General features: G+C 43.6%; 1 long non-coding RNA gene across 1 annotated transcript; it reads left to right on the top strand.

The window, feature by feature from the left end:
- The first annotated feature begins 40900 nt into the window (after positions 1-40900).
- Positions 40901-67168, top strand: LOC115648350. Its single transcript, XR_003999529.1, has 4 exons — positions 40901-40975; positions 44904-45160; positions 63595-63799; positions 65127-67168. It is a non-coding gene; the product is annotated as an uncharacterized LOC115648350 (long non-coding RNA).
- The last annotated feature ends 4921 nt before the right edge of the window (positions 67169-72089 follow it).

Below are 72089 nucleotides of genomic sequence, written 5' to 3'. Positions count from 1 at the left end.
ATAATTTTAAATATGTATAACTTGCCCAGACAAAGACTAAGGGGGATATCAAAAGGTCTATAAACACTTGGAAGAGGGTAAACACTAAGGAGGAAGAGAAATGGTCTAGCATGATTTGAGAGGGATAAGTAGGAGTAATAGGAGAAAATTAAGCAAATTAAAATTCAGACTGGATACCAAGAAATGAGCTTGCTTAGACTGTGGAACTGCCTAATGGGCACACCTGAGCAGTGGAATTTTAAACAAACTTCTTTACCCAATTCAGGAAAGTACTTCAGAATTCATGTTCCATTCTCTGTAATAAGAGTTGATTAACTAAACCTGGGAGAAGGCAAATATAATTTATCACAATGTTTCTAGCATGCAATTTGTTTAGAGAGAGAGAGATTCGCAAAGGCACAAATGGCATTCTGATATGGTGTATAGACCTCACACTGTGACAGCCAGAAAAGAATTAATAGATGGACCAATTATTGCTCCAGCTGAGATGAAGGATAGGTCTACAGGGGGATAAAAAACCTGCTGCTGGCCCAAGTTAACTGGCTTAGACTTGTGGGACGGAAAAACTGCAGTGTAGATATTTGAGCTTGGGAACCCTGCAAGGGTGGATGGTCCCAGAGCTTGAGCTCCAGACTAAACCCAAATGTCTACACAACATTTTTTTAGCCCACAGCCTGAGCCCCTGCAAGCCCAGGCCAGCAGCAGCCATGCTGCAGGTCTTTTATTGCTGTGTAGACATACCCTAAGCAGCCAATTAGCAGCAACTGGCATAAAAGCTGCAGCTCAGTTAGCAAAAGACTGTTGATAGGGAAGCTGAGAGTGGTGTTGAGGAAATACCTCAGTAGCTTGTTGGCAAGAAGCTGTGGAGGGAGAACTCCAGGGTAGGAGAGTGGAGTCCATGGCCCTGTGAGAGATGTGGACAAAGAGGGAAAAAGTGGGAGCAGCCCAGGAAGTGCCCAAGGGATTGTAAGGAGCAGTCATTAGCTGCCTAACACAGGGTTCCTGGGCTGGAACCTAGAGGGAGAAGCTGGGCTTGGGTTCCCTTAGGCCTCACACAGCAAGATGGGGAATACGAATCTCTGGATTAAAAGAGGTAGAAACTGATGAGTCCCTGATGGGGGCTAAAGGCCTGGCATAAGGACAATTAAACTTTAGATTTTTCTGTTATCCTGGAAGAAGACTGAACCAGAAGGTGATTTGGCCAGAGGGCTACACCACAGAAGCTGCAGACTGCTGTGGCATCAGATGACAGACAACAGGCAGTGCTAAAGCAGGAGAACCCCTGCAATGCTGTGTCTGCAAAGTGTCAGTCTGGCAGTGAGTTCACCCAGTGACAGGTGCTTTGCTTCTTTCATACCTGCCATCTGTACCTTTGAGACTCCTCCTGAACTGGCAGGTGTAATTGCCTTTTATGATGTAAGGAATTTTAAATAAAATTCCAGCATTGCACCTTTCCCAGGATATTTCAATCCTGGATGATTCAACATATTTTCTAGGAGTACTAGAATGTGCAAACTACAATACAGGAGAGTCTTAAAAATCTAGGACTAACCAAAGACAGCATAGAAGGCATAAATGTATGAAGGAACTGCTCAGGAAATACAGTTTCTGAGCACTTGTCCTTTAAATGGTTTCTCTTTTCCTAATCTATCCATGTCAAGAATCACTAAGTCAATTGTGTGTAAAGGAAGAAGCTATTCTATTTCTGTTTGCCTAATAAAAATCGTATCTAAATGTTCAATTTTCATTCTTTCTGCCCTGGTTTGATCTTTAAAAAATGTGATTACTACAGAGGAATAAAACAATAATGATCCTTGGGGTATCTAATTATTAGCCAGCCACTGACACAAAAATCCTGGTTTTAATTAACTATATAGGTCTTTTTATAGTATTGCATGCATTTTTCATAAGAGTTAATGTCTTAGATTCCATTCCATACACTACCAGAGTTCTGATTTACTAACTATTCTGAATGAATATGAATTAGAAAAGGCTAGTGCCAGAGCATTTGTTAATGGTATTTCAAGGTTATGAATAGAGCTGGCTGAATAGTTTCACCAGAAACCCCCCTCCCCCCAAAAAAAGAAGTTTAAATCAAAATTTGTTGTGGAAAAATATTACTTTTGATTTTAAAAAAATGATTTTTAATGGGAAACTATAAACTAAGAGTTACACAGCTTCATTTTTTCTTTTGTCACTCTTAACTTTTTCCAAATTGGAGAGATTTTTGAAAAATTAGAGTAGAATAAAAGAGAGAGGAAAAAGTGGGGGAGGGAAAGTCCCTAGATATCATTCAGTCTATTGTGCTCTGTGGATGTGGGCAGGTAGGTAGAAGGCAAAGGAAGAGAAAGGAGAAATAAAGACAAATCTAGAATTTTTCAGTTTTCAAAAACAACTCAAAATAAAAATGTCAGTTAAAATAAAAACATCTAAAGTGAATTGTTTTGAAATTTTCCCACAAACATTTTGAAATAAATTTTTTTTATTTGAAAATTTTCTCCAAAAAATTTGTTCAATCAGCTGTAGTTATGAAACGCTCTCTGAATAATAACTGTTCTACCCAACTCCACAGTGATGTTTAACAGGTTAAAAGTTTATTAAATTTCTTAAACTTTAATAAGTAGTCAAATGAAAGATTTTTTTATAGTGTCTTAGCACGCTTGTCATGAAGAATGCTCTTTCATTGCAATACTGCATGTTGGGTATTGTTGAATAAACCTGCTACAAATGTTAGCTTAAGAAGATCCTGGGTGTCCCCACCCTCCAGGGTGCCATTTGGAAGTGGGGTACCACTGAGCGCACCTGACCTACTAGCCTGGGCTCCCTCTCACTGCAGTGCTATGCAGCCTGCCAAGCCTTCCCCAGGCTTCAAATTGCACTACCCCAGCACATATACAGGTAGGGACATACCCAGCTGCAGCTACACATACAGATGCTGAGATGAGCTCTGCATGGGAAGGCACAGCACATCCCAGTTCCTAAGACACGCATTCCCTTCTGGAAGGTAAACCCCAAATTATACCACCTTGTGCTGCACAGGGAACCACAAACAATATAACACAAATCTATACTTCTTTTAAGACTTTCCTGCTGAATCGATACATTTAGAACCCAGAGTAGAGTGTGGTTAGTCTGACTAGAATTTAGACCCATAATGAGCAAAAGTGTCCAACAGCGATCTGACACATATACTGGTAGAAAGGCCCTTGCAATAATAGGTGGAAGATGACCATGGTGGAGGTCAAAGACTTGATACTTGTACTGGATGTCAGCCGACTTTAGAGAGGCCATGTTGCATGACAGCCAGGTGTATAATCATGAGTTTTAGAAGAAGGCTAAAGGCTATAAAAGTAATTGACCCCAAATACGGAAGTGGCAAGAAAGAACAGTGGGCAAAAGTTGCTTCTTCTATAACTAGATTAAAATATTCTGAGGTTAAGCACTTTGATACCAAATAAATACACATGACATTTAAAAATTAATATGGAGTCAGAGAACAGGGCCAGAAAGGAGTTGTTACTACTGTCTAAATTACCTTTAGGTCACGATGTTTTAAAAAAATCCTACTGAAAGCTTTTAGTATGGGGAATATTTTATTGTTTATCATATAAATTCACTAATGGTAGTTATTAACATAAATGAGCTCTAATGGGGGTTGTATGTTAATCTAAATTGGGGTTAGAGCCAAGTGTTTCCTTGAAGGGTAAACAATTTAAATGAAAATAATAAGAGCTTTTTAAAAGACTACTGTTACCTCTTGAAAATAAGGAGTGCAATGTGCAGAGAACTTACATTTATTTGTATTGAGTTCATTTGTAAACAGGAATTCTGTAATATTACAGCATTTCTGAAGATAGAAGATAGAAACATTCTGATGTTAACACATAGCTGCCCATAGTCCCAAAGCCATAGAATAACTGAACTGCAGCATTTTGCACTTCTGGCTTGTCATAATTGCCTGCCCCTACAATTCATTTAGCCTTTTGAGCACAATGAATGCTACAGCAAATCCATATGTCTCTGAACAGATGCTGCAAGCCATGAAACAGGGCCGGGGGGAAGAGACTGAAGATGCTGCATTTACTTGCTCTTTATTGTATTTTCTACTGAAGTGTAAAAGAGGTTAAAAGATAAACAGCTACTACTTACATTTAAACTGGAGGTAGCATTTATATAACCCAGGGCAGAGGAGTCTACTTGCAGTGTGCATTTCATCTAGCATCTAATATCAGCATTAAAAATGCCCTCAGCTTGCCAATTGTGTTGCCAAGTCAAAGTTCAGACTTGCAGGAAAACAAGGTCAAGATCAATAGCTGCGAAAATAGGAGAGAGAGAAGAATAGGTACAGAAAGGGTTTAATTAATGTTAAAAACTCATAGTATTATGTCGAAACCTCTTCAAAGTACCACGCTCTTTTGCCATTGTTTCAGTGTCAGGATCTGTTCTATATTGGTTATTTGTGCCTATGTATAGGCAAATGCCTTGTTAACTATTCTTTTTATTTGCCTTCTTGGTTTTTGAGCCTTTACGGTTCATGTTTTTAAACTCTTCTCTGCAACTGTGAGGGCTTTTTTAACATAAAAGCTCAGGTTCTTATATACTGACATGATTCCTGGGAGCAGAAACTTAAAGTAAAACAGCAAATATTATGAGACTCACAGTAAAATCTCTGAAGCCAGCAACACTGTCAGGCTCCCTGCCTTGGGCACATAGGCCAAAGGGTATTACATGGGGGAGGGATGGCCCCGTAACATCTTTTTGGCATGCCCAACGCTAAGGCAGAGATCCAGGTACAGAGGGTGCCGGAGATGGCCCCTGAGACTCAGGCATAGAGCCAGCCTGGCAGCGCCGCTGAGGAACTTCTACCAGTTAGCATTATGTGCTGTATTCCAATAAACCATCTGGGTACTGACTGTATAGGGAGGTTTAAATAACTTTGCTCCAGGTTCTGGCTGGGCACTGCCACCTTGCTCAGGTATCACTACATGAACTCACAGACGTTCGTTTCTGGGCAGTAACCTTCATTTTCTTATTTGTTCAGCTTTTGTCACCCTCTCCTTCCTAGCGTGCTCAAAATGCTGACCAGGCTGGAACGGGTGGGCAAAAAGTTATTTGCCTAAAATCTAGCCTTCCTGTGCTGCTTGAGGATCCCTCTCCCTCTTGGATGACTGTCTCTGGCCCCTCTTGCTCAAGATGGGAGCACAGGAAGAGCTAAAAATATCAAACATTGCATGGCAGGCATTTTTATTGTAGCAGCAGACACAGATAGCAAAATAACAATAGAAATCTTTGAGTCACCGTTTGATTAATGCCCAGATCTTTTAGTTACCTTCACGTTTTCAGACATGCACTGAAAGGTGAGGTAAATGGCCCAGAGTGGCTCCCGAAACACTTCACAGTGCATAGAGATTATAAGGGATTTGTGGCTACGCATGGTTAATTTCCATCGAACCCTCTTTTGTTGAAGTGCACAACATTGCCAATCCCTTCACAGCAAAATGGGTGTGAATTACTGCAAAAATCAATTAATTTTGTACTGTGCTTTGTGCTGATCATTAGATATTAATAATTAGAACATATGGCACTCACATTGTAAGACAACGTGGCCTTCTCAGTGTCATCCATACAGGTGGTGGTTACCTTCAACTCCTGCAATGACTCAGAGGGCACCATCCTGGTAAATAGCAGTGCTGCATATCTTCCCAGTTTGTCCATTGCCTTTTTGAACACAACCCTTCTCTCTGTCTTGGAGACATGTCCTGGGGGCAACATTTGTCAATGTAAGCATGGCTTTCAAAGGTGCAATTACTAACCTAATCCTGACCCCACCCACCCACCATTGTTATAGTCTGGGGTCCTGTATAAAGTGGAAATGACGTGGAAAATGTCTTACCATCTCACAATGGAAGTAGCTTAAGCTGGCATAATAAAGCAGTGTGGATATGCACTTTCAGTATAGTTATAGCAGAAAAAGTTATACTAAAAAACCTTTCCCATGTAGACAAGGCTTGACATTTTACCTGAGATGCAGGCAAGTGTGATAGATCTGCCAAATGCATGAGTGCTACAAACAACGTGTGAAATTTGGCAGGTGTGTTCATTAGGAATAAAATTGGGCCTTGAATTAGACAAGGGTTCTGTAGGAATAATATCATGATCACATGATATATTTATAATGATATTGCAGGCTCATTATAAAATAGACTGAAATTAATTATTAATATGAGCTCTTCCATTTATGCAGGCCGAGGTGGTGCCTAGGTCCTGTAGTTGTCCTTTGAACCAAGATAGTAATGAGAAAATGTGGAAGATTGACAATTGTTCCATTACTCCAAATCTTTTTAGATTTCTTTATGATTCTTTTAGCTTTCCTCATTATTATCTCTTGTCTTATGCTTTGTGCTTTTCTTTTCTTTTCTTTTTTTTTTTTTTTTAGGTCAGATGACATAATAATGAGTAAGTTCTATATTAGACCTCATCTTGACAGATAAAGAGGAATTGATCATGGAAATAAAATTTAGTGGAAGCTTAGGTACAAATGAGATGACTTGATCACACTTGTTATGTGCAAACAGAATAAAGTACAAACTGGTATATGTTGTTTTCAAAAGCCATTTTCACGTACCTGAAAACAATTATGAACCAAATCAGATGGCAGGAGAAATGTAAACAAAAATATGAATGATAATTGGGACCTGTTTAAGAACACCTTATTAGATACCCCAAATGCCACAACTGAGAAAGGAAGCTACCCTGGCTAAAAAAACAACAACAACCACCTGACTTATAGGTGAAGTAAAGGCATCTATACAAAATATAGAACAAATGGAAGAAAAGGTAAGTTGATAGTAATGAATATAAATCAGAAGCTAAGAATTGAAGAAAATTTATAAGGGGAAAAAAGGCCACATGAAGAAATCTATGGCCAGCAGAATTAAGGACAAAGAGCTTTAAAAAATACATTAGTAATACAAATAATACTAAAAAACAGGAGCGGCACCAGGGTTTTTGGCGCCCTAGGTGGGGGTCCTTCCACGCTTCTGGTCGTTGGTGCAATTCTGTGGCTGGGGGGGGGGGTGTCCTTCCACGCTCTCAGTCTTTGGGGCACTTCAGCGGCAGGTCCCGGAGCAAGTGAAGGACCCACCGCAGAATTGTCTCTGACGACCCAGAGTGCAGAAGGACCCCCCCACCGCCGAATTGCCACCGAGGTCGGCAAAATGCCGCCCTTCCAAATCCTGGTGCCCTAGGTGACCGCCTAGGTTGCCTAAATGGAAGCGCTGGCCATGCTAACAAATGTACTGGTCCATTACTAGACAGGAAGTGTAGAATTGTCAATAGCTGCAGAAAAGGCAGAAGTGTTCAATAAATATTTCTGTCTGGTACTTGTGGAAAAGGCTAGATGGATGATGTGATCATTGTGACGGTGTACCCCACAAGGCTTTATGGAAATATGCTTATAATGTATATGTGACATAACTGGAATATGTTTTATGCTACTGTGACATTATTGGCATAATCTGTAACGGCATAGATCACTGTTGCAACTACTGTTATGTATTTGCTGCAAATATTGTATAAAGGTTGTTGTGTAAGGGGTCTATGGAGAGGTTATGGTTTGCTGGTTATGATTATGCTGTCTATATGTGCGTATCATTTTTGTAGCTGAAGTTATGAATATTGGCTCTATACTGTCTGTATTTCAAACTTATGCTATGCTTCTAGATGACACCCCAGACAAGTTGGTGTCATCTCTGCCTAGCCTGCTTGATGGCACATTAAGGACCATTATCTATACAATTGACCCATTGAGAGAAGACAGATATGCCTTGTGACTCAGCAAAGTATGCAGGAAAATGAGTACCAGTGAAACAGTTAACAAACTAGAAATGGCTAGGCTGGACACAGAAGAGAAAGCCAAAGAGGCTGACCACAGGAGAACTATGAAGATGAAACAAAAAGAGATAGAGATGAAAGAAAAGAGATGGAGATGAAAGAAAGAGAGAGAGAAAGAGAAGAAAAAGCTAAAGAGGCTGACCACCGGAGGGCTTTGGAGCTCAAGAGGGAGGCCCACCAGCAGGCCCTGGAATTAGAAAAGGCTAAGTAGGATGGAACAGCCAACCCTAACAACCCTTCTCCAGGTACTGTTCCCCATCCCAGAAAATTCCCCACCTACAAGGCAGGTGATGATACTGAGGCCTTCTCAGAAAATTTTGAAAGGGCCTGCCTTGGGTACAACATCTCTACAGACCAGTACATGATAGAGCTGAGGCCACAGCTCAGTGGACCCCTAGCAGAGGTGGCGGCTGATCTTTCTCAAACCAAGGCCAGAATCAGAATGGGACTAACATCTGAGCATGCCTGCCGGCCGTTCAGAGCCCTAAGGTGGAAACCAGATGTGTCATTTACCTGACACGCCTACCACATTGGAAAGAATTGGGATGCCTGGATATCAGGAGCAAATGCTAAATCTCTGGAAGAGCTGTCCTTCCTAATGCAAATGGAGCAGTTCTTAGAGGGTGTTCCTGAGGAAATAGAAAAGTACATCCTAGATGGGAAGCCCAAAACTGTAACCGAGGCGGGGGAGATTGGAGCCAGATGGGTGGAAGTGGCAGAAAAGAAAAAAGCTACTAGCAAGAGGAGCGAATATCAGAGGAGGCAAACCGAAAATAAACCCTATCACTGGAGACAACCCAAGATCCCAGCTACAACCCAAGCAAACCCCAGACACCCTATTGTCCCACCTCACCAGTCTCCAGCAACCCACCTTGACCCAGTGACCAGTCAGCTGGGCGCTGCTTTAAATGTAATGAACTGGGACGTATAAAGGCCAACTGCCCCAAGAACCCCAACCGAGTACAGTTCATTACACCACCATCACACCACCGATCCCCAGGCCCAGATGCCTCTCAAATACCCTCGGAGCGAAGGGAAACCTTGAGAGTGGGCAGAAAGAAGGTTATCGCATGGAGAGACACCGGGGCACAAGTGTCAGCTATCCACCAATCCTTAGTGAACCTCAAATTCATCAACCCAGAGGCCCAAGTGACAATTCACCCATTCATGTCAAATTCTTTAAACTTGCCTACAGCTAAATTGCCTGTCCAGTACAAGGGCTGGTCAGGAATGTGGACTTTTGCAGTCTATGACAATTATCCCATCCCCATGCTACTGGGGGAAGACTTGGCCAACCAGGTGAAGCTGGCCAAGAGGGTGGGGATGGTCACACGCAGCCAAGCCAAGCAAGCTTCCAGACCCATCCCTGTTCCGGAGCCATCCACAAGGGCCCCGTCTGTGTTACCAGAGACCCAGACAGAGGTGGTGGAACTGGATCCCTTGCCAACGACTGCAACAGCCATAGTGCACCCAGTTCCAGAACCGGAACTGGAAAAGCAACCAGCACCAGGACCGTTGCCAGCACTGACGCCAGCACTGCAAACCCATCTACCACTCCAACGCCAGAGGGCACCAGCGTGCCTGAACTGGCAGAAGTAGCAGACTACCTTACCCAAGAGGCTCAGCCAGAGCCTAAAATATCACCTAGTGTACCAGCGGACAGTGGTTCTGAATCAACAAAAACAACCCCATCACCTACATCGCTTCCAGAGGGACCAAGCCCAAGTCCACAGTCTAAGGAGGAACTGATGTCTCCAGCCTCAAGGAACAGTTCCAGGCTGAGCAGGAAGCAGATGACAGCCTTCAGAAAGCTTGGGCAGCACGGAGCACCCCACCACCTCTCAGCTCTTCTAACCGATCCCGGTTTGTTGTAGAATAAGGACTTTTATACAAGGAGACTTTTTCTGGTGGACACCAGGAAGACTGGCATCCTCAAAAACAGTTGGTAGTTCCAAATAAGTACCGGGTAAAGCTCTTAAGCTTAACCCATGATCATCCCAGTGGCCATTCTGGAGTGAACAGATCCAGAGACAGGTTGGGGAAGTCCTTCCACTGGGAGGGGATGGGCAAGGACGTTGCTAACTATGTCCGGTCTTGTGAGGTGTGTCAAAGAGTGGGAAAGCCCTAAGACCAGGTCAAAGCCCCTCTCCAGCCACTCCTCATATTTGAAGTCCCATTTCAGCGAGTAGCTGTGGATATTCTGGGTCCTTTCCCAAAAAAGACCCCCAGGGGAAAGCAGTACATACTGACTTTCATGGATTTTGCTACCTGATGGCCGGAAGCAGTAGCTCTTAGCAACACCAGGGCTAAAACTGTGTGCCAGGCCTTAGCAGACATTTTTGCCAGGGTAGGTTGGCCCTCCAACATCCTTATAGATTCAGGAACTAATTTCCTGGCAGGGACCATGAAAAATCTGTGGGAAACTCATAGAGTGAATCACTTGGTTGCCACTCCTTACCACCATCAAACCAAGGTTTAATGGAACTTTGGGGGCCGTGATACATAAATTCGTAAATGAACACTCCAAGGATTGGGATCTAGTATTGTAGCAGTTGCTTTTTGCCTGCAGGGCTGTACCACATCCCAATTTGGGGTTTTCACCATTCGAACTTGTGTATGGCCACGAGGTTAAGGGGCCATTACAATTGGTGAAGCAGCAATGGGAGGGGAGAACTAACATTCTAGACTTTGTAAGCAACCTACAAAGCACCCTCCAACACTCTTTAGCCCTTGCTAAGGAAAACCTAAAGGATGCTCAGAAAGAGCAAAAGGCCTGGTATGATAAACATACCAGAGAGCGTTCCTTCAAAGTAGGGGACCAGGTTATGGTCTTGAAGGCGCAACAGGCCCATAAGATGGAAGCATCATGGGAAGGGCCATTCATGGTCCAAGAGTGCCTGGGAGCTGTCAACTATCTCGTAGCATTCCCCACCTCAACCCTAAAGCCTAAAGTGTACCATGTTAATTCTCTCAAGCCCTTTTATTCCAGAGACTTAAAGATTTGTCAGTTTACAGCCCAGGGAGAAGATGACGCTGAGTGCCTGAAGGTGTCTACTACGAAGGAAAAAATGATGGTGGTATGGAAGAGGTGAACCTCTCCGCAATCCTTGAACATCTGCAGTGGCAACAGATCAAGGAGCTGTGCACTAGCTTCGCCCCATTGTTCTCAGCCACCCCAGGACGGACCGAACAGGCATACCACTCCATTGACACAGGTAATGCTCACCCAATTAGAACCCCACTCTACCGGGTGTCTCCTCATGCCCAAGCTGCTATAGAACGGGAGATCCAAAACATGCTACAGATGGGTATAATCCGCCCCTCTAACAGTGCATGGGCATCTCCAGTGGTTCTAGTTCCCAAACCAGATGGGGAAATATGCTTTTGCGTGGACTACCGTAAGTAAATGCTGTAACTCGTCCCGACAATTATCCAATGCCACGCACCGATGAGCTATTGAAGAAATTGGGACGTGCCCAGTTCATCTCTACTGGCAAATACTGCTAGATGAACCCGCCAAAGAAAGGTCAGCTTTCATCACCCATGCAGGGGTGTATGAACTTAATGTGCTCCCTTTCGGGCAGCGAAATGCACCCGACACCTTCCAAGGACTTGTAGATGATCTCCTAGCAGGATTGGGAGAATATGCAGTTGCCTACCTCGATGATGTGCCAATTTTTCTGATTCCTGGGCAGAACACCTGGAACACTTGGAAAAAAGTCTTCGAGCACATCAGGCAGGCAGGACTAACAGTTAAGGCTAAAAAGTGTCAAATAGGCCAAAACAGAGTGACTTATCTTGGACACCAGGTGGGTCAAGGAACGATAACTCCTCTACAGGCCAAGGTGGATGCTATCCAAAAGTGGCCTGTCCCAAGGTCAAAGAAACAGGTCCAATCCTTCCTAGGCTTGGCCAGATATTACAGGTGATTTGTACCACACTACAGCCAAATCGCTGCCCCGCTAACAGACCTGACCAAAAAGACCCAGCCAAATGCAGTTAAGTAGACTGATGAGTGTCAAAAGGCCTTTACCCAGCTTAAGGCAACACTCATGTCTGACCCTGTGCTAAGGGCCCCAGACTTTGACAAACCATTCCTAGTAACCACAGATACATCTGAGCATGGTGTAGGAGCAGTTTTAATGCAGGAAGGACTGGATCAAAACTTCCATCCTGTCGTGTTTCTCAGCAAGAAACTATCTGAGAGAGAAAGTCACTGGTCAATCAGTGAAAAAGAATGCTACGCCATTGTGTATGCCCTGGAAAAGCCGCGCCCATATGTTTGGGGAGGCGCTTCCAACTACAAATCGACCATGCTGCGCTGAAGTGGCTTCATACTGCCAAGGGAAACAACAAAAAACTGCTTCAATGGAGTTTAGCTCTCCAAGATTTTGATTTTGAAATTCAACGCATTTCAGGAGCTTCTAACAAAGTAGCTGATGCACTCTCCCGTGAAAGTTTCCCAGAATCAACTGGTTAAAAATTGTCCTTAAAATGTAAAAAGTCTTGTAGTTTTACGTAATTAGTAGTATATGTAAAGGTGCATGTGTTTTATTAATCTGTTTATTCTAAAACTCTAGGAAGAAATCACCGCCAGTGTGGTTCAACACTGTCTGAGATTTGGGGGGCGTGTCATAAACAGATAGTTAAGGGTTAATGTCTCTTTTACCTGTAAAGAGTTAAGAAGCTCAGTAAACCTGACTGACACCTGACCAGAGGACCAATAGGGGAACAAGATACTTTCAAATCTGGGTGGAGGGAAGTCTTTGTTTGTGCTTTTTGTTTTGGGGGTTGTTTGCTCTTGGGACTAAGAGAGACCAGACGTACATCCAGGCTCTCCAAATCTTTCTGAATCAATCTTTCATGTTTAAAAATTGTAAATAATAGCCAGGCAAGGCAGATTAGTCTTATGTTTGTTTTCTCAACTTGTGAATGTTTCTTTTTGCTGGAAGGATTTTTACCTCTGTTTGCTGTAACTTTGAATCTAAGGCTAGAGGGGGTTTCCTCTTGGCTATATGAATCTGAGTACCCTAAAGTATTTTCCATCCTGATTTTACAGAGATGATTTTTACCTTTTCTTTCTTTAATTAAAAGCTTTCTTTTTTAAGAACCTGATTGATTTTTCCTTGTTTAAGATCCAAGGGGATTGAGTCTGGACTCCCCAGGAATTGGTGGGGGGAAACAAAGGGGAATGGTTAATTTCTTCTTGTTTTAAGATCCAAGGGGTTTGGATCTGAGTTCCCCAGGGAATTGGTGAAGTCCCTCAAGGCAGCCCAGGGAGGGGAAATTCTGGGGGGGGGAGGGGGAGGACAGGGAGTGCGCCAGACACTGAATTTCTGGCTGGTGGCAGCGTTACCAGATCTAAGCTAGTAATTAAGCTTAGATGTGTTCATGCAGGTCCCCACTTTTGTACTCTAAAGTTCAAAGTGGGGGAAAAAACCTTGACAATTCCATTTACCCAATTCTAGCTCTCATCTGTATCTTTTTCCTTTTATGAATAAATCTTTAGATTTTAGATTCTAAAGGATTGGCAACAGTATGATTTGTGGGTAAGATCTGATTTGTATATTGACCTTGTCCGGGGCTTGGTTCTTTGGGATTGAGAGAACCTTTTTTCTTTTTCTAGGGTATTGGTTTTCATAACCATTGATCCCCCATAACGAGTGGCACTGGTGCTGATACTGGGAAACTGGAGTGTCTAAGGGAATTGCTTCTGTGACTTGTGATTAGCCAGTGGGGTAAAACCGAAGTCTTCTCTGGCTGATTTGGTTTGCCTTGGTTTGCATAGAAACCCCAGCCTTGGGCTGTAACTGCCCTGCTTTAAGCAATTTGTCCTGAATTAGCACTCTCAGTTGGGTCCCACCAGAACCAGTATCATTACAGCTGCATAGGCCATGTAAAATATCTCTGTAAAGGTTATGATCTACTGAATCTATTCATCCTGTTTGTATTCATGTGTCATTGTTGTATTCGAAGTTATGAATACTGGCTGTGTACTTGCATGATTTCTAAGCAGCCTTAGTAAGGCATTTGGTCAACTTTTTGAGAAAGGAATGTGCAAATTAAGTGGCCAATCAAGAAACACTTAAAGGACAATGAATCTTGGAAGACTCCAATCTGCATAAGAAGTCTACCTGAGGATGTTCAGGGTAGCATGTAAACAATGGCTGCCGAGTCATGCATGAACATGTGACTTGCCCATGTGACGCCAAAACTCCATCTTGGAGCTGGACTTTGCATAGGAGAGAGGAGAGGGTCTCCACTCACAAGAGAAAGTCTATTTAAACCCCTGGGAGACCCCTCCATTTTGTCTTCAGCTGGCTAAAGAGAGAGCCTCTCCACCCCCAAAGATACCTGAAAGAAACTGGAACAAAGGACAGTAACTACAGGGAGCATGAATTATTGCTGGACCCAGACTAGAAGGAGACTAGTCTGCAAAAGGAAGCTTACTGGAATTCCTCTGCGGGTGAGGTTTTTATCTGTATTCAGTTTTCTTATTGTATTAGACATAGATATGCATGTTCTATTTTTTTTTTTGGCTTGGTAATTCACTTTGTTCTGTCTGTTACTACTTGAAACCACTTAAATCCTACTTCCTGTATTTAATAAAATCACTTTTTACTTATTAATTAATCCATAGTATGTATTAATACCTGGGGGGGGGCAAACAGCTGTGCATATCTCTCTATCAGTGTTATAGAGTGCGAACAATTTCTGAGTTTACTCTGTATAAGCTTTATACAGGGTAAAATGAATTGATTTGGGGTTTGGACTCCTATGGGAGTTGAGCATCTGAATGTTAAAGACAGGAACACTTCAATTAAGCCTACAGCTGTTAAGGGATGTGGTTCAGACCTGGGTCTGGGTTTGCAGCAGGCTAGCGGGTCTGGCTCAAACCAGGCAGGGCACTGAAGTCCCAAGCTGGGAAGGTGGGGAAAGCAGGGTAGAAGTAGTCTTGGCACATCAGTTGGCAGCCCCAAAGGGGTTTCTGTGATCCAACATCTCACAGTCATGTAGATGATTAAACACTTTCCACTCCAATAGTAACTCAAAAGGATGTTAAACAAAAGCTACTAAAATTAGACATTTTTTAAAGCAGCAGGTCTGCATAACTTGCATCCAAGAGTTTTAGAAGAGCTGTCCAAGGAGCTTGCTCCATCATTAATATTAATTTTCATTGACTCAGTGCTGAGGGAGGTTCCAGGAGACTGGAAGAAAGCTAATGTGTGCCAATATTTAAAAAGGATAAACAGGTTGACCTGGGTAATTATAGGCCTGAAAGTCTGTCATTGATTTCAGGCAAGATAATGAAGAGGCTGATACAGGACTTGGCCACAAAGAATTAAAGGGTGATATAATTAATGCCAATCAGCATGGGTTTGTGGAGAAGCGATCCTAACACTATCTGTTTTATGAGATTACAAGTTTGGTTGATAAAGGTAACAGTGTTAATGTAATATTCATGGACTTCTGTAAGGCATTTGAGAAAGCAAATCAATGCAAAATTAACATGGCACACATTAAATGTATTATAACAGGATAAATGAGAGGTCTCAAAATGTAATTGTAAACAGGAAATCATCACTGAACTGGTATGTTTCTAGTGGGGTCCTGCGGGAATTGATTCTTTTTATTTTTCTTTTAAAATCAATGACCTGAAAGAAACCGTGACATTATTATTGATAAGATGACGCAGAAATTGGAGGAGCGGTAAATGATTAAGAGGACAGGTCATTGATACCAAGCAATCTGGATTGCTCTGTAATTTGTGCAGAAGCAAACGTGCGTTGCAGTATGTCCAAATATAAAGTAATACAATGTAGGCTACACTTCAACGATGTGGGGAATCTATCCTGGGAAGCAGTGACTGAAAAAGAATTGAGGCTCAGAGTGGATAATCAACTGAGCATGAGCTCCCAGTACTGATGTGGCTAAAAGGGCAAGCCTTAGGCTATGGCTACACTACGCAGCTTTTAGTGACACAGCTGTGCCGCTACAAGCGTGCCACTAAAAGGTGCATAGTGTAGCCACTGTTTGTCAGCATTAGCATTGTCAGCAGGAGACAGCTCCTGCTGACAAAACGTTGTTCACTCCAGTGCTTGTCATCAACAAACTTTTGTCTTTTGGGAGGGTATTTTTTTAACATCTCTGAATAACGAAAGTTTTTCTTTCACTTGCCTGTGTAGAGAAAGCCTGACATACATAAACAGAGGAACCTTAAGTAGGAATAGAGAGATTATGTTGCCTCTATTTAACACTGCTATGACTGCTACTGGAATACTGTGTCTAGTTCTGGTATCCACAATTCAAGAAGGATGTTGAGAAATTGGAGAGGGTTCAGAGAAGACCCATAAGAATTTTTAAAGGATTAGAAAACGTTCCTTATAGTGAAAGTCTCCAGGAGCCCAATCTATTTAGCATAACAAAAAGAAGGATAAAGGGTGACTTGATCACAGTTTATATGTTCCCCACCTACATGGGGAACAAATATTTGATAATGGGCTCTGAAACCTAGCAGACAAAGGTATTGTTTACCCCTTTTTTACCCAAGTGGATAGTCAAATTTTGGGGCCCTAGAGATGTTTCAGTTGGAAGTAGAAATTGCTCAAGTCTGATATTTTCTTTGTTGCAATCTCATTTGTTTACAATGAATATACAAAGTCCTGTTTCTCTGAACACAGAAGAGACCAAGAACAAAAAGGAGCAGTTTCTTAGTTTACAATCTGAAGAAGCTTCAGCCAATAGACCCATGGATTGATGTGGTATATCTTGACTTTAGTAAAGCTTTTGATACTGTCTCTCATGTCCTTCTCATAAACAAACGAGGGAAATGCAACCTAGATGGAGCTACTATTAGGTGGGTGCAAAACTAGTTGGAAAACCTTTCCCAGAGAGTAGTTATCAATGGTTCACAGTCATGCTGGAAGGACATAACAAATAGGGTCCTGCAGGGATCAGTTCTGGGTCTGATTCTGTTCAATATCTTTATCAGTGATTTAGATAATGGCATAGAAAGTAAACTTATAACATTTACAGACGATTCCAAGCTGAGAGGAGTTGCAAGTGCTTTGGAGTATAGGATTAAGATTCAAAATGATCTAGACAAATGGGAGAAATGGTCTGAACTAAACAGGATGAAATTCAATAAGGACAAATGCAAAACACTTCATTTAGGAAAGAACAATCAGTTGCACACATACAAAATGGGAAATGACTGCCTAGGAAGGAGTATTGGGAATAGGATCTGGCGATCATAGTGGACCACAAGCTAAATGAGAGTCAACAGTGTAACACTGTTGCAAAATAAGTGAACATCATTCTGGGATGTATTAGGAGGAATGTTGTAAGCAAGATACAAGAAGTAATTCTTCCACTCTACTCTGCACTGTTTAGGCCTCAACTGGAGTTCTGTGTCCAGTTCTGGGCACTACATTTCAGGAAAGACGTGAATAAATTGGAGAACATCCAGAGAAGAGCAACAAAAATGATTAAACATCTAGAAAACATGATCTATGAGGGAAGATTGAAAAAATTGGTTTGTTTATTCTTGAGAAGAGAAGAATAAGAGGAGACATTACAGTTTTTAAGCACATAAAATGTTGTTACAAGGAGGAGGGAGAAGAATTGTTCTTCTTAACCTCTGAGGATAGGACAAGAAGCCATGGGCTTAAACTGCAGCAAAGGAGGTTTAGGCTGGACATTAGCAGGGCCGGTTCCAGGCACCAGCGTTCCAAGTAGGTGCTTGGGGAGGCAATCTGCAAAGAGCAGCAGTCCATGTGTCGTTAGGGCGGCATGTGCCGCCTGCGGCAGCTGCAGTTCCGCATCTGCTCTTATCTTCAGCTGTCCACGGTGGCAATTTGGCGTGCTGATTGGGGTGGCAGAAACGGTAGAGCCGGCCCTAGACGTTAGATTTAGGTTGGAAAAACTTCCTAACTGTCAGGGTGGTTAAGCACTTCAATAAATTGCCTACGAAGGTTGTGGAATCTCCATCATTAGAGATTTTTAAGAGCCAGTTAGGAATGGGCTAGATAATACTTAATCCTGCCGTGAGTGCAGGGAACTGGACTAGATGCCCTCTCGAGGTCCCTTCCAGTCCTATGAGTCTATGATTCTATCACTGTGATGAATTCTTCATCACTGGCAATTTTTAAATCAAGACTGAATGATTTTCTAAAAGATATGCTTTAATTCACACAGGAATTGTTTGGGGGCAGTCCTATGACCAGTGCTATACAGGAGGTCAGACTAGATAATCACAGGGGTCCCATGGTGGGGGAGGGATAGATCAGTGATTTGAGCATTGGCCTGCTAAACCCAGGGTTGTGAGTTCAATCCTTGAGGGAGCCATTTAGGGATTTGGGGATTGATCCTGCTTTGTGCAGGGGGCAGGACTAGATCAGGCCTGCACAACATACGGCCCGTGGGCCACATGCAGCCCAAGAGGGTATTCTAAATCCCCTGCACACAGCACTCTGCGGGCAGCCCAGAGCCCTTTGAATCCCGGCTGCAGCAGGGAATCAAAGGGCTCTGGGCTGCTGGCAGAGATTCCTAGTTGCAGGTGGGATTTAAAGGGCTCAGAGCTCCCGACACTGCGGGCACCCCAGAGCCCTTTGAATCCCCGCCCATGGCCGCTGATTGCCCCCTCCCCCGGACCCCTGCCCCTAACTTCCCCCCAGGACCCCAACCCCTACCTGTCCCCTGATAAACCCCTGGGATTCCCATGCCTATCCAACTGCTGCCTGTCCCCTGACTGCCCCCCCTGAAGCTCCGCCCCATCCAACGCTCCCTGTCCCTTGACTGCCCCCCGGAACCCCCTACCCCTTCTCCAACCCCCAGCCCCCTTACCGTGCCACTCAGACCAGCGTGTCTGGTTCCGTGCAGCTCCAGACACGTTGCTGCCATGCTCCCCCGCGGAGCCCACAGCCCCCCTCCCTTCAGCACCTGCCTTCCAGATTTGAACACCTCAAAATTCATGAGTGCTCAAGCTCAGTTTGGGCAGCTCTTACTTCATTTCTCCCAGGTCAAATATACTGATCCACTGTAACTTGCTGTAGAAAAAGTAGGATAAAATTGAGCAAGAAATGCTTATTAGGACTAGAATTGCTATTTTCAACAGCCATTGCCTTTTTGTTTGTTTAAAAGGAAGACAGTGATATTGCATTGGCAAATTCCCCATAGAAAGAAAGAGTTGAACAAAAGAATAATAAAGGCACCTCAACTTTTCCTCATTTATGGAGGACAGTCTTATAATATGCATCCAGATATCCTCCAATCACACAAGCTGAAAATTGTTCCACTTTACTGCAGCTCTGTAACCATATGGGAACCAATCCTGTCTGTGTTTTGTGCATATCCAAAATTCCTGCTGAATGACCCGCCCTGGGAGCGAGTTACCAGTGACCCAGGGCTGGGGCGGCACGAGGTGTGTGTGTGTGTGTGTGTGTGTGTGTGTGTGTGTGTGTGGAGTACACTGGTGGGGGGGAGCCCAGGGCTGGGGCAGCAGCCAGGTGGGGGAAGGGCACTGGTGGGGAGAAAAGGGGGAAGCCCAGCGGTGGGCCGGCAGGGTGTGGGTGGGTGGGGGGAGAGCCCAGGACTGGGGCAGCAGGGAGGTACAGGGGGGAGCCCAGGGGTGGGACGGGGGGCAGCCAAATTTTTTTTTGCTTGGGGCAGCAAAAAACCTAGAGCTGGCCCTGCCAGGTTCCCCCAGCCGCCAGAGCCCCGAGCCCTTTAATTTGACCCTGAGGGCTCCCAGCCACCTCTTCAGCTGGGAGCCCCTGGTTGATTTAAAATAAAGTGTCACCTCCCCACCCCCAACCTTCCTTTTTGGCCCACAGCTGTTTTGGTGGGGCGGCGCTGGGGAAGGAGGGTTTGTTTCCGCAGGACTGAGCGACCCTGGGGCGGAGTGTTTCTGCGGGGCCAGGAGGTTTCGGCCCTCAGCTGTTTTCTTTGGAGTAATGTGGCCCTTGCCGCTTTACGAGTTGTACAGGCCTGATGTAGACCCTGAAGATAGAGATGTCACTTTCTCACCCCTCTCTTTATCCTAACCCTTGTGTATTATGATGAATCTGGTATTTTGGTATATTTGTTGTATTTGGAAAATATAATAAGTTATAAATAATAATTTTTAAAAAACAGTCAATGTTACTGCTCACTGAGTAATTTAAACAAAACATGTGACTTACTTTTTTGGATGTAACATAAGAGTGAAATCCTCATGTGACCACCGCTGAACCAGATTGTCTCCTCTTGTGGGGAGGGACTATCTGCAAGGATTTCCTTGTAGAGATTATCCCATACCGTAAACTGTTCAGGACAAGCAATATCTCTAGCTAGGTATATGTATAGTCTCTAGTGACATAGGACTCTAATCTCAGTTGAGGTTTTTAAGCTGGTGGCAGTCCAAAGAAAGTCCAGTGTTCAATTGCAGTTTCATATCCTTTTCCTCAGGATAGGTTTATTGATAAATAGAAGATGCAGAAGGACTCAAAATAATAAACACTTGCCTGTTTTGCACATGTCACTAAAGTTGCTCTTTGTAAGAGGAGGATGTTAACCTCAGTATCCTGAAGAAATTTCCTCTCTGGGCACTACATATTGTCTATTTGAAATTCCTCCTGCAGTTTAAACTGGATGTCTATTTTTCACTTTTGAGGTATACTGAAGTGAAAAGTTGCTGCACACTGTTAAATGGCTGCAAAATTTTATCCCTGAACTCTCTGCATTTCAGTAGTGGAAGGCATACTGTCAACTTGAATTTTTCAAAATATGCTTATAACTAAACAATTCCATTTTCTGGTAGCACACCCTTTAAACTGTACATTCTACATCCTTATTTTTAAAAAAATCCTTTAAATTCTGGATCTATTACTTACATTGACACTTGTTTTTTTTTCTATACTGTTTGGTTTTTTTTCACCTGTCACAGCTCTGTTCATTTCTGTAGCATGCCAGATTGATTTGAGGGTATTAAGATGCTCCCAGCTCACTGTTTTTGTGGGAATGGGGTGTTTTTATGTAAGTACAGCAAGTTAAATAACATAATCCAAGATAAATATTCAACAGGAAATTTGAGAATGCCTCAGGTGCATTATGTAGAGTACCAGTCAGAACACAGCCTTTTTCATTCAGCTGAGTGAAAATTAGTTCACATCTAGTGTTACACTTCATAATGTGTTCATTATTTTTTAAACAAAATTGTATTTGTTTAAACAAAACAATGAGAACACAGTGAGCAGACCCCTACAGCTATGGTTTTAACATCTTGTTTACTTATTGCCCACTGAAAGGTGAACATCTTCAATGATGTTGCTAAAATTTATTTTTTCCACCTAATTCAGTGGATTTTAACTTTCCATTTTCTTTTCCACACAGGTAGAACTCCTACAGTTTTAGATCTAGCTTTTCAAGCAGCTCAGATTCAAATGTGATAGAACTGATCGTACAAAAGAAGTGCCACTGATAGGCAGGAGTGGATTTAAAATCAGAGTGATAGTTTAAATATCAGTGCTAAATTAGAACTGATATTGCAAACAATTCCCTGTGGGTGCATTTCTGCCGCTGAGTTGAGCATGAGGCTGCATGCAGGTCCAAGGGTTTTACATGTACAAAGTTGCTGGGAGGATCAGGATATAAATTAGCACTGAGATCAACATAAACTATTTATAAATGCAGAGTAATGTGCTACTCCTGTTGAGAAATGGTAGCAGAACCTGGTTCTATACTTGTTAGTTTTTGGCAGGTCAGAGCTCTAAATATGGACATTGCAGTGCTTGACCAAGAAGAAAAGGGATTAATGAAGAATGTCAAGTACTCCACACTGGCCTGCCTTTGCTACTATTGAAGCCATAGATTTTAACAGGAGCAGAGTTAGGCTAATGCTGAGTGCTTTCCAAAACCCCACCCTATGTCTGTATTCCATTAGGCACCTAACTGAAGTAAGTGAAAACTCCTGTTTCAGTGTGTTGACTTTAAGAAAATTGCTTTAATGGCGTAACCGTGATAAGTGAAATTACAATTGGAATTAGGTTGAGTGCCAGATAGTTCTACTCAAGGTCTACCTTTTTAATTACTATAGTTGCTTTACAGAGGGACTTGCTGAATACGTGATTTTCCATTGTTAACGTGTAGATCTTTTGTGGCCAAATAATAAAAACAAGTTAATCCAATTAACTCTTCAAAATATAGATCTTGACATGGTTAAAGGAGAAAATATGGGAAAACAAAACTATTCAAAGGCACGTGGCCTGTTATAGTCTCACTGTTCTCCAGCATTAGAGACTGACTGCACTTTGAGGAAGCTCTGTTTGCTTAGCTGTGTTATGAGTCTGATTAGATTTACTAATACACTCTAAATATGCGGTGTTGCATGTCTCCAGCAGATATGGTTGTAAAAGACCATTTGAGCTTGTTTTGGCTAATGTTATGTAGTGATGCAAAGTTAACCCAAGCTTTTTTCTGGAAAAAATCCTCAAAGGAGGCTGCTGATGGTCCATCTTCCTCTCTTTTCTTATGCAGGCAACCCAGTCTTCATGGATGGTGGCTGAGGGCCCCACTTCTCCAACCAGAGGCACTAAATTATTCTCGGGAGACCCTTTCCCCAGCATGACAGAGGCACTGGAAGCATGATGGTATTGCACTGAAAATAGAACTTTTCTATAGGTTTTTCAGGGATACTTAGCATTTGTTACACTGAAATAGGTATTACTTAGTTTAAGTTTATTGATTAGTATAAATACTCCACAAAGTGAATTGCTGTGGTTTACTACAAGGACATACCATTCTGTAGAGATAGCAGAATGACACTGGTACAGATCCTTTCAGTGACACACCTGAAGGAGGAGTGTGCACTTTCTCTTCTAGATTTCCCTCAGTAGGTACCTACCATGCAAGACAATCTTAATTAACTGAGTGGGTTAATTAATTCATCCTAGAAGGATGAAAGAATGATGGCTTTGTTTATCATTTATCATAGTAAGAATACTTCTAGTCTGGCTTTCCTTTCTATCTGGCTAGTAATTCCCATTTTCCTTAGGTTGTCTTTTCCTTTTGCAGGACAAAATGTTTGGGATCAAGAACCTGAGTTTTTTTTTACAGAATTGCATCTTGTTGAGCAACTTACAGTTGTGTGTAAACTGCTGGCAAATCACAGTGGTAGTGTTTCACACTCACTTTTACACAGGTATAACTTATTAGAGAAGTGGCAGGATAGTGACTAGTCAAATCCCTGAGAGAGTGACCAGGTTTAACTCCTACACCAGTTGGACAAAGCTCCATGCAGGTGCTGAACCCTTTCAAAATGTTTGTAGGAGTTAAGAACTTATTCCAGAATCTTACCAATCTTTTATGCAAGAAGCAATTAAGTACCTGACTGGAGCTTAACTGACTGTTAAAGTGGATGTTTGTGTACAGACAAAATGTTTGTGTACAGATTAAATTTCCCATTTAAAAGCAAAGAAAACATTTGATAGAAGTAGAGCTGTCAAGCAATTAAAAGAAATTAATCACGATTAATTGCACAATTAAAATTAATCACGATTAATCACACTGTTAAACAATAATGAATACCATTTATTTAAATATTTTTGAATATTTCTACATTTCCAAATATATTGATTTCAATTACAACACAATTCAAAGTGTACAGTGCTCACCTTAAATTATTATTTTTTATTACAAATATTTGTACTGTACCCACCAGCAAAAGCAAAATTCAGCACCTGTGGACACCAACTATATTGGTGGTACAGATCTCCTCATAAGGAAGAATTTGGAAAAAATCCTGATTGCAGCTTCATATAAATTGCTAAAGAGGAAAAGTCTGATCCTGATACTTCACCTCATGCTAAAGCTGGATGCTGAAAGAAAAGAACCCAGAGGAGAGCTTACAATGAGATGTTTTTCAAAGCTGTCAGGGAATCATCAAATTGTACCCTGCCTTTGATATTGCTAAGCTACACCTGTTTATGCTGGTCTATTATGAAAGCTTCATTTATCCTATCTTTTGCATGACTGTAGGTCATAGCATATATATATGTCTACACTGCAGTACCCCAGTGCAGGAGACTGGGCTAGCTACCCAAGGTCAGACCAAGGTGGTGGGTGGTCTCGAGAATCTAAGCTACCACTTGAGCTGCAATAGCCGCATACTATTTTTAGTATGTTAGCTCAGGCCCCACTAGCATGAATCTATCTGCCTGTGTTAGGAGGCTAGCTTCCCAGCTGCAGTGTAAACAAACCTGTAAGAGGAGCTGGAACCAGCACCACCTATGCCAGAACTCATTAGCTGCTTCCCATCTTCAGAGGAATTAAAGGGGTCAGATGGTAGTTTAATGGACACCTGGGCCTTATAAGAGGGCTAAGAGAGAGCAGTCTGATACATAGAGCTACAGGGTGTGGGTAGGCACCTGTAGAAGACCCTGTTCCAGGATTGGCATAGGTTTGAGTTCTCCAGGAGAACCAGGATGAGGCCTAGTGTTCTAGTAGCCTAGAAAGGGGTTAAGAGGGTGGCTGAAGAGAAGCCCACAAAGGGCAGAACTTTGTTTGTTTGGGTCTTTTTAGTTGGACTTTCATTACTGGAAGGGCCAAGCCACATCTCCAAGACAGACCTGTTTGTGGAAAGCGAAGGAGCCTCATCTTGGGGGGAGGAAACTGAGGCAGGGAGTTCAGGCAGTCCCATAGTCAGCCGATAAGAGGTGCTGCAGGGCAGCCCCGCTCTATGAGAGTGTAATACTGAGATCCTGAAAATTCCTTACTATGATTGATTTCAAGTGCATACCATCTCACATAAGTTATCCATAGCACTGACCCTCAGTTTTCTATGCTTTAGTGGAAGGTCAACATAATGATATATTAGTATAAAATGTAGCTGCACTAGTGGGAACATCATAAAGGCTCCTTTGTGCTGCTGTGTAGCTGAGCCCAGAAGCAAGATAACACTGAGAGGAGAATTCTGTGGTAAGGGAAATCAAAAGAATGTAAAAATAGTTTCTCACAGGTCAGCTCATTAAGGATGCTACTAAAACAACATGGAACAACTGTCTCCCATTATTTTATTCACTTTAATTTTTTCAGAAGCTGCATCAAATTTGCTTAATTAGCATTGGCAAGAAAAATTCTTTGCTAATACGCCCTACAAAAATAGAGCCGTGAGAGCAAAGAAACAACACCTGGCAAACATACCATTTTATCTCCTTCAGACTTCTGCTCCCACTGACTTCACCTGGAACTGCTGGTGTTCAGCACCTCTGAAAATTGAGTCCGAGTTAAAATCTCAGTGAGGTCTCCATATTTGGCTCTGATTTCAGATACAGACAGGTTTTAAATTCTCATACACTATCTCCCAGACACTATCATTTCTTGGGAGAAAATAAGCGAGGGGCTCTAGGAAATAGTGCATGAGAATTTTCAGCCCCACAGATTTGAAAATATTTACTGGACCTCTGCACTGGACAGCTCCAGCAGAATTTAAGCCCTGGATATGGAACATTTTTTGTTGGCCTTGGGAGTGCTGTGATTGTGATTCTGTCATTGCATCTGATACTATAACAACTTTGCCTTTGCCCCACATGGCCTGCAGCCCATGTGATATGCTTGCTCACATGGAGTAACACTGAACTACAGTGTGCATCCAGTAACCTTCTTTTAACCCCAGGTGGGTGTCTGCACATGTCTTTTTAACCAAATCTATTGTGAAATCTGACACACGGCATTTACAATATATCTGGTCTTTTGTCATCACTTTAATCTGTGAATTTTTTTTAACCTAACCTTCCTCTCTGCTCTTTTTGATGACAGGGAGAATAGAATCTTAATTCCCACCATCCCCCCCACGTTCACATTTTGATGATCAAAGCAGCTGGAGTTCAGTTAATATGGTGATCTGAGATGGAATTTTCTGGTTGTACTAGTGATTTTTAAATTCTTTACTCATTATATCTTTCTCAGGAAAACATTCCATGGCTCAGTTTAATATCCATTTGTGGTTAGAGCAGGATGATAATGGCTTTCCAGAGCTACTGCTAATAAGACTGGAGTCAAATTGTTGTTGGAGGTCATATAATAGACTAAGAAGATGAATGAAGTGGGCAGATATTTGCTGACTTATTGAAAATCTGAACCTACCCTGGTTTTTGGTAGGAGATATTACCAATCTGCTTGAAACAGCCCACTAGATAACTGTAGTAGAACAATGAAGAGTCCTGTGGCACCTTATAGACTAACAGATGTATTGGAGCATGTGCTTTTGTGGGTGAATACCCACTTTGTCAGACACATGTAATGGAAATTTCCAGAGGCAGGTATAAATATGCAGGCAACAATCAGTCTAGAGATAACGAGGTTAGTTCAATCAGGGAGGATGAAGCCCTATTCTAGCAATTGAGGTGTGAACACCAAGGGAGAAGAAACTGCTTTTGTAGTTGGCAAGCCATTCACAGTCTTTGTTTAATCCTGATCTGATGGTGTCAAATTTACAAATGAACTGAAGCTCAGCAGTTTGTCTATGAAGTCTGGTCCTGAAGTTTTTTTGCTGTAGGATGTAGTAGAACAGGTTTCAGAGTGGTAGCGTGTTAGTCTGTATCAGCAAAAACAAGGAGTCCTTGTGATACCTTAGAGACTAACAAATTTATTTGGGCAGTAGGATACCAAAGGAGGAAAAATCACTTTTGTAGTGCTAATGAGAGTGGCGCATTTCAAACAGTTAACAAGAAGGTGTGAGTAACAGTAGGGGAAAATTAGTGGGCCACTCCCATTACCACACAAAAGTGATTTTTCCTCCCTTGGTGTCCTACTGTTAATTGAATTGTCTCATTAGACTGACCTCCCACTTGATATGGCAACTCTCATCTTTTCATGTGCTGTGTATTTATACCTGCTACTGTATTTTCCACTCCATGCATCTGATGAAGTGGGTTCTAGCCCATGAAAGCTTATGCCCAAATACATTTGTTAGTCTCTAAGATGCTACAAGGACTCTTCATAATTTTTGTAGTAGAACAGTCACCTTCTCCAGAGAATCTACTGTACTTAGTTCAACCCATCAAGACCCCTCCTCAGCAAATGTCCATGAAAAATATGGATTTTGTAATGTCTGGAAAGTCATAAATTGCAGCTCTAGTGGACCAAATTATCATTATTGTGAATTCCAAAGAGACATAATTTCCTTGGAAATAGAGCACAAAATGGAGCAAGTTCCGCAAGAAAAGACCTTTCGTGGAGAACACTCTTATAGCTCCCTCATAAACCTCCACTGAGGGTCTCCTCCATCTCAAAGATGACTGCTTCTTAGTGGTGGCTCAGTGATCTATATGTAAAATGAGTACTTTGTAAAGCATTTGGGGCTCATTCTGAACTTAAGAGGCCTCAATAAATGGAATTTATTATTACCACTATAGTGTACTGTGTGTTCACTTAAAAAAAAAAAGTGCAGAGATGTAACCACATGTTCTACCATAAAGCACCGAAGCAGTAAAAGTTATTGATGATGCACATTTGGTAGGCGATTTTTAAGATTTTAAGGCCATCATATTTCAAGAATAACGCTTCCAAAGTGACACCACAAGAGTTTTGCTGGTGACATGTAATCTACCGAGTAGCCTTGGAGAAACTTTGGGACAGGAAAACAAGTGTCTCAACACTGTCATCTAGTGGCAAAAAAGATGACAAGCTATACAAATGTATACCACAGCCAGCAAGAGCCTTTCTAATATTTTGCAGGATCGCATTGTTAGCTGCCCAATGAATCCCTTTAACTGCTGATTATTGACTACTCCATGAATTCATTCTTTCTGGAAAGCTTCCCTGTTGATGCTATTTTCTGACTTATAGAAAGTTTCCACTGAGAACAGATTGGAAAGTGCTTAATTCTATTAATACTCTCACAGAAAGCGGTGAGATCAGAGGCTATGCTCACGGCTCCGGAAGAAAGTCCCATGCCTTGGGCCAGCTGCTAAGAAAGCTCTGCTCTTTGCACTCACAAAACAAGTTTTTTATTAACTCTTGAGGATGATAGTTCCTGTGAAGTTCAGCTGTTGAGGGACATTGTGGTCTCCAAAAGGGAATTGTGCACTTAGGTAGCCTGGGCCAATGCCATGCAGGGTCTTAAAAATGAGCAAGAATATGAAGTTCACTTTATGTTCTAGGGGAACGAGTATAGCGAAAGGAACACAAGGTAATGTACTTTCATTAAGCACCAGGAATAGGAAAATGTTTATCAAAGTAAAATTTCAATAAAGACAGGGAAAAACGGTTAAAGCTTTTTATTTCTCTTCCTTCCTCTTTTCCCCCACCCTGTGGTTTTCCAACAAGTTCTAGCTTTGCTGAGAGATGGGCTACTGTGTTCTGGATTAATGTTACCTCTTTTTAAGATCAAAGTACTCATTACTGAATATAGTGGTTACAATAATCCATGTCCAACTCGTCATCTGACAGTATGGGTTGCAGGACAGCTGCAAATGGAAGAATGCATTTTAGAGAGCATATCTATTCCAGTGCCCACTGCCCAGCTTGCAGTGAGAAGTCCAGAAGGAATAGGAGCCTCTTTGAGGGCAGGTGTTTGAGAGGGTGATGCAGTGGTGGTGGCTATAGTTCCATAATATTTTCTTATTTCCATACACATTTTACTTGGGCTCATCTTAAGTATGCTGCCTTCCATGCTTCTAGGTGCTGCTCTCAGCCAAGAACTAGGACAACTTGATGATACTATTAGCATGGAATAGAGAGCTGGGTGATTGCCTTATTGCTAGCATTTGAGTCCATGATGCCCTATAGAAATATACCATATACTAGTCTGCAGGTCCATTATAACTCCCTTCTTTATTTGTTTACAACTCTGCAAAATTCACCATTTGGAGCTGAAACATTCCTTGCTTGATGTCAGCTCAGAAGTGAATTGTTCTGAAAATGTGACAATAGTCCATCCAGCTGCTTCTAAATTATGGGAAAACCAATAGCTCAAAAATGGCAAAATAAAAACCTGCAAAGTTGACACAGGACTAGCTCTTCATTGTGAAGAGACTCTGCTACATTTGGAGAAAACATTTTAAAATAATATAAACCAGAAGTCTTTCAAAACTGCTAAGTAGGGATCTGCTAGGATTTTGGTGAAGTTTATCAAATCCCTGGTTCTGTTTGTTATTACATCATATAAAGGATACAGACTATCTATTTTAGGGTATATTCCCTGCCTAGGTCTCGCTGGCAGGCAAAAGGGGCTAACTGTTCATAGGTGGCTGAGACAGTTTCCTTAAAGGAGATTGCAGATGTAATCCTTTTCCCCGCAAAGCACCTTTCAAATCAGCAAGAGCTGAAGAATGCAGGCAAACATTTTATTTATTATTAATCTCATTAAACAATATAATGTTTTGGTATTTCAAATGTTAATGGTTTTCTCGATATGTAGTTAATACTTATGAATGTCTGAAGACACTATTAATTCATTTTGCTGTAGTTAGCAGTTTAGATAAATGTTAAAGGAAAATATTGCATTTTAATAGGTACTGATCCTACAAATGCTGATTTATGTGAATTGAATAGGACTGCTCAAATGCATGTTTGTCAAGAGTATGTAGGATGAAGGGGCAGAGTTTGCATGTTTGAGTTTATTCCTATTCTGTTTGAAAATAAAATAGTTAAAAACAAAATTATATTGAGTAAACTACTCCAGTCACACCTTGATCTTTTTCTGTTTCTCCAGTGTTACCCAGGATACTTCAGTCTTGCAAATTAATGTCACAAACTGTAACTCATGGATATTAACTGTGCGCTGTAGTTCCTCTGTACCAAGGTTTTAATAGGAACAAATCCTGCATAAGAATTTAACAGATCACACCAAGCAGTGTTCTGTCTTCATTATTTTATGAGTCTGGTGGTAAGGTCATTACTGCATTATATAACAGAGATCAGATTTGAAGGGAAATTATTTCAGATCCTTTCAAGCAGAGGTTTTCACCAGAAGTCAGTGAGAAGAATCTTGTTTTGGGTGCAACCCTGGCTGATTATCAATATTGCTGATATATATCATCCTAATGCAATTTTTTAGTGATAAAGTCTATCTAGAAGATTCTCATTTAGGGACTTAACTACAAAGTGATTAGTGTTTCAACAGAGTTCCCAAAAATCTGTGTTGTTAGCCAGCACGTATACCTATAGAGAAGTGAAAAGCTCTAACCTACCAAAACTTTCCTTAAAAACCGGGACTATTGTATCAAAAATTGAAAGTCAGCTCAATCAATAAAAAGTATGCATACTCTTAGGGAATCCAGAATAAACCAAACAATGATAATTCATCTGTGACTGGTAGTTAGTCAATCTAATTCAATTTCAACATGCTTTCAATGTCAAAATAAAATGCAGTAGATATTTTAGTAGAGAAATTTGGAGAGCTCCTGACTATCTTTAAGAGCGGTGACTTTTTAAGGTGACCTTCCTTCTGTGGTGATGAGTCATGGAAAAATGCACTCTGTATTTACAAAGTAAAATGGCAATCCACAGCTACGCCTTCTCGATTTTAGTCTTCATTCCCCCTGAAAAATCAGACAAGTGATGAGAAAATTAGTATATGTGGATGGTTGTGCAGTCAAAATTAGAACAGATATGGAGGAAAAACAGCTGGTTTTGGAAACAGCTCTTGAAAACGGGACTACATCTATCTATAGCATTGCACCAAAGTTGCTACAGTTTAATTTGAGACGGGACTTCTATCAAATCTCCTGTTTTATTAACCAGACATATCTTTTTCAGCAGAAATATTTCAGCTGGAACATGCTATCTGTGGTATTAGTCTGAGGTGTGTGGGGTTTGTTTTTTCTGGGCATTGGTAGGTTTTTTGTGTTTGGTTCCCCCTGGCCTTTCTCAGGTTGGCTGGTTTTGAGTTTCAGGAAAGGATAAAGTTACGGTTTTCAGTTTAATGATGAGAGTTTTCAATAATTTGGCAGAACTTTGTTTTTAAAACTTTAGGAAAAGCACTGCTAATACCATTTATTTTATGAGGATGTGAAGTTAGAGCTGGAATTTTACCTAACAATATTTATTTATGATTAGAGTCTTTCATCCACAGGTCGCAAAGCACTTTAGAAAACAATCATCCTCCTCATTTAGGAAATAGGGAAACTGAGGCACAGAGTGATTCAGCAACTTGCCAATGTCAGACAATGCATAAGTGGCAGGACTGAGAATAGCACACAGCTCTCCAGAGTCATAGTCCCATTCTGAACACACTTGCCCATCTGCTGCCAACTTTACTGAAGCAAACTACAGTAACAGGGAAAAGCGTGTACCAGGTCAGATATTGAAGAGAGAAGGTGCAAGGTTTTCTCTGAAGAATCAGGCAGCTACGTCTGAGAACAGTTCATTTGGTGTAGTGTAATGCTACAGCTTGAGTGTCACAGGAGCTGTTCATAGATTTAAGACTATAAGTAGCACTTCAAGAAGGGTGCATTTGCTTACTGCTGAGATTCTATTCTATTTAGGTTCTTATTGTACACTTATACGACTGGAATCTGAACTAAGAAAGGGGAGCAGAAGAGATGCTTGACAGTCCAGATAATTCACCCTTCTCCATCAACCGTTCTATCCTGTCCAGTTACACCAAAGGCTTTAAAACAGAGAATAGAAATAAAACCTTCCTGGGCACATTTGCACCCATAACCTCAGCTTATGAGCTCACCTGTTTTGAAGGCACCATCCTCCCACAGACACTGCGAGGTCTCTGTACATGAGCTGAAGATACATGTGGCCAAAGATGTGGAGGAGTGAGTAGGTGAGCTCAGGATGCAGTCTTTGTGCCCCACAGAGAGTCCCTGAAATACAGTCTGGGTCTCTATTAACTGTTCTACAAAGTGTGAGGGACTGCATGGCCCAAACCTGGGCCTTTAGGTCCCCAACCAGTTCTAGACCATGACAGCTCTCTAGAAGCACTAGGGAAAAGGGCTTGCACAATTCTGGCCCACTAGTGGCTTGGCCCACTAGTGACTCTGCCCACGAAGCTCTGGATTGGAGCAGATGTCTGGCTCCACCGATTGGTCCAGACATTCTATTTAAACCAAAGGAGGCACAGGAAGTTGTCTGAACAATTGTGTGAACTCCTGATGTGCTGCTTTATTGCACATTAGCTCCTGCCTTTTGTTTGCCCTGGCATTGTTCCCTGACTCCAGTGTGATCCTTGGTACTGCTGTCTGATACTAACTGCAGTCCTGACCCTCAGTGTGATTCCTGACCCTGATTCCAGCTCAGCCTTTGGCATGACTCCTGATCTAATGCTTGATGTGATCCTGACCCCAGGTCTGGCTCTGGCTTTGTTTCCTGGATTCTGATCCCTGGCTCTGATCACCAGGCATGACTGCCCACACCATATTCCCTACACAATTACCTTCAGCTGGGAGTTCTGGGGGCACCCGTGGTCCTGGAGAGTTCATGTAGTAGTAGTGTAGCTGTGTATCTTAGCCTCATGTGAATTATGGGGAATGTGTCAGGTTTGGGAGAGCATGGAGTTTAAATCCTGGGGAGGGTGATCTGGGCCTGTACCAGGACTTTAGGAGTAAGCCGTACAGTGAGGCCCATTATCGTGATGTTCCATATCAGCAAGAGGAGCGCTACGTAATCTATGCCATTTTATATAGGCAATAACCTATGAGATCTTGTGTTAAAAGTTCCCTGCAAGAAATCCTGCAGTTTTCTGACACTGCACATCCAAAGTTTCCTGGCTGTCAACCTATTTTGACGGCATATCAATTAAAGAGCTTTTGGCTATAATTTCCACAATATTTGCCTAATCTGGGCCCAAAATAGTTCAAAATGATTGAAATATATTCAAAATGTATTGAAATAGTGAAAACATCATACCCTTATACATAATACATGGGTGAAAACATGTTTAAAAGGCTCTTTGAATGTACATGAAATTGTTAGAAAGACGAGAAGTCTGGTCTGTCTAGTCCATATTATGCACTTAATTTTCCTCATTGGTCATGCAAACAGATTATGTGCAATCATCAGCCATATCTTTATTTTGGTAAAATTACTGGGGCAAAATGTTACTCAATCCTCTAATTTATCTATCATCAGCAATACTCATGGTTCAGTATAGCTATTAATGTGTTCCATTTTGACTCCAGACAAACTGTTCGGATGATAAATCCATGGTATTTTAATTTAATTTCTTCCTAAATATTCATAATTGCATGTGATTTCATGGCAAACAGTGTATTTTTGTTAGTGGCAGCATTATATAAAAAGTACATAAAATCTTTATATCTTAAAGGAAGACTTTGGTATCTCAAAGGATGATACATTTAATTTCAGACAAAACAAGGACAAGGAATGAACACAATAAAAAGTGCTTGTACTTGGCACCACTACATTTTCCTAGGAATAACAATTTAACATTTATAGGATATTTCAAGCACATCAATTAACATTGTCAACCAGATAGATTTTCAAGAAATAACTTCATTGGTTTCTCCTAGACCTTTTTACTTTTCAGCCTCCAGTGTGCAAATATGGGAAACGTAACCCAGTACTGAGCCAGCCGCTTGCAGCACATAAAAAGAGACATCAGTAACGTTTGGAGGCTTTGGATTTGACCAGTTAACACATGTATTCATACAGAACCAAAATGGCCATGCTCAGTGATGGTGACTAAGATCAGGAAATTAACCATCTAAGAGTCACAAGAAATCCACTTTTATGACTGGTTTGCATTGTTACATGCATCTAGCCTCAGTCAAGGAATCCACTCAAATATATACATGTCAAGCAGTTTAAATACCATGAATATGCTCAAGCATGGTTGGATTTGCATGTTGATAATAGATAATTGCTGAATCATTTCAACAGCACCTGCCAGGAGAATTTGATGACGTCCCTAATGATGCAGGATTCCACCACAACTGCTGTAGGTGTTTTATAGACAAAAAGTTTAGAGACAGTACAAGAAAACGCTATGCTCAGCAGTCAGTATTACAGGGGAAACAGGATGATAGACAGTCTACCTCTTCCAGCACCAGTTCCACACCTTTGCCTAGCTCTAGGAAGACACTTCAGTCAAAATATGGCCTCCATATTTGTGCATCAGGATCAGTCCTTCCTGTTATCTGTGTCAGATGCAAGAAAAGGGAGCTGTACATCACTGTGGCCCATAAACGCAAGAAGGATCAATGAGTTCAGGCAGAAACCATAGATGCAGGAAAGTTAAAAAGAGTTGCAGAGTTGAGAGGCTCAGAACATGCTCATACATATACAAGGCCAAGACCATGTGACAGTTGCAGTCTGTATCATAAAACATGTTAGAGACTACACATGATTTTTGATAAAGTCTGCAGATGAGGATAAACCTACTTGTGCTGAGCAGCTGTACAGCAACGCCTCCACAATTTTCTATCATCATCTACCAGGTGCTCATTGTAGATGTTTCAGATAAAAGGAATTACCCAGATTTTCACTGAGCTTCTAAACAAGCATGAAGTCTTGATGGTTCAAATTACAGGTAAGAGAGACATTGTATAGGCAGACTTTTTCATAATCATTTAGGAATAGTCATGGTAGAGACTACTGGAAATTTAAACATCACAGCATTTTCTAACCTTTAAGTTTGTAGTAAATTTTGAATACAATAGTAAAATATAAATTTAAAGCACAGTAGCAAGGCTCTTGCCTTACGACTACAATCAATGTCTCTGTGGAGAACCTATTTTTAGAAATCATGCAGGGTTTTTATATTAGAGTTGACAGACTGAAATATCATCTGAAACGTGACTTTCCCTCAGCTCTCCTTTCAATACTTCACACTGCAAGAATGTTAGTGAGCTGATGTATGTTGACAAACTCAACATGTATGCTTATTAATAGATTTCATTATCAGTCAGAGGCAGGAACAGATACAGGCATAGGTGCTGGAACTAGGAGTGCAGAGGATGCTGCTGCACCCCATGGCTTGAAGTGGTTTCCATCATATACAGGGTTGTTTCAATGGCCCTCAGCACCCTACTATATAAATTGTTCCAGCACTCCTGGGTACAGGGACTGCTTTGAGCAAAGAGGAGCAAATTCATTCTCCATCACGAGCTGATCTGCCATCCAACAGATCAACAGTAAGTACACCAGCTCATGATGTGAAGTCAGTTAGCACTCTGTATATTGCCACACTGATCATCAAGAGCACATTGGGTGACAGTCCTGGAATGAGTTGTTCCTGGCCACCAACAACAGTTGACTTAAATTTGGCTACTGCAAAGTTTGTTTTGCCAGTTGAACTTTACAATTTGGTCTAGATTATTCGAGCATCAGAGGCAAGAGGCTTCTGGCGAGCTATGTTGATCTTCCAGATGAGGTGGACTTTAAACTCATATAGCTTTGCTAAGACATTGTTTACCTTGTGTCCAGGGGTGAAAACAGATGCCCAAATCTCTTTGCCTTGGTTTGACAGTTAGACACTTGGCAGGATCATCTCCAGTGGTTTCCCTGCTAAACAAACTGGGACATTGTGTAGCTTGGAATGCAGTAATTAGCCATTGCACAAGCCTTATTCAGCTACAGCTTGTTAAAGGTTCTGCTGAGATTCCACTGGGCTTTGCAAAGAAGGCTCCAACAATTTTAGTCTGGGGACAATATTGATTTTTTGGAGAAGAGATCCTATCCGTGCATGGCACTATCTCCCCATACAAATGGAATAATGCTGCAGAGCCACATCACAGAATCAACCCCAAGATCAGGCAGAGTGCCACTACCAAAAGGAATGTGTTCTCTTAAAGCGCCCTTTAGTTTTGCGATAGATTGGTACAATCAAAACAAGAGGCAAGGTCCACAAAACCTGAGTCATGATGCACATACCCCATTAGAGGCTGACAGGTATAGATCAAAGTTGGAACCAGCACTGAGAACTGAACTGGCATACTTTTTTATGAAGGCTTTCGATGCTGACTCATGTACCTTTCCTGGCTGGGACACATTTACATACTGCTCTTCAACATGATTGTATTCTTGAAGTCCGATACCTTACAGTCATTGAGATATCACCAACAGAGATGTCTACTGTCTACACTGTTCTGAATAAATTATTGATATAGCTGATGATGTTGAAATTAAGCATCTAGTCTTGGTCTTTTGACTGAGCAATGTATGCTAAGGCACAACAAATCTGATGGAAGGATGATGATTACACAAAATGTTTGATAGTGCAGTTTGGTGAATTCCATACCTGCATGTCATTTCTTGGTGTCCTTGGCAAAAGATGTTGGATACAGGACTTTGCAGAAGTTGTTGCACATGGATCAATCAATGGCAGGGGCGGCTCTATGTTTTTTGCCACCCCAAGCACAGCAGTCTGGCGGCTTTCAGTGGCGCACCTGTGGGCGGTCCGCTAGTCACGCGGATTCAACGGCATGCCTGCAGGAGGTCCATGAGTGCTGCTCCATTGGTATCCCTGCTGCTGAATTGCTGCCGAAAGCTGCCTGCCTGTCGCCCTCACAGTGACTGGCAGGCCACCCCCGGCACGCACTTGCTGCTCTGGTGCCTGGAGCTGCCCTTGATCAGTGGTATTCTGAGTGGTCACCATTATCATCACAGCATGAGAGCACACACACCTCTGTATGAAAGCATGCAACATTTGACATTCCAGACTTTCCTTAAATCATTGCCACTGGACAAAGCAGGTGAGTATTTATCTACACCAACACAGTAAGTGTTCAAATTACCAGGCTGCTATAATGAGGCACTCCCTTGTTAAAAGTATGAATGCTCCTTCCACTGTTGGCCATGGATGGCACTTAGAAAACAGGGATGACATGAAGTCCAGTACTGGATAGTATGTTGCATTGTGCCAGAAAGCATCAAGCAGGGAGGTGTTCCTGTCTTGCTGCTGGGCTTCCCTGTACAGACTTGTGTATGTGTCAGAAGTGCAAGAACCTAGACAAAAAAACACTGCTGAACCTGTCATTCACAATGATCATAGAATATCAGGGTTGGAAGGGACCTCAGAAGGTCATCTAGTCTAACCCCCTGCTCAAAGCAGGATCAATCTCCAGACCAGTTCCCTAAACAGCCCCCTCAGGGACTGAACGCACAACCCTGGGTTTAAGTAGGCCACTGAGCTATCCCCACTGTCTGACAAGTGTGACTGAATAGGATGCTATGACTATCAGACTGGGTAATAAAAGAGTATTCTGCTTAGGGAATAACCACTACAGTGCCAACAGCAACACACATAATTCAAAATGAACACTAGATTTGAATAAGGAAATAAAATTTTGATTAATATTAATAATTATACCAATTAATAACAATCTAGATTAACTGTCAATTATAGAGATTTGAGAAATAAATGCCAGATATAAAGGGATTCCAGTAAAAAGGTTTGTGTTACACTTTTTTCAGGGCTGTTGCTGATGAAAATATACTGGTTGTCAAGGAAAATAATAATTTAGGTATCTACTCAGAAAAATGCATCATGCATTAAATTTATCATGTGATGTAATTAGGCTGGTTTACAAACACTTCTTCTGAGGATAAATAGTAACATGGTTCAGTCTACGGGGAAAGGCAAGAAAAACAAATTATGATGAGGGGGTAATACCATCACCCATACTTACTGCTAAAATATAGACAAGGTAATTTATTGCACATTAGCTGTCAGAGTGGTGATTGTAGAAAATAGTGATGCATAAAATACTCCAGTAAGCAAGATTTTTAAAAAAAATTAACAAATTTTATTATCTATAAATCCATAATCACTAAAAATTTTCACCCAGATTGGCTATTTACAATATTTTTTCTTGTGTATGAATAAGTTCCTCAATCCATTCAGTCTTGCCTTTAATATATTTCCATATACATTTCAATCATTTTCAGCCAGTTTGGGCCAATACAAAGCAAATACTAATGAAGTTATGGACAAGAACCCTTTGTCAGTATGGTGTCAAAGTTGGTAACTTTGGATGTGCTGTGACAGAAAACTGCAGTTTCTTGTGGAGAACTTTTACTACAAGGACTCTCAAGTTACTGGTTTACTCCAGGGGAATGATGCACCACTGTGCATGTGCAGCATTTATGTTCCCCACAGATTCCACCCTCCCCTGCAAAAAATATATTCTGCCAGGTAGGCACTGCAGTTACACTGTTTGCCCACCAGTGGTTTCTGCGGCACCACAAGAGAAGGCAGCTGGCTCTGGCAGGAGTAGCACGCTGTGGAGAGGGAGGTGGCAGTGGCTGCATTCCTCACAGTGCCCTATCCTTGGGGCCAGGTGAGGAGGCATGGGATATGGGGGGGGACAGACAGAGTGGGGCACATAGGGCTGCTGGGGGGCACAAACTGGGGTTCAGAAGGGCTAGTGGGGGGGACAGACTGGAGTGGGGTCACAGGAATTAGGGAGATGACAGCATTGAACCAAGGGCTGAATGGGGGTGCAGGGCCACAGGGAGAGGGGGGCAGATGTGCCTGATCGAATGGGAGAGGATAGGGGTCAGCCAGAGTCTGCATGGGGAAGGTTCCCCAACTCCCTAACAACCCCTCCCCTCAAGAAACCTGTTCCATACTTCTCCCACTCACACCCAACAACCCTCCAGGTTCACTCTCAGACTCCTTCCCAGCAAGTCTTTTCCTTTCCCACATCTCCTGCGGGAAATACGGTTCTGTATTGTAGTTTAAATGAATAATAACTCAAAATTCTGTATTCATATGCCTAGTAAGCAATGTTTGTCAAAAAACATTTCCTGAATCTTTTTTTGTTGCCTGTATTGTTAGAGACATACTTCCTGACAGGTATTTTGAAATAAATTACTAAAACAATTGAAACTGGTGTGATTATATTGTCTTAGTTTGACAAATAAAATATGGAGAATTTTAAAATTTTTGGTGCAGAATTCCCCCAGGAGTACTGGCTATATAAATCTGCAGAGATTAAGTAGTGCCCCCATTGCTGGAACAAAACTCATTTTCTTTGTATATGGCCTATGTGAGAGTGAATTCTGTGAGCTGGTTTCTGACAGCACAGGCTCTGGGTTCCTTTGCTTCCCTCTTTCTGACAGGATGAGGACCAATCACCATCCAGGATTTTCCCACTCTCTAGGTCTCCCTTCTTTGCTTTTCTGGTTTGATTTCTACGTCATTCGGAGAGCAGCACATAAGAGGGTAACCTCCATGGCCATGTTTGATACCATTTGTCTCTCAACCAGAGAAGGCAAAAGAAAAAAGGAGATGGGGGATGTGATTGAGGAACCCCAAACAAACACAACTGTGCCTTTGGCAGTAGCATTTTCCTGCAGGGGCCTTAAGCATTTTTTTTCTGTTCTCTCAGGGGTCCAGGAGAGGTCCTGGACGATTGGAAAAAGGCAAATGTAGTGCCTATCTTTGAAGGAGGAGAATCTGGGGAACCTCAGTCTCTGGAAAATTCATGGAGTAGGTCCTCAGGGAATCCATTTTGAAGCACTTGGAGGAGAGGAAGGTGATTGTCATAAACAGATAGTTAAGGGTTAAAGCCTCTTTTACCTGTAAACAGAGGTGAAATTAAGCTGGTACAGGCCGGTATGGAGGACAGGTAGGAAAAGGAGACTGACTGAGGGAGGGAGAGAGAAGTCTGCTCCCTGCATAAGAATAGTTTAAACTCAGCTGTTCCCTGATGGTTCAGCCCCCAGGGCTAGGTTTCTGGCATCCTTGTTAATTTCACTCACAGTAGCTGGGGGAAGGGGGTTGAGGGGAGGGTGTGTTTGACCATGGCAGAGGCAGTCCTTTTTTGCCCCCAGGATGAGGGGATCTCTCCAATACTAATATACACAACAAATACAAGCATTTGGCTGCACAGCTTAAATCCAGAGCTAATAAAAGCAGGTGGAAGGGGAAAACTCACTCTCACATTGGTTTCTTGGCTCCTCCCTCCTCCTCCTCCAGCCACGCTGCAGACAAGGCTCTGTATTCCTCCCCCACTCCAGCAGGGGTTCTCCTCTAGGCTCTAGCTTGCAGTAAGGACACTGGCTGAGATGCCTGCTGCTGCTTCCTGCAAAAGAACAGTTTAAACTCAGCTGTTCCCTGAGCAGTTCCGTGCCCAGAGTTAGGAGCCATTTCTGGCATCCTTGTTAATTTCACTCCCAGTTGTTGTTGGAGGTGTGTGACCATGGCAGGGGCAGTTCTTTTCTGCCCCCGGGATGAGGGGTCTCCTAAACACAAAATCAGGAACTATTTCCAAGTTCAAATCTATCCCATTCCCTCCCGAGCAGAGGATCATGGTTGTGGTGTCCAAACTGCTTGCAGATCCTCTCTGAAATGTTACTGTTAAAAAAACAAACACACACACAAAAAAGGAAAACATGGTGGAAAGATGTGTCATGATGATTAGGGTTTATTTTGGGCAAAGCAATTTTGCTAAAGCAACTAAAGATTCACAGGGAAAGCAAATAGCCCCCATAGAAAAAACCACAAGGGGATTGGAGGGGAAAACTGAATATTCAAGGAACTTGTTGTGCCTTCTTTGAAAGAAATAGTAGTTTTCATTCCAATCCACCCTCTTTATATATTGATTTAAACACCTGAAATGTTCTTAGGACATCGGGTGCAATCTCAGATCTTTGTTTTATCCTGCCTGCAGAATGCAGAGCCTGAAATTGACAAAACTTTCTCTAAATATCTTGTATATTTCATGAAGGCTGTTCCAGTTGTCCTTCATTCACCTCTGACTTCTCCTCCCCCTGGCCAGCTCCCTCCCTGGCTGGTTGGCTGTGGTTTTTGCCTTGGTTACTTACTTCTTGGTAGAGCCAGCCCAGCAGCACCTACTGGGAGCCCCTAGTTGATTTAAAAGCCCTAAGTCTCCCAGCCACAGCTGGTTCCCCAAGGCCTTTAAATTTTGAAAGGCCACACCTCTTCTGGATGAGGCCACGCCCCCCTCAGGACTCCAGCAGTACTGGTAAATCCTGTAAATTACTTTCACCCCTGCCTGTAAAGGGTTAAGAAGTTCACCTAGCCTAGCTGACACCTGACCACCTGACTAGAGGAACCAATGGGGGAACAATATGTTTCAAAAGGAAGGAGGGAAGTTTTCTTTGTTTAGTCAGTTTCACTTTGACCGGAGTGGGAAAATTCCAGAATTCAGCCTCTTATTAAGTAGTGAGTATTAGTGAAGGAAATAAATAGGTTTATTTTTATTTCTTTGTAACCTGTCTTGTGCAATTAGAGGAATAGTCAAATTGGGTATTTGGGTATTTTTTTTTGTGTAACTAAGTTTTTGCACAGGGGAACATCCTCTGTGTTTGGACTCTGTTGTCTGTGAGAGTAGCTGGTATGCTAATCTCTCCCAGAATTTTTTTCTTTTACCTTTCTTTTCTTTAATTAAAAGCCTTTTTTTTATATACCTGATTGATTTTTCCTTGTTTTTAAGATCCAAAGGAGTTGGATCTGGATCCACCAAGAGCCAGTGGGAGAAAGGAGAGGGTATGGTTAATTTCTCCTTGTTTTAAGATCCAAGGAGTTTGGATCTGTGTTTACTGGGAAATTGGTGAAGTCTCTCAAGGCTACCCAGGAAAGGAAAGTAGTGCTTGCGAGTGGTGGCAGCCAGACCAGATCTAAGCTGGTAATTGAGCTTAGAGCTTCTCATGCGGGTCCCCCACATCTGTGCCCTAAAGTTCAGATTGGGAAAGGAACCTTGACAGTGATCAAGAACAGTCAACATGGATTCACCAAGAACAAGTCATGCCTAACAAACCTAGTTGCCTTCTATGATGAGATAACTGGCTCTGTGGATATGGGGAAAGTGGTGGATGTGACATTTCTTGATTTTAGCAAAGCTTTTGATATGGTCTCCCACTGTATTCTTTCCAGCAAGTTAAAAAAGTATGGATTGGATGAATAGACTATAAGAAGGATAGAAAGCTGGCTAGATGGCCGGGCTCAATGGCTCGATATCTAGTTGGCAGCTAGTATCAAGCAGAGTGCCTCAGAGGTCAGTCCTAGGGCCGATTTTGTTCAACGTCTTCATTAATGATCTGGATGATGGAATGGATTGCACCCTCAGCAAGTTTGTGGATGACACTAAGCTGGGAGGAGAGGTAGATATACTGGAGGTTACGGATAGGGTCCAGAGTAACCTAGACATATTGGAGGATTGGGACAAAAGAAATCTGATGCAGTTCAACAAGAACAAGTGCAGAATCCTCCACTTAGGATGGAAGAATACTGTGCACTTCTACAGGCTGGGGACTGACTGGCTAAGCGACAGTTCTGCAGAAAACAACCTGAGGATTACAGTGGAGGAGAAGCTGGATATGAGTCAACAGTGTGCCCTTGTTGCCAAGAAGACGAATAGCATATTGGGCTGCATTAGTAGGGAGCACTGCCAGCAGATCAAGGGATGTGATTATTCCCCTCCATTTGGCACTGGTGAGGCCACATTTGGATTATTGCGTCCAGTTTTGTTCCCCCACTACAGAAAGGATGTGGACAAATTGGAGAGAGTACAGCAGAGGGCAATGTAAATGATTAGGGGGCTAGGGCACATGACTTACGAGGCAAACTGGGGTTATTTAGTCTGCAGAAGAGAAGAGTGAGGGGGGTTTTGATAGCAGCCTTCAACTACTTGAATGGGGGTTCCAAAGAGGATGGAGCTCAGCTGTTCTCAGTGGTGGCAGATGACAGAGCAAGAAGCAATGGTCTCAAGTTGCAGTGGGTGAGGTCTAGGTTGGATATTAGGAAAAACTATTTCGCTAGGAGGGTGGTGAAGCACTGGAATGAGTTACCTAGGGAGGTGGTGGAATCCCCATCCTGAGAGGTTTTTGAGGTCTGGCTTGACAAAGCCCTGGCTGGGATGATTTAGTTTGGGTTGGTCCTGCTTTGAGCAGGGGGTTGAACTAGATGATCTCCTGAGGTACCAACCCTAATCTTCTATGAGTTTATGATTCTAAGAAGAATCTCCACTACCTCAGTGGAAAGAGACACAGGCAGTGACAGACAAAATCAGCCTACTTAGCTTCCCTAAAAAGTGTAGAGAAGCTCACCTAAAAGGTCAATGCTCTCCCTGAAGCGGCAGCAGAGCAAGGCAATGATTTTAGGTGGTCTCTAGGGCTGTGAAAGACTAAGTCAGCCCACCTGGCTTGTGTGAAGGGGAGATAAGATCATCCATGGGGAAACACTTTTTCCACCCTCCTGCTTACCACATGAAGTGCTTGAATGAATTAATGAGTCATTACTAGCTACTAAATCTTAACAGGAGGTTTTAATCTCTCCTCTGATGTTATCTAAAATCCTTTGTGGTACCCTCATGTTTTATCCACTGTTTTCAGCCACTTATTTAGTTGACTGCAGATCCTTTTTCTTAGTAAAAGGATCTCTCAATTGCTGGCACCACCCTTATGGTCTTGAATTTTCATGACAACTCTGGTGGGGCAAGGATCAGAATAAGAAGAAGGATAGGATTCGTCACCCCACCCCACCCCACCCCAGAATCTGAGGGTCAAACCTCACTATTAGAGCTGGTCAGAACGTTTTAATCAACGATTCATTTCAATAAAATATGCTGTTTTGACAAAACATATCAATTTCCACAAAAAATATGTTGGAGAGGTGGGGATTGGGGAAGATCAGAGACCTCCTGGACTTCTCCTGATACCAGTCATGTTTTGAGATTTATTTTTTCTTAATAAATTTGCTTGGGGATTGAATATACTCCCAAATGATTTTGGGGAATAAGCAGTTCTCCTCACCCAGAGGGAGTCCACAGTTATGCCTTCCCTAGTGTGAAGGGGTAAGGCCAGATAGATACAGGAAAGTAGTGAGGAACAGGTATGTTAGTCCCAGGCTAAATAAATCCCTAATACTATGGTAACCAAATGGTGGTTGCTCCAGGTTAATCAAGACACCTGGGGCCAGTTAAGATCCTTCTAGAAAGATCCTTCGAGATAGCTAGGTTGATTGGGACACCTGAAGCCAACCAAGGGCTGGCTAGAATGAATTAAAAGCCTCCTAGTTAGTCAGTGAGGCATGTGTGTCAGGAGCTGTAGGAAGAAGTTATGCTGCTGGAGAAACTGGGCAGTACAAACCCTATCAGGCATAAGGAAGCAGGCCCTGAGATAAGGATGAAGTAGATATTGAGGAATTTGGGGGCTGCTATGGGGAAGTGGCCCAGGGAATTGTACTTGTCCTGTTTCAAAAGGTCAGCTACCAATAAATGCTACTACTAGGGCCCCTGGGCTTCCCCCCGATTAATCACAAAGACTGTAAGACAACAGAGACTGTGTAATGGAAGGTTGCTTCTTCCCATCTCCCTTGCTGGCTTATGATGAGAATGATTCAGGAGGCTGTGACCCTTGCCTGTAGAGAGAAGGGCTACATGGCAGATCACAGTAAGCCTCTAAGGCTACCGTAAATCTGCCTGGAAGTGTGGGACCCACTGAGACAAGGCTGGAGCTTTGTCACGCTAGACAGGACAGACATTCCTATAGAGTTCACAATCAGCTTAAAGGTTCCCCTCAGCAGGAAAACAGGGTGCCATACTGTTCTCAGTAGCTGTCCAGCCATCTTATATGTACTGGTCAGCTATTTGCTGGCTGTCTAAGTTAAAATATGAGGTTTTCTGTTCCTTCCTAGAAATTTTTTTTTAAACCTAATCCTAGCCAGAGTTCTTTTGATCAGTTGCCTGAGTGATATTTCCTGGGACTCCCACAGGCTTCCTTCTACCATCCTCAGTTCCTCTCTAGTGACTTGTTGAGCATTATGAATTTAGCCTGAAAGGGCAGGTGTCTTGTCCTAGTAATCTCTCTTCTCTCCCTATGGGATAGGTTTTAGGGAAAAACCCTGGATTCAACACTATATGACTTGCCTGGAAACAAATCTGTCTTCCTGTGTTGGCTTCCAAGAAAAGAGGGAACAGTTACTCCTTTGCAGTCAGGAGGTTCCTTCCCCAGTATCAGGGTTACTCCAGTTTTAGGGAATGTGTGTAACAGTAGCCATTGAAATCAGTGGATCCTGGCTCTTTTGATGTGACAGGAGTATTTAAAAAAAAAAGTAAATTGTTGTTTTTGTTGTTTTTTGTTTTGTATCCCAGGAGCAAGAAAAAGCCTTCCTTCTCAGCCCTGATGTAGGAGACTATGCACCTTCCCCCCATTATGGACTTGCCTTGGGGAAGGAGTATTTCACTATTTATTTAACCCTAATGGGAAGCCATCACCTTGGATTCCTGGATCCCTTCCCACAGTCTTGCAAGGGTATTCTCATTTGCTTCAGCTCTTCTCTTCTCTTCTGCTCTTTTTCTGCAAATTGTCTGACTCCTCTAGGATTTGAGGATCATGATCCTGGATCAAGGTGAACAGGTTTTTTTTTTTTTTGAGGGTGGGGGGCTTACTCTAGGTTCACTGTAGCCCCAAAGAAAAAGGCATGAAATTCTCTGATGTGAGAAGACACAGTCTAGCTAGATATATATTAGATACTTAGATACTACAGCAATGGGGCCATATGAGTGCTTCAAAATCTTTATTCTCACAACACCCCTGTGAGGTAGGGAAGCATGGATTCCCAGTTTACAGTAAGGGAACAGTCACTATTCTGTGCCTCGGTGTGATTTTTCCCATGGTCACACAAGAAGTTTATGGTGAAGCAGGAAATTGAACCTGGATCTCCAAAGTGCCAGACCAGTGCCCTAACATCTCCTATGGAAATCTCAGATTCAAAATAGACTCTCTGATCCATTGTGATAACTACTCCTGGGGGAATTCAGCACCATTACACATGTGCAGAATTCATGTCCCCCACAGATTCTCTCTCCCACCCCCTGCCTGCAGTAAGTTTTACATAAACTCACTCAGTCTATGGGTTGTGCTTTCTGAAGGCTAATCCATCCTCATACAGTCAGAGGGACAAAAAAAGGCAGTGGCTATGTATCTAATACTTGGTGAATAGAAATCATCTTTTTGTTCTTCTCATTCTGGTTCAATTCAATTGGTTTTTGTATTTTGTGTATTGTAGTTTGTATGTGTGGAGGCTGCTAGGGGCAGTGTGCTGGGAGAGAAGCTGAGCCCTGTTTAGGGGGCAGAGCTTGTCTGCTTAGGGGTCCTATAGAAGTAGCCAGGCAGCAGCATAGACAGCTGAAGTGGCACAGCAGCCAGCAAACCGAGCTGTAAAACAGGAGCATTTCAGAGGGAGTTTACAGGGTGAGTTTGCAGGGGAGACTAAGGCCTTGGCTACACTTGGAGGTCTGCAGCGCTGGGAGTTACAACTGTCTTTGTACAGCTGTGTAGGGAAAGTGCTGCAGTGTGGCCACATTTGCAGCACTGTTGGGAGTGGTGCATTATGGGCAGTTATCCCACAGAGCACCTCATTCCATTTTGGCGTTGTGGGAAGGGGACAGAAGAGTGTGGGTCATTCTGCTTCCTGTTCCAAAAGCCCATGATGCATCGCTTTGCATCCCAGCAGTCCCTGTTTTTCCATCCACATTTGGCACCACTGTGACTGTCCCAACAGTTTCTGTGCAGCGCGATTTCTGTGGGAAATGGAGCCTGAACTGCTGAGGACTTTGCTGACAAGGGTCGCCAGCACATCACGTTTGGCAGTTGATCTATTCCTTCAGCTCCAAAGTGACAGTGAGGAGTCCAACAATGATATCGAGTTGCCTGATGCGTATGACACTAAAGTGCTTTTTGCATTCATGGAAATGCTCAGCATTGTGGAACGCCACTTTTGGGCTCGGGGAAACAAGCACTGAGTGGTGGGATCACATCGTCATGGAAGTCTGGGATGACAAGCAGTGGCTGCAGAACTTTCGGATGAGAAAAGCCACTTCCATGGGACTGTGCGCTGAGCTCGCCCCCACCTTGCGGCGCAAGGACGTGTGATTGAGAGCTGCCCTGCCGGTGGAGAAGCGGGTGGCTATTGCAATCTGGAAGCTGGCAACTCCAGACAGCTACCGATCAGTCGGGAACCAGTTTGGAGCGGGAAAGTCGACTGTTGGAGTCGTGTTGATGCAAGTTTGCAGGGCCATTAATTGCATCCTGCTAAGAAAAACCGTGACTCTGGGGAACATGCAGGACATTGTGGATGGCTTTGCACAAATGGGTTTCCCTAACTGTGGAGGGGTGATAGATGGGACTCATATTCCTATTCTGGCACCACCCCACCTAGCATCCGAGTACGTTAATCAGAAGGGGTATATCTCTGTGGTTCTCCAGGCGCTTGTGGATCACCATGGGCATTTCATTGACATTAACACAGGCTGGCCTGGAAAGGTGCATGATGCATGAATCTTTCGGAACACTGGCCTGTTCAGGAAGCTGCAGGCAGGGACTTTTTTCCCAGACCGGAAGATCACAGTAGGGGATGTTGAAATGCCCATTGTGATCCTTGGAGACCCTGCTTACCCGTTAATGCCTTGGCCCATGAAACCATATACAGGGAAGCTTGACAGGAGCAAGGACCTGTTCAACTACAGGCTAAGCCGGTGCCGAATGACTGGAGTGTGCTTTTGGCCGTTTAAAAGGGCACTGGAAATCTCTGTATGGGAAGCTAGACTTGGGGGAAAGCAGCATCCCTGCGGTTATATCTGCGTGCTGTACCCTCCATAAAATTTGTGAAGGGAAGGGTGAAACATTCAGTCAGGCATGGACCTCTGAGGTTCAACACCTGGAGGCTGAATTTGCACAGCCAAAGAGCAGAGCTACTAGAGAGACCCAGCACAGGGCTTTGAGGATCAGGGATGAGTTGAGGGAGGAATTTGAGGCTGAAATCCAACAGTAATGTTTGGTGCCTTGCACGGGAGTGAAGTGCAGTGGTTACAATGTTAGTAGGAATCTGTTTTTCCTAAGCTGACTTGCAGTGCCTGTTTCTTTCCTGTTCTAAGGTATCTTTGACTTTCTGCAATAATAAAGACAATTTTCAAAGCCAAGAATTCATTTATTGAAAATAAAATAACTTTATTGACAGACACAAAACATTTTGGGAACCTAAAAGGGCAGGGGGGTGTGGTGGGGAACTGTACAGTCACAGGTTTGAATATGTCCTGTCTGGAGTGCTGTGCAATGACTGCTGCACTTCATGATGCCTATACTGCATGGTGATGGGGGCTGAGTGCAGAGGGTAAGAGTCATAGTTCTCAGGGCTGGTTGGTGAACGTACAGGTGTTGGAGGTAGCTGGTAGAAGTAAGAACCTGGATGCTGGGGAAGGGGGTTTGGAGCTGACATTGGGGCACAAGGGAAAGAGCTTTGGGACGGCGGGGGGGTGGCGTGGTAGTGCTCTACCTGCATGGCTACGAGTGCGTGGATAAAGTCCGCTTGGCACGCCAGGATGCTTATCAGCTGCTTTGTGCTTTTCTTCCTGGCTGCTGTGTTTCTCTGGCGGATCCTGCTTTCCCTTTCCCTCCAGTCTTGCAGTTTTTGATTCTCTCTGGCAGAGTGATCCATAACTGCTTTCAGCATATCGTCTCTGCTTTTTCACGGCTTCTTCCACAGTTTTTGGAGTCTTTGAGCTGCTGTTAACACGGGCAGCTGAGAACTCAAGGTCGCTTGTGGAAAGGAAAAAAAGGCTACAGTTAACAGAGGCAGCACAGTTTATATCTCAGACAGTTATTCCCAGACAGTGAAGGAGTTTACAGTCTTCACTTAGCCCCGAAATGGTGAGTAAGGGGACTGATTGCTTCAGGGCTATGCAGGGGTTTCTGTGCATTGGGTAAATCAAACAGCTGCAGGGGGCACCTACAGTGAACATTCTCCCAACATTGTCCACAGGAGTTAATCCTGGAAGGTATCTCGCTGCTGTGGGTCACCTGGGAAGAGCAGGAGGGTCTTCTACAGCAATGCGGATTCTGCCCTGGCCCCTATGCAGCTTGCCTGTGTGCAGCAATGGTCCCCCCCACCCCTCGGGGCACAGTGGTGCGGATGTGTTAGCCTGACTGGGACAAGGACCACGGTGGCTCTCCCTATAAACTTGCACAAGCGCATTGCCCACGCTCTGGCAGAAACTTTTGAAGAGATTACCGAGGTAAATTACCGTGACGTGATAGACCACATCAATGGCCTATTCCACATCTAGGCATGCATGCAGCACTAACCCTCCCTCCTCTACCCTGAAACATTTCCATCCTGAAAATAAAAGCCGCTTACCGGGAACCCGCTCCTCTGCTTGTCCTTCACCAAGTACCGGCTGCTGCTACTGGCTGCCTTCCTCCTGGCTTGAGAAGAGCTCCTGGCTGCATGCCTCCTGGGACTCCGGGGTGTCTCCCCCCACCCCAGTACCCTCACTCTCGGTTTCCTCCTCTCCCCCCTCCTCTTGCTCCCCCGCTCTGAAGTGTCCATCGTGATCCTCGGATTGGCTGTGGGGTCGCCCCCAAATATCGTGTCCAACTCTTTGTAAAAACGGCAGGTCGTGGGGGCAGCAGCAGAGCAGCGGTTTCCCTCACAGGCTTTGCAATAGGCACTCTGCAGCTCCTTCACTTTAATCCTGCACTGCACCGTGTTCCAGTCATGGCCCCTTTCCAGCATGGCCCTTGATATCTGTCCATAGGTATCGTAATTCTTACGGCTGGAGCACAGCTGTGACTGCACAGTTTCCTCCCCCCAAACACTGATGAGGTCCAGCAACTCGCCATTGCTCCATGCTGGGGCTCGTTTGGCGCATGGAGGCATGGTCACTTGGAAAGATTCACTGATTGCACTCCACACCTGGCTGAGCAAACAGGAAGGGCATTTTTAAAATTCCCGGGGCATTTAAAGGGCGGGTCACCTGAGGTCAGGGCAATAGAGTTTGAACTGATGAGCAGAGTGGCTGAGCAGGCATTCTGGGATACCTCTGGAGGCCAATAACAGCGCTTTTGGTGGTCACACTGGTGGAGCAGCGCTGCATCACCAGTGCTGTAGTCGTTATTCCCCAGGCAGAGGAGGGGTACAGCCAGCACTGTATCTCCCTGGATACAGCGCTGTATGTGCCTTGCAAGTGTGGACAGTGAGTAAGTTGCAGCACTGTAAAGCCACCACCAGCGCTGCAACTCTTCAGTGTAGCCAAGGCCTAAGAGATCTAGGCAGAGGAACTGACAGGCTAGTGAAGGGACTGGGTGGCGGTCTGCCAGTGTTCTGGTGCCTGTTGGGGGTTTGTTTTGTTTCCTGTTTCTTGGACTAACAGGTTTTAGGTGGGAGGGCTATGACTGATACAGAGGCAGTAGTGAAAGACACAGTGAGGATGACTGGATGTGGAAGCTGCGGCATGTACGTGATCCTGGAGGGGGTACCTGAAAAGAGTTTTTGTCTGCATGAAGTGCTGCCTGATAGAGCTGATGGAAGAAAAGATCCGAAGACTGGAGATGCAGGTGGAAACTCTGGTAGAGTTTAGAAGGTGGGTTGAGCAGATGATGGAGCGAAGACATGAGGAGGCTGAAGGGATAAGCTCCAACTTGCAGATAGCAGCAGGACCAAAGAATTCTGAGGAGAGACTGCTGGGTGAGGAAAGTGGACGGTGGAAGCATGTGACTAAGAGAACCAGGCAGAGGCAAAGACGGGCCAGTGAAGGAGAAATTGAGCTCAGGAACAGGTTTGCAGAGTTGGAAAATGAAGAAGGGGCACAGCAGGTGGTCGCTGAAGGTGAAAGGGCAAGGAAAAAGAGAAGAACTGCTAGTCCTACAGGAAAAGGGGAAGAGTCCATGGAGACAACACCAAATATGAGCCCCAGGAGGATACGGGAAGGATTGCAGAGGATTGCAAGGGTGAATAGGAATTGAGAGAACTTGCAGCCAGTGGGAGCAGGAGATAGACCGGAGAATCACACTGTCACCAGGAAAAGGCAGGTCTACGTGATTGGGGACTCCTTATTGAGAAGAATAGACAGGCCTGTAACTAGAGCTGAGCCGGAGAACAGAATGGTATGCTGTCTGCTGGGTGCTAAGATATGCTGTGATGTTGTGGTTCTGGCCGGACCCAACTGAGAGTGCCAATTCAGGACCAATTGCTCAAACAGGGCAGTCACAGCCCAAGGCTGGGGTTTTTCCACCTCTAAGGCAAACCAAACCAGCCAGACAAAAAGGACTTTGGTTTTACCCCACTGGCTAACCACAAGTCACACAAGCAATTTCCTTAGACACACCAGTCTCTCAGTATCACCACCAGTGCCACCCGTCCTGGGATGAATGGTTATGAAAACCAACACCCCAGTAAAAGAAAAAGGTTCTCTCGATCCCAAAGGACCAAGCCCCAGACCCAGGTCAATATACACATCATATCTTACCCACAAATCACGCTGTTGCCAATCCTTTAGAATCTAAAATCTAAAGGTTTATTCATAAAGGGAAAAAAATAGAGATGAGAGCTAGAATTGGTTAAACGGAATCAATTACATACAGTAATGGCAAAGTTCTTAGTTCAGGCTTGTAGCAGTGATGGAGTAAACTGCAGGTGCAAATCAAGTCTCTGGAGAACATCCCCCACTGGGATGGGTCCTCAGTCCCTTGTGTAGAGCTTCAGCTTGTAACAAAATCCCTCCAGAGGTAAGAAGCAGGATTGAAGACAAAATGGAGATGAGGCCTCTGCCTTATATAGGCTTTTCCAAGTGTAAGAACACTCCTTTGTTCCTGCTGTGGAAAGTTACAGCAAAATGGAGTTTGCAGTCACATGGACCAGTTTCTGCACACCCTGCTGAGTCATAGGGCATAACTGCCTTCTCTCGATGGGACAATTGTGTAGGTGATGGTCCTTAATGGGCCATCAAGCAGGTTAAACAGAGCTGACACCAACTTGTCTTGGATCTTTCCCAGTAACACAACACAAGTTTGCAATACAGACAGCATACAGCCAATATTCATAACTTCAACTACCAAAATGCTACAGACATACAGACAGCATAATCATAACCAGTAATCCATAACCTGGTCTTAGACACCTTATATGACCCCCTTTACCTAGGATTTGGTGCCACTACAGGACCTTGGTTGCAACCCATGTTCTATATGGTCCCAGTTTATATCAATAACGTCACATATGCGATGTGGACCTGAGGCTGAAAAGGATCCTAATGGGAGTAGGAAAGAATCCATTGATTGTCCTTCATGTGGGAACAAATGATACAGCTAGATTCTCACTGGAATGTATCAAGGGAGACTATGCCAGACTGGGGAAGACGCTTAAGGAAATCAAGGATCAGGTGATCTTCAGTGGGATTCTGCCAGTTCCAAGAGAAGGGTAACAAAGGTGTGACAAGATTATGGCTATCAACAGATGGCTCAAGCAGTGGTGCTATAAGGAGGGCTTTGGGATGTACGGCACTGGGAAGCATTCATGGACAAAAGACTGTTCTCTTGGGATGGACTTCACCTGAGTAAGGAGGGAAATAGACTTCTAGGATGGAGGCTGGCACAACTGATTCAGAGAGCTTTAAACTAGGAATTTGGGGAAGATGGTTGGGAGATGTTCAGGCAATCTCCACGCCGGACTTTAACATTGAGAGGGAAGAAAACAAAGTAAGAGAGGATACAGCTGTGGACAGAAGAATAGACATAAGGAGGAAGGGTACTTGGATACCAGTCTACTAGGTGATGCTGGTGGTAGAATGTCTGTGCCTAACCGGGTAAAGAATGTCAGTGAAGCCAAACGGCAAAAATCAAGATGTCTGTACACTAATGCGAGGTGCCTACGTAACAAAATGGAGGAACTAGAGCTACTGGTGCAGGAAGTGAAACTGGATATTATAGGGATAACAGAAACATGGTGGAATAGTAGTCATGACTGGAGTACAGGTATTGAAGGCTATGTGCTGTTTAGGAAAGACAGAAATAAAGGCAAAGGTGGTGGAGTAGCATTGTATATCAATGATGAGGTTAACTGTAAAGAAATAAGAAGTGATGGAATGGATAAGACAGTCTGTCTGGGCAAAAATCACACTAGGAAAGAAAGCTACTAGATCCTCCCCTGAGAGAGTGCTTGGGGTGTGCTACAGACCACCAGGATCTGTTTTAGATATGGATAGAGACCTCTTTAATGTTTTTAATGAAGTAAACACTATTGGGAATTGTGTGATCATGGGAGACTTTAACTTCCCAGATATAGACTAGAGGAAAAGTGCTAGTAAGAATAATAGGGCTCAGATTTTTCTGGATGTGGTAGCGGATGGATTTCTTCCCCAAGTAGTTTAAGAACCAACAAGAGGGGATGCCATTTTAGATTTGGTTTTGGTGAGTAGTAAGGACATCATTGAAGAAAAGGCTGTAGGAGACAACCTTGGTTCAAGCGATCATGAGCTAATTCAGTTCAAACTAGATGGAAGGATAAACAAAAATAGATCTGGGACTAGGGTGTTTGATTTCAAAGGGGCTAACTTTACAGAATTAAGGAACTTAGGGAAGTGGAATAGATCTGGGACTAGGGTGTTTGATTTCAAAGGGGCTAACTTTACAGAATTAAGGAACTTAGGGAAGTGGATTGGATGGAAGAACTTGTGGATCGTACTGAAGGGTGGACTGTCAGGCTGGAAGGAGGTTACTAGTGGAGTTCCTCTGGTCCCAAAACCGATCCCTATCTTATTTAACCTTTTTATTACTGACCTTGGCACAAAAAGCAGAAATGTGCTAATACAGTTTGCGGATGACACAGTGGAAGGTATTGCTAACGCAGAGAAGGACCGGTATATCATACAGGAAGATCTGGATGACCTTGTAAACTGGAGTAATAGGATGAAATTTAATAGTGATAAGTGCAAGGTCATGCATTTAGGGATTAATAATATGAATTTTAGTTATAAATTGGGGACACATCAGTTGGAAGTAACAGGAGGAGAAGTACCTCAGAGTATTGGTTGATCACAGGATGACTATGAGCTGCCAATGTGATATGGCCGTTAAAAAAGCTAATTCAGTTTGAGGATGCATCAGGCGAGGTATTTCCAGCAAAGATAAGGAGGTGTTAGTACCGTTATATAAGGCACTGGTGAGACCTCATCTGGAATACTGTGTGCAGTTCTGGTCTCCCATGTTTAAGAAGGATGAATTCAAACTGGAACAGGTTCAGAGACGGGCTACTAGGATGATCCGAGGAATGGAAAACCTGTCTTGTTTAGCCTAACCAAAAGAAGGTTGAGAGGGGATACGCTTGCTCTTTTTAAATATATCAGAGGGATTAATATTAGGGAGGGAGAGGAATTATTTAAGCTTAGTACCAATGTGGACACAAGAACAAATGGATATAAACTGGACACTAGGAAGTTTAGACTTGAAATTAGATGAAGGTTTCTAACCATTAGAGGAGTGAAGTTCTGGAACAGCCTTCCAAGGGGAGTAGTGGGGGCAAAAGACATATCTGGCTTTAAGACTAAGCTTGATAAGTTATGGAAGGGATGGTATGATGGGATAGCCTAATTTTGGCAATTGATCTTTGATTATCAGCAGGTAAGTATGCCCAGTGGTCTGTGATGGGATGTTAGATGGGATGGGATCTGAGTTACTACAGAGAATGCTTTCCTGGGTGCTGGCAGGTGAGTCTTGCCCACATGCTCAGGGTTTAACTGATCCGCCATATTTGGGGTTGGGAAGGAATTTTCCTCCAGGGCAGATTTCCTCCAGGCCCTGGAGGTTTTTCACCTTCCTCTGCAGCGTGGGACATGGGTCACTTGCTGGAGGATTCTCTGCAGCTTGAGGTCTTCAAATCACAATTTGAAGACTTCAGTAACTCAGACATAGGTTAGGGGTTTGTTGTAGAAGTGGATGGGTAAGATTCTGTCACCTGCATTGTGCAGGAGGTCAGACTAGATGATCATAATAGTCCCTCCTGACCTTAAAGTCTATGAGTCTATAATTCAGCTGCACAGCAGACTGGCTGAGTTGATCCAAATTTTTCCAAGGAAGGGGCCCCGAAAGGTAAGTCTTCGAGCAGATCCCCCAAAACAGGGAATCCCTGTTGTAGAGCTGTTCACAACAAAATTCAGTGACAGGTGCTCCATTTATTTATTTGGGGCATGTATTCATACTTTGCTGTGTTGGCAGTTGCCACTTCATAGAACTTTCTGTTGAACTGTGCTTTTCCTGCCCTCCTGTTAATAGGAAGATCCTAAAGAACTCTTCTCTAATTGCCCCAGACAGGCTAAGTTGGCCATGAACTTGGAGTAAACATCCCCCTGTCATTGCAGCGAGACTTACTTTAGAAGGGTTCAGAAATGTTCCCAGACTCTAAGTCTCTTGGTAGTTTATGATGGAAGTACTTCTGAAGCCCACACAGAAAAAAGAATATTGCTTTTGCTTGCTCTTGGGAGTGGAGGGGCCTTGCCCATGCTCTGTCCCAGGCATCTCTCGCACTATACCCCCTCCCCCAAGGCTCCCCCGCCTGCTGAGTCCCTCCTCTCCTCCACCTCCACTTCCCCATGACCCCCTCGCCCACCACTTGCTGAGTCCCTCCTCTCCTCTACCCTCCCTCCCCCAAGACCTGCCGCTCACCGAGTCCCTCCTCCATCCTCCCTCCCCAGAGACTCACCACCCCCCAAGTCCCTCTCCATCTGCCAAGTCTTTCCACCCACCTCCCTCGAGATCCTGCTGCTTGCTGAGTCTCTCCCTCCCCCCAGGGCCAGGGGGCCCAAGGGGGTGGAGGGACTCAGTGACTGGTGGACATTAGGGACCTTGGGGGTGGAATGGAGGAAAGGAGGGGGTTGGGACTTCACAAGCAGGAAGGCCCAGGCAAGTAGGGATAGAGGAGGGGAGGGAGTTGGGACTTGGTATGTGGCGGGGGCCTCGGTGAGGAGCGGAGCAGGGGAGAAGTGGAGGGGGCCTCAGGGGCAGAGTGCAGGCAGGGCCACCACAGTTCTGCCATACATACTCTCAAGACGGTGGGTCCGTGGCTATGCTGCAGGGTAGGCTTAGCTGCCCCTGGCCTATTATACCTGCCGCCTATGTCTATATGGAACTCAATAACCTGTTTCATTGGATAAGAGGGGAGGTTTGTTAGAATAAAAGAGAGATTCTCTATAGAAGGGGTAGGCATTTTACTAATACAGGAAGATTTCTGTGGAGCACATGACAATCTTATAAGTAAACTGTAGATTTTATTTTATTAATACATTTTTTTTGTGTTTAGGGTTTTTTTGCATTGGCCAAGTACAAGTGGTGTTTTGCAGAGGATTGCTGGTGTTAGTGATTCTTCCTCTATCTCTTTTTTGCAATGTGAGCTTCAAATTATTTCATCTGGCTCTTGCTCTTTTGAAGACCATAAAACAGAAAGATCAGCTAGATTCATGAGCTATTTGTTTAGTTTTAGCAGAAGGCAAGGCTACAGTTGATTTAACTTTGCTCCCAGCAGAGAATATTACTATTGCCAATAAGAATTATTACTTAAGGTTCCTTAGCACATTGATAATAATTAGGCCAGCAAAAGTGCATAAGCAGAAATATGAGAAGAGAAATTAGACATCTACTGCAGCTAAAAGTAGGGTTGCCAACTTTCTAATTCCAGAAAACCAAACACCCTTGCCCTGCCTCCTGCCCTGCCCCTTCCCTGAGGCTCCACTCTGTCTATTCCTGAGACCCCACCTTCCCTCACTCCGTTCCCCCCCTCCGTCACTTGCTCTCTCCCACCCTCACTCACATGCTCATTTTAACTGCAAGGCCCAAACAGTCATATTTATTGTTTTGACAGATGTATTATGCAAAGTTCAGGTTTTATTTGTTACAGGATGCTAGAGTTGGCAGCAAAATAGTCAAAAAGGGTAACAAAAAAAAAATGAAATATCACAAAGGTTTTCATGATTCTTTCCCTCTCCTCTTCCCATTTTTTGTAACAGCTCCATGTTTTTTGTTCACTAAAGTTATTGTAATTTTATGTGTGGAATTAGGACCACATGTTATCACAGCTGCAATGGGTCCATTAAAGGCCCACTCCTGAAGCCTGAATACAAACACAGAAATAAACACATGTCCAGACACCTATATAATTCAATCTGTAGAAACTGACTCCCACACCTACATGCAGATACACATGTGTATTCATGTGTACACATCTAGCATGCACTAACACACATACTTCCACATCATTTATTATTACAATTGTTGTTTAGGGCCTAGAGACCCTAAATAAGGTCAGGGCTCTAGGGTGGTAGAGTGCTGGACATGCACATAAAAAGAGAGAGTCTGCAACCAAGAGTTTATAATGAAGCTAGACAAAGGTGGGGAGAAATGTATGATACATTGGCTCTTCTGCAATTACTGGTCAACAACATTCACTTTTTAAGAAATAATACATATCTTTTAGAGTTCCCTTCTCTTGTTATCAATGAAATCAATTTTTTTGTGCACAAGCCAGCAAAAGGAATAAAGAGTTAGGTTTCAAATTTTATTCACACAGGTATATACACATGCGGCAATATACGCACCTCTCTACACAAAGACACAGTCTCTTCTACACATACAATGCATGCATGTGCACACTTGCCTACAGAGACACTTTTCCAGGGACTGCCTAAATCACCCAGCCAGGAAGGGAGGAGGATGGGCTGGAGGGGAAAAGATGGAGGGGAAATGGGGATTGAGGAGAGAGGGATAGAGAAGGAAAGAGGCCAAGGACAAGGGCAGTGAGGGAGATGGGGATGCAGGGGGGTTGGATGCAATGATGAGGGTGCAGGGGGAGATTGGGATGGGGAGGGATGCAATGATTGGGGGATGGGCATGAAGGCCTCATTCCCAGCACTTGGAGATGGGAATACACATTCCTCCAACTCCTGGATGCCGGTGATGGGGCAACAGACTGAAGTTTGCCACAGGGCACACGCTGCAGCTCTAGCACAGCCACACAAGAAGCGTGAGGAGAAGAGGGCCAGGCAACAACGGGAGAGGCGCGTGCCACATGACCCCTCAACAGCCACCTGCTGAGCGCTTGAGTGGCACTAATTCCACCTGCCCTGCCCTGACTCAGCCAATAGGACTTGCGCCCTAGGGTGTGTGTGGGGGGAATGGGGGGCAGCACATGGACACACCCACACACACACTGGTAGCCTGTAAGGCTAGGAGCCGGACATGCTGGCTGCTTCCTGACCTGGGATCTATGTGGTCTGTGGCATGGTGTTATACCAATTATATTAGACCAATAAAAATCAGCAGGATCTTATTAAAGGGGACAAGACATTTGTCACATTTATTGTAAATGCCATAATAAAACAAAAGATAACAGTAAACAACGTTGTTCGGCTACTGATTCCTATTACTACTTACTTATTTCTTATACACATATATATGTATATAAATTACTCATTAGCACAATCATAAAGTTCTGTATAGATGTTATAGTTACAGCCTAAAAGTTGCTTGTGACAGAATGCTGGCCAGGTATCCTGTGCACAAGCGTGGAGCTGAGTCCGGGTCATGTGCGCACCTGATGCTCCTGGAGGGTGGTAGCAGAACCAGAGACTCAGACTTTATTCTTCAGAGTCCAGTTTTATAGGAATTTATCCCCATGTCAGTCCATGAGACTTGCTTCATTCTGTTGTTGTTAAATCAATCAGCAGGTGGCTGGCTCCATGTTGTCAGATGTTTGTTTTTCCTTTCTTTGAGGTGGTGGGGTGAATTCCAGTTTGCCCTCCAGGGGTCATCTGGTTGATCCCACTTGACACCTTTTTCAGCGACACTGAATTCTTCAGGCTGGTAACTCCCTAACCATTCATGCATTATTTAAATTAGGCACTCATTCACATACATTCTCTATCTTAATCCCATCTATTTCACTGTCTCTTTACCTTTTGGGGTGTTACCAATTTATGTGAGACTCCCTGTCTTTTATTATTCAAAAATAAAGTGAGATGAAAACTTATAGAGGGTGAGGGTCTCTATGTACTATAACAGCTACTGTTTTGGCTCACAGCGGTGGTTACAAAGTAAAGTAGGGACTACAAAGTGTCACTTAGAGAACGGGCACTTAGAGTCAATTAACGTTTAACAAGTTTTATACAAAGTATTTCTTTGAGCAGGCTTCATGCAGACACAGCTGGTGACTTGCAGGTTAGAGGCTAAATCTCGAGAATCACATTTATTTCTAATATAAACCTTTAGTTATAAAGTATCAATTAATAGTAAATCATTTCTAACATTAAATCATTTTTAACAATAAATCATTTTTCATATAAACCATGTCTAAAATAAACCTTCTTTAATATCCCTACAATGGTGGCTAGCAGGGCACCGTGTGTACTTTTAACGGCCTGGTCAGCAGTGCTGACGGTAGCCACTTGGAATTCTTTTGGACTGGGTGTTCCAGTCCAAAACAGGGCACATGGTCACCCTAACTAAAAGGGAAAAAATTACTTTCACTTGTTTGAGATATAGACCAGGGCTGATTCTAAGGGTGGGTGAGCGGGCTGGTCACTCTGGGTACCAAGTTCCAGGAAGTACTGCCATTATGTCTTTGAGGATTTTTTTTTGTTGCTGTGCTCTGATTGGGCAGAGGTACCCAAAATGGTACAGCTGTTCCTGATGTTGACTGAACCTTTCAATTAGGAATTGATAAAGTAATTGTCATTACTTTTTCCTTCATTCATATCAGAAACTTATTATGAGACTGTACCAACAATGACAAAATTACAGGACAATTTTTTTTCTCACCTTAAGTCAGGTGACTTAGCCCCCATCTTTCATTTTTATCTCCTCCTCCTCAAATTTGATCTAGTGTATAGGCTGCAGAACTATACCTCAGTGCTGCTCTAAACTATTCTTGGTGCTGTGGCCCTTCTGTACAGTTTTAGATAGCTAGAATGCTGCAACACTCCAGCCATGTCCTCAACCTGCTCTTCTGCCACAGGCCTCAAGGGAGGGGGGCAGAAGAGGCATCTGTCAAATCCTCATTTGACAGATGCACCAGATTTATGGCCCCTTTGTATTGGCAGATGGGTGCAAGGGGATTATGAACGTGAGAGAGAATTTGGCCCAATATTAGCGAAAGAGGCTGTTCAATGTCTACCTTTCCTTCATGGGCAAGAATCTGTTAGATGTGACTGTTCAGAGACAGCAGTGTAAAACCAACAGGTGGAAATGTTTGAAAAGAAGCTGGTATATAGGGGATATTTTCACTCTCTGATATAAACAGGTACACAGTAATACGAAATCACATGGCACTTGTAGTTTACTGGATAAATAAGTCTTTGACAGTATGTAATATATAAATAAAACACTGGTTTTAACTCTCTGTGTTTTTAGTCATCTGATCAAATGCTCAGCTTGCATTCCAATTTTTAATAAAAACAATCAGGATGAAAAAAAAATTCAAAGATTTTAACACATCATTTCATTCTCTGTCAAGTAAGGGTGGATAAAGACCAAGTTTTTAGTCTTTTGTGATGACACACAAAACTAGTACCCTGCTTAATGCTTCTATTGTAAAAAACACCCAAGGATCATAAAGGAGCAGTAAAAATGTTTTTCCTTTGGTTATTTGCCTTTAAGTACTAAAAATTCCTTAGGCATGGATATACACACACTAGTGGGTGAGAGGCTGGCTGTGCGGCTAAGGGTATGTCTACATTGCAATTAAAAACCCATGGCTACCCCAGGTCAGCTGACTCAGGTTCACATGGCTTGAGCTAAGGGGCTGTTTAATTGTGGTGTAGATATTTTGGCTCAGGCCCGAGCCCTGGGATCCTATCAGCAGCGCGATCCTGAAGGTCTATACCACAATTAAACAGCCCCTGAGCCAAAGTCAGCTGACCTGGGCCAGCCATGGGTGTCTAATTGCAGTGCAGATCTACACCAAGTATGGTATCACAGAACTCACAGCATGAGGGGAGAGTGGAGGCTATGGTAGCTTTAATTCATACTTGTGCCTTCCTGAGCCTTATTTTTTTCAGTATTTGGAGATGCCCCCAGCATATTTAGACAGCCCCGGAGGACCACTCTAAGTTGTGACAGACTTTCCAGTCTCCCCAGTTGACCACCAGTGCTGCCAGGAATCTCAATGGCGCTCTGCTATGGCCACACCCTGTAGGCCGGGGCTTGTGATAGGATCCTCAGGAGGCAGATTTATGGCTACCTTCCACAGTGAGGCATAAAAGGGCTAAAGGGCCGATGAGGATCTCACCCAAAAATTTTATAAGCATAACTCAAATGTGTTGGATCTCCAAACTCCCCGTCCTAACTTGCGGACTCTCTATGTCATGAGCTATTGCGCAGATCCTCCAGCATTTGAAGATTTTTGCTGTCATGGAGATCTCAAAATATTATCTTGCCAGTGAAAGTCTTCTGATAAAATGTTCCCTCTGCCTCCCTTCATTGTTTTCCAGATGTTATTTGCACTCTAAATCAATATTTTGACACTTATCCTCCCAGGTCATATGAAAAGACCCAGAATCTACAGTCTTGTTATGGTCACCCCCGGCTGTGCATACACACAAATAAACTTTGAAAGCTAATTAAACCTCTCGAAACTGAATTTTCTCCCCAGATGGATGATAATTACACTGGTTTCCTAAGCCTGAAGATTCTCTTTCTTCAGCTTTGTTGTTGAGGGGAGTATCCTTAAGAGTTTAAATTACAGAATTGGTGCAGAAAGAAAAGCTCGTCAGAGGAGAGAATTTTTTTCCTATGAGATATTTAAAAAAACGTGCATCATAAAACTCAAAGTTTTGAGAAGAAAGTGCCCCACATATGTCTCAAACTGAAAAAAAGCAGTTCATCTGCTCCAGACTAGCAGACTTATTACTAACCTCAAATACAAATCTGTACATAGAGTGCTGTTTGGAATGTCCAGTTAAAGTGACAGTAGGGTGACTTATTGGCTTTTCCACTCTATTGTTTATCATTCTTTCTCAAAGGCTTAAAAATAATCTTTTTTTTCCATACCAATTATGTCCTTTTCCATTTGAAAAACAGTGATTTACACACACAGCTCAAATTAACCTGTTTCAGCTATTTCTGTTTTGTAACAAGTACTGATGTATCACCTTATCACATCAAAATCTCTCTGAACCAAACTATATCATCCCACTTCTGGGAACAGGATTCATTAGTTAACTCTTTTGCAAAGAAAGCATAAAACATTGGGCTTTTGTGGAAAACCTACAAACTAGAGGCAATTAAAGTAAGTCTCGAACAATCACGGTAGTACCTTTCTATTAAAAGATTCTAACAACCATAAATGAGATAAAACTTCTGAATGTAAACAAACTGCGACTAGCTTGTTTGCTGCCATGTCTAGATTCTGAGGCACCTAAAACATATCCCAGCAAGGTCTGAAGTACTTCTTGGTCTTGTTTTTCATCTGGTCTGCTCAGCGCATGGTCTTTTTATTCGTTCTCCTTTTTGTTATTGCTTACAACAGTGTAACATGCTGTATACTGGGCTGTGAGCAAGTACTGAGGATTCAGTCCAGCTCTTCAAAGAACTGACATGTTTTTTCCTTCTACATATTACTATTATGCCAAGTCTTACTGTACTCATCCTTAGTGTAAATTGCTTGATCTTTTCACAGCACTACTTGCCTCTCCAAGTGATGACTATCTCAGCTAGTCACTTGAATTCCTCATCATACAAAAAAAGAATTCTTTATGATTGAATTCAGCCGGGCTTTGATCTCCTCATGATGGTCATCAGAGTTCACAGGCCAGCTGCCAACACACCCATAGGAAGGCCACCATTGAGAAATGTTATTGTCTGAAGCAAAAGAAGTTGATTACTGAGAAAATAGTATAGAAATGAACTCCACAGAGTGTGCATGATTTATACTGTTGCGGGGAGCCAGGCCCCGAATAACAGGCAATATGGCGTAGGGTTAAAAGTTTACATTCTCAGGCCTGCCATCGCCCTTGAATTGCCCCTTAGATTAATCAATATGTCCCTTTAAAGCTAGCATGAGTACATGTAATCATTTATCATTTTCTTTTGTTCTTTTGTTTATGGTATAAAATGTAATCGAGCAAAGGCGGGGCTCTGTAGTGTGGGTAAAGGATATAGTTTAATTAAAGGATCCGGTACTTAATGAATTGTAAATGATGAATTGTGGCACCTGTGAACATCTTTGTAAACAAGTGGGGTATATAAGGTGGGGAAGAGGATAGTGATGTGGGCATGATCTGAGATTGTATATCTCCTTGCACCTTATTTGACTCAAATAAAGATACTTGCTTCTCCACTCCGGTGTGGTCATTGGGGATATGCACACCGGGGAAACGAACCCCAACTGTTGCCCCCCTGCAACAGCTTTGGTGACCACGGCAGGACGTCAGAGGCTGAATATTAGCCTTGCCCGGACCCTCTCCGGTGGCTGATGGATTGAGACAATCGCTGATGCCCAGTGCGCACCGGTGCTTTCACGGGGGGCCTCAGTGAAGTCTGATACGGTCGACCCCGGGAGGCAACGCCCCAGAAGGTGGAGAAGCTTTGGTCCCGAGCAACGGTGAGGAACTGGTCTCGGGGATAATGTAGGATATAAGTTAAAGGGTTTAATCTGTCACCTGCTAAGACCTGGGGACGCCCAGGGTCTCCCGGTAAGGAATGGGACAGGGACAGTAACAGGATAAGGTAGCGTGCAGACCTTTAGAATGCATTCTGGTTGCATTCTGGTTAATTGGAAAATCTTTGGAATGGATCCACTAACTAAAGGTTAACTAAAAAGATATTGTACAATAGACTGGCCTCAATACCAGCTGGAGGATCAGAAATGGTGGCCATCGGAGGGTTCGATTAATTATAATACGATCCTCCAACTTCTCTTATTTTGTCAGCGAACTGGTAAATGGAATGAGCATATGTATGGTCAGATATTTATGTCATTATGGAACAGAACAGATATTTTGAAGCAGTGTAATTTGATTCCAACAGGCTTAGGGAAGACGCGAACAGGAATAAAAGGCAGCTGTGTTGGACGGTGCTGGCACAAAGATTTAAGAACTCCCCCACTCTCTTCGGCCAAGCTTTATCTCGGGACTTGGAAGGATGGGAAAATGAGAACAAAGTCCTTCTCCTGCAGTACGTTGATGATTTATTAATAGCAGAAGTGGGACTAGAAGTATGTCTCCAGGCAACCGTAAGTCTTTTAAACTTTCTTGGGCTGCGGGGGTATCGCGTGTCAAGAAATAAAGCCCAAATTGCCCTCCCCGAAGTACGTTACCTAGGCTTCCAGATCAGACAAGGGGAACGCCAACTCTCAAGGGGGAGGCTTGAAGCTATTTGTTGAGTCTCTACTCCCCCGGAATCGCAAGCAGCTCAGAGCATTCCTGGGAATGGCAGGATTTTTCTGCATATGGATTCCAGATTTTGGACTGCTAGCTAAGCCACTGTATGAACGTGTTAAAGGGACTGATTAAAAACCATTTTACTGGACAACAGAGGCAAATAATGCCTTTACCTTAATAATAAGAAAATTGATGGAAGCCCCAGCCCTGGGTCTGCCTGATCTTTCTAAGCCCTTTCAATTGTATGTACATGAACGAAAGGGGGGCCCTGGGACTCCTTACACAGTTATTGGGCTCTTAGAAATGTCCAGTGGCTTATTTCTCCAAACAATTGGATCAGGTTGCTAAGGGGTGGCTGGCATGCTTATGGGCAGTTGCAGCTACAGCTCTGGTGTTAGAGGAAGCAGAAAAATTGACTTTGGGGGGGGGCTGTGCAAGTCTATACTCAAGCCTTACTGGACACAAAGGGGGGTCTCTGGCTCACCCAAGCTCGGGTAGCCCGGTATCAGGCTAAGCTCTTAGAGAACCCCGAAGTTACCCTGCAGGCTTGCCCCTCCCTTAACCCGGCCACCCTGCTGCCAGAAACAGAGGGCCAAGAACATGACTGCTTGGAAGTTATAGATGCCCAGTATTCCAGCCATCAGGATTTAAAAGATCAACCTCTTCCTAACGCAGACTATGAGTGGTACACGGATGGCAGTAGCATTGTTGTAAATGGACTTAGAAGGGCGGGCTATGCTGTTGTGTCCCTCCATGAAACTGTGGAGGAAAAAAGCCTGCCCCCTGGAACCTCAGCCCAACTTGCCGAAATAACACTGCTAAGACTGTGGCTCTTAAACTTGTCAAAGAGATTTTTCCTAGATTTGGCCTGCCTCGATGGATGGAGTCTGACCAGGGAACACACTTCACCTCAAAAATTGTCCAGAGGCACCTCAAGAGGCACCTAGCTAAAATATGTCAGGAAGCGTCTTTAAAGTGGTCTGATGCCCTACCCTTGGTTTTACTTTGCATTTGGGCTCTTCCTAAGGGTAGAACTGGTTTAAGCCCCTTCGAGATTATGTTTGGAAGGGCATGGCCTATGAATGGTACTCCGATCCTGCTAGGGGAATGGGAGGCTGGGTGTGGATATTTGTCTCAGTATATGTGTTCTCTGTCTGCTGTTTTATGTTCTTTTTACAGGTACATTAAGGACTCTCAGCCACTCCCTTTGGATGCGCCTGTCCATTCCCTACCACCTGGTGACTTCGTCCTCGTCCGTACCTGGAGGACGAACCCTTCCAGGAAAAGTGGAAAGGACCCTATCTCATCTTACTGGTTTCCCACACGGTGGCGAAAGTAGAGGGACACAAGAGCTGGATTCACTACTCCCGACTAAAAGCTGTACCTCCACCGCAGAATCCAGACACTAAGCAGTGGACGGTTCAGCCTACCGGAACCGGACAATCAGAAGATTTGGGACTCAAGCTATTGTTTAAACGCAAATCACTCTAATTTGGCCACGTTTTTAATACTTGTATGGGTGTTTACTCTTTCTGGACAGCTGGCCCCTTTATCCTTCCGCTCCCCAGAAAATAACTGGTGGGCCCTTTTAGCTGTCACAGCCTCTAATTCTTCCCACTTTTGTGTAGGGAGCGGTTACACTTTAGGGTCTGTATTTACTACTTGTTTTGTGGGGGTGGCTATGCCCTTGCAAGAAATTCACAAATATACTGAACTTGCTGGTTTCAATATTAAATTGACAGCTGGGCATCTGGCTAAATTTGGCTCTATCTCAAATCCTAAGCCCTATACGAACCAGCATCATCTTCAGATTAGGCTAATGGCCATGTCCTCAAATGTTACTTCCTATTTTACTATTGTAGGGGTAAGGAAGGTTGATACTAATTTAACCAACCATGAGATGAATTGTTCTGTTTCCCCAACCCTGACTTCTTATTTTTATGCACACTTATACCTTCCCCGTGGGTGGTTTTTGCTCTGCGGACTAACTACATTTATCTAGGTCCTAGCTAACAGTTCGGGAGGCCCTTGTTCTCTCGGACGATTAACCATGGGGGTTGTCCCTGGACAGGCTCTAGTTTTAAAGACACCTGGACCTACCTGAGCCTGGAGGGCTTGGCGTGGCCTGCCTCTGGACGAAACTTGTGATTCTAAGGTAAATTTGGTGTCTAAGTCTCAGGCCATAGCCTTTGCTACTTCATTGGTCGGAGTCCCAGGCCTGGCCTTAGATGCAGAACTCCAGCTTGCTAAAGTGGCCTGTGCCCTTGCCAAGTCCATTAAGCTAACTTCCACTTTAATCTCTGACTTGGCCTCAGAACTCACAGGGGTCCGAGAAGGGGTGCTCCAAAATCGCGCTGCAATAGACTACCTCCTCTTAAGGCATAATCATGGCTGTGAGGAATTTAAGGGTCTCTGTTGCTTTAACCTTTCTGATCACAGCCAAAGCATTGAAAATAGACTAGCTAAGTTGCATGACATTGTCACTCACATAATGCAAAATAGTGACAATGATTGGTGGGGTTCTTGGGGTTTTGGTAATTGGTTTGGGTGGCTTAAAAGTATTTTTACCTCCCTGCTAGTGGTGATAGTGATTGCTTTGCTCTTCTGCTGTGGTCTGCAGATACGAGTGCCTTGCTGTAAAAGTTGTCTTTCTGCCCTCTGTCAGCCAACAGAAATGTACCCCTTTAGGGCAGTCTCGCTGCCAACATCGGGTGGCCTACCTTTCAACCTTGTTCTAAGTAATGAATATGAGAAAACTCAGTGGAAGGCCCTTGAGAATTCTCAAAGGGGGGATTGTTGGGGGGGGCCAGGCCCCAAATAACTGGCAATATGGCTTGGGGTTAAAAGTTTACATTCTCAGGCCTGCCATCGCCCTTGAATTGCCCCTTAGATTAATCAATATGTTCCTTTAAAGCTAGCATGAGTACATGTAATCATTTATCATTTTCTTTTGTTCTTTTGTTTATGGAATAAAATGTAATCGAGCAAAGGGGGGGCTCTGTAGTGTGGGTAAAGGATATAGTTTAATTAAAGGATCCGGTACTTAATGAATTGTAAATGATGAATTGTGGCACCTGTGAACATCTTTGTAAACAAGTGGGGTATATAAGGTGGGGAAGAGGATAGTGATGTGGGCATGATCTGAGATTGTATATCTCCTTGCACCTTATTTGACTCAAATAAAGATACTTGCTTCTCCACTCCGGTGTGGTCATTGGGGATACGCACACCGGACAAACGAACCCCAACTGTTGCCCCCCTGCAACAATACCCTCATGATTTATACAGGTAAATGACTTCTGGCAAACATGACCTTTGTGCAGTGGAGTACAGAAGCCAGACCACACGGGCATAGGTGCTGACTCTGTGAGTGCTCTGGGGCTGGAGCACCCATGGAGAAAAATTAGTGAGTGCTCCACACTCACTGGCAGCCAAGCTCCCCTCACCCCCTGCCCCACCTCCTCCTCCTCCTCCTCCTCCCCTGAGGGCGTGCGTCCCCGCTCCTTCGCCTACCTCCCAGCGCTTCCTGCCCGGCCGCCACCAAACAGCTGTTCGGCAGTGTTAGCACGATCTGGGAGGGAAGGGGAAGAGTGGGAACATGGCTTGGTCAGGGGAGGAGGTGGGGAAGAGGAGAAGCTGGACCAGGGATTTGGGGAAGGAGTTGGAATAGGAGCAGGGCTTTGGGGAAGGGGTTGAAAGGGGGTGGGACAGGGCTCAGGAGGGGTGGGGCAGGGGCGGGGTAGGGGGTAAGGGGGGGTGTCAAGCACCCATGGGAAAGTGGGGAAGTCAGCCTATGCACACAGGCCACGTTAGTAGGGTCGGATAACACAATGGTAAAAATCCTTTTGCTCCACAACAGCTTCCACCACTGGTAGCATTGGTAGAGTTGCAAGGGTCAGGTTGCCAATACAAATAATATAACACCCCACCCTGGACTTATGTGTGAGCTACTGTTTACATGATTAACATCTTCAACAGCAATTAGCAAGGTTAGATGACAACACCATTGTAAAAACACATGCACCTTATTTGTTTACACTTTTGCTACCACTGTTAGACTCCAATAACTTCAAACAAACAAAACCCAACAAATCTCTTTTTTGAAGGAGGGGTGGGTCTGACTTGTGATTTTGGATCTTTGAGGTTGGCAATGTGCTGCTTCTCCTCCCGTACATTAAAGCAGGCTCTCTAGGAGCAGGCTGACATCTCTTCGTCCCTAGAAAAGTCCTGCTTGTGCCCGTGGCACCTGCAGCAATGAACCATCTGCATGCTACTTATGGTGTACTGAGCATGTGCAGTTCATCTGAGCATGCTCAGTACATCTGCTGAAGCCACTGCCCTTCAGCCTGCCCTTATGCCATAGGATTCTGCTGACTGCTTTTGACCGGGGTTAAAAAGGGGCAAAGGGGGTGAATTGGAGTGGGGGAGGTGGCCAGGGTCTGAGCAGGGGATGGAAATTTACTGGTCTAGGGGGTGAAGCAGCAGGAGACAGCAGTAGGAGAGGGGCTAAAGGGAAAATCAGGAAGGGGGAGGCAGAGTTAAGACCAGGAGTGAGGCGCTGGCAGAGGGTGTCAGAGGGCAAAACCCAGCACAGGAGGTAACAGTTACCGCTGTGGCACTGAGATACCACTGCTTTGCAAAACAGTTTGTTGGGAAGGCAACAGTCTTTTTTATTTGAGCAAAGTGGCTTTTTTGTATGTTCACACGAACTGAGCATGCTCACTAACATCTGCTGAAGCCACTGCCCTTCACCCTGCCCTTATTAGCCGTAAAAATCTTCTGACTGCTATTTACAGGAGTTAAAAAGTGGCAAAGGGGATGAATTGGAGGAGGAGGGTGCCAAGGGTCGGAGCAGACCCTGACTGGTCAGGGGAGGCAGGATTAGGAGAGAGGCTAAAGGGCAAAAATCAGGGCTGGGGGGGGAAGGAGCAGGAGTTAAGCTCGTGGTGAGGCACTGGCAGAGGGTGACAGAGGGCAAAACCCAGCACAGGCAGGGGCACGGGGGTAACAGTTACCCTAGTGTGACTGGGAGACCAGTGTTTTCAAAAATGGTTGGGAGGCAGAGGGGCTTTATTTTCCCTCTCACAGACAGCACCTCTCAGCATCGGCTTCCCAGGGTTGGATTCTTAAAGGCACATGCATCCCAATACCTAGTCAATGCATCACCTCTTTGTCTGATCTAACCTACTGAGGCTATGTCTACACTACAAAGTTCAAAACGCTGTTGCAGGTGCCAGTGCTCCTGGTAATCCACCTCGACCAGGGGATTAGCTCCGAGCACTGGGAGCTGAGCCTCTCCACACTCGCGCTTTAAAGTGCTCAAACTTGCTGCACTCGGGGTGTGTGTGTGTGTGTGTGTGTGTGTGTGTGTGTGTGTGTGTGTGTGTGTGTGTGTGTGAGATTTTTCACACACCTGAGCCAGCAAGTTAGAGCACTTTAACTTGCCAGTGTAGATAATCCTTGAGACTTAATTCAGTGAAACATTTTACATATATCCCCTCAGAAACAAAGAATCCCTTATCACTGTATCTGAATGCATAGAGTCTCCGAGCAGTTTCCCAAGTTGTCTTATCTGTTGCTGAAATTCCCTGAATTTTTAATTCTAATATTTTCTTCTCATTTTTAGAGCAGATGTTTATTCTGTTGGATCATCTGACTTCCACTCCAATCCACCAGTGGTGTAAATATTGGTGGTCAGACCAATAGTCCGCCTAATCTAGCATCCTGTCTTGTGACAGTGGCCAATGCCAGGTACTTCTAAGGGAATGATCAGACCAGGCAATGACTCATTGAACCATCCCATTGTCCACTCCCAGCATCTGGCAGTCAAAGAATGTTGTAGGGACATGCAGAGCATGGGCCTGCATCCCTGATTATCTTGGCTAATAGCCAATCTACTTATCCTGAGCGACTGATCTAATTCTTTGTTCAACCCATTCATAGTTTTTCTTTTTAATATAATGAACACATATCTACAACCTCAAGATAATATGAAGATATACCTATCTCATAGAACTGGAAAGGACCCTGAAAGGTCATCAAGTCCAGCCCCCTGCCTTCTCTAGCAGGACCAAGTACTGATTTTGCCCCCGATCCCGAAGTGGCCCCCTCAAGGATTGAATTTACAACCCTGGGTTTAGCTGGCCAATGCTCAAACCACTGAGCTATCCCTCCCCTCAAACCTTTATAACCACAAGAATTCTAAAATCATGAGTTATACACCCTCGAGTCAAGAAATTTTAATAAATAAATGATATATTTTTTGTGCCTCTTTGATCCTGAGCCTGTAGGGGGCAGTAAGGCCAGTTCCAATGCCTCGAGCCTAAACATCTGAATGATTCCTAGTCTGCCCTCATATGCCCAAACATTTAATATACCTAAGGCCATATCTACAGTTTAAGTATGGGTTGACTCAAGTTATGTCACCACAGAGTCACTACCGTTACTATGTCACTTTTCTGCATGCCTCCTGGACTCCTTGACTCAACAGTCAAGATACTCACCAGAAGCACTTCTATAGATTCACAGTGAGGTGCACCATGATAGATATCCCACTGTCCACTCACTGTATTTTGGGAAGCTTTGGTTTGGCAGTGTATGCTGGGTAGCAAACAGGTCAGACGGGGGTGGTTGTGGTAATGGGATCAAACTTCTTATAATGCATTGTTAAGCATCCACTGAACTAAATTAATGAGGTTACAGCAGTATTTTGCGAAATGGAGTAAGCATTTTAAAATAGTGTTTTAGTTACAATATGGAATCTTATTACAACAAGTGTAATGAACAATTTAAAAAGTTGGGCTACAAAGAGGAGTTACAATGTTAGAACAGTGAAGTTTGGTTTGTTCATTTGATAGTAAATAAAGAAAAGAAACAATTTCATTCTTCAGCTGTACAATGACCTGCAAATGACCCTTCAATCCAGAGGTACTGAATGGGTCACACTTTATGTAATTGTCTCAAGACTATATAATTTTTTTGAACCAACCTGAGCTGGTGGTTTCAGCATCTAACAGAATATACCAGACATTACAATTAACATTCAACTTATCAGAATAATGAAAAGAATAATCGGGGGCTCATCCTTTAAGAATATCATACCAATGATGTGCTATAATTTGTTCTGCTTGTGCAGATACTCTATTTCAGATCCCTGATGTAAACTAGCCAAACTGTGTGTCTGAACTATCATAACCTAGTCCCAGATTTGGACCTTAGCGTCCAAAATATGGGGGTTAGCATGAAAACCTCCAAGCTTAGTTACCAGCTTGGACCTGGTAAAGCTGCCACCACCCAAAAAATTAGAGTGTTTTGGGGCACTCTGGTCCCCCCAAAAACCTTCCCTGGGGACCCCAAGACTCAAATTTCTTGAGTCTCACAACAAAGGGAAATAAACCTTTTCCCTTCCCCCCTCCAGGTGTTCCTGGAGAGACACACAGAAGCAAACTCCGTGAATCTAAACAGAGGGATTCCACCCTCCCCGTTCCCAGCCTTGGAAAACAGAAGTACCGAGAGCTAATCTCTCTTCCCCCCTCACCCAGAGGGAATGCAAAGTCAGGCTAGTAAATCTAACACACACAGATTTCCCCCCTGATTTCTTCCTCCCACCAATTCCCTGGTGAGCACAGACTCAATTCCCTGGAGTTCCCCACTAAAGAAAAACTTCAACAGGTCTTAAAAAGAAAGCTTTATGTAAAAGAAAGAAAATACATAAAATGGTCTCTCTGTATCAAGGTGACAAATACAGGGTCATTTGCTTAAAAGAAATATGAATAAACAGCCTTATTCAAAAAGAATACAATTCAAAACATTCCAGCAACTATACATATGTAACTAAAAAAAAACAAACCTATCTTTTTGTACTTACAACTGGGAAACAGAAGATTAGAAAGCAGGAAATAGAGAAATCCTTCCCATAGCCGAGAGGGAGATAGGCACAAGACAAAGAACTCAGACACAAACTTCCCTCTGCCCAGACCTGAAAAAGTCTGGTTTCCTGATTGGTCCTCTGGTGAGGTGTTTCAGGTTACTTCTTTTCAGGTGTAAGAGACATTAACCCTTAGCTATCTGTTTATGACGTGAACTTGGACCTGTGTGATTTCAGTTTGGTAATTTGGTTATTTTTCTTCATTCGTTTGTACA

The sequence above is a fragment of the Gopherus evgoodei genome, chromosome 3, assembly GCF_007399415.2.
Source record: "Gopherus evgoodei ecotype Sinaloan lineage chromosome 3, rGopEvg1_v1.p, whole genome shotgun sequence".
Taxonomy (NCBI): domain Eukaryota; kingdom Metazoa; phylum Chordata; order Testudines; family Testudinidae; genus Gopherus; species Gopherus evgoodei.
This window is presented reverse-complemented; position numbering and strand designations above follow the sequence as displayed.